This window comes from Schistocerca piceifrons, chromosome X (assembly GCF_021461385.2).
Source record: "Schistocerca piceifrons isolate TAMUIC-IGC-003096 chromosome X, iqSchPice1.1, whole genome shotgun sequence".
Taxonomy (NCBI): domain Eukaryota; kingdom Metazoa; phylum Arthropoda; class Insecta; order Orthoptera; family Acrididae; genus Schistocerca; species Schistocerca piceifrons.
In genome coordinates, this window is record NC_060149.1 from 319,320,429 (window position 1) to 319,392,517 (window position 72,089).

General features: G+C 41.3%; 1 long non-coding RNA gene across 2 annotated transcripts; it reads left to right on the forward strand.

The window, feature by feature from the left end:
• Positions 1–592: 592 nt before the first annotated feature.
• On the forward strand, positions 593–59,126 carry LOC124721464. Of its 2 annotated transcripts, none has more exons than XR_007006333.1 (3): positions 593–720; positions 37,675–37,734; positions 58,802–59,126. It is a non-coding gene; the product is annotated as an uncharacterized LOC124721464 (long non-coding RNA). The 2 variants fall into 2 exon arrangements; XR_007006334.1 differs by lacking the exon at positions 593–720 and adding an exon at positions 748–1,482.
• The last annotated feature ends 12,963 nt before the right edge of the window (positions 59,127–72,089 follow it).

Sequence of the window (72,089 nt, forward strand, 5' to 3'; positions counted from 1 at the left end):
GTGCTAGTTTAAGGTGTATTCCCGTGAGGCTGTCGAGTCCGATGTAAGTCTCGAGAGCTACTCGCAAGAAAGGACCCTGCTGGTTCGCAGACGCTAGCATTGTTGTAGTTCACAAAGTACCGGGCATCGCTTTAGTTTCTTCGAATTGTGTCGGAAAACCGTCTATTCGCGTCCCCATCGGTGCAAGCCTAAATATTTAACGGTTCTCCGTCGGAAAGGATGTTTTTTTCGTCGTTTTCGAGAGCAGTTTCCGACGGCGGGAACCGAAAGGCGGGCTTTTCGAGCGGTCGATCGTCGCACGTTGCGCCCGTCGACACGCGTAGAGGAGCGCGGCGGTGGTGGAGGCCGGCGTATCCGGTTTTTGAAGCAGAAGAAAGTGGTGCGCTAGGAGACGTCTCCTTTGTTCGGAGCGGAGTGACCGGGCCGCGGCAGCTGTGTGTGTTTTTGTTGCGGCACGGCGCGGCGCGGCGCGGCGCGGCAGGCGTGCGTCTGTTGCCGAGCAGCGCTGCGGCGGCCGGGCAGCGCAGCCCGAGGCCAGCCGGGGAAACCGGTTGTGGTAGCTGCGGCCATCTCAGCGTGGCCGTGGCGGCGGCGGCGGGCAGGTGGCAGCTTCCTCTCGCGCGGGGCCCTCCCAGCGCGCCGCACGCAGGCGGGACCGCCGCCACTCGCCGCCTGTGCGCGCCACGCTCCACAGCCTTCCGCCGCGCCGACGCGCCACCAGTAAGTAACCGCTACTCTGTCGTCTCGCACACCCTCCTCCTCACTCTCGCTTATCTGCCGACGAGAGACGCCGTGTCCGTCTTTGTTTAGCGTTACTGTCTCGTTTCGAAACAAGTGTACGCGAGTCGCAAAGCTCTATTTGCTGCCTAACGCAAGTGGTTTATGAAATCCTCTTTATTTCTCCAGTTATTGTCACGAAGCACGATTTCTCGCGCTCGTTGTTTCTCGCGCACCGTTTCCGACTCTTACATCCTACGAACATCTGTTCTAGTGCAGTCGTGCGAGGGCTCTCTCAACGAACTACCGAAAATTATCAAAATCAGCCGCGGTCTGCGATGACGCACACGTCTCGAGTCTGCTAGCAAAGCGACGTCACCCCCACCCACTGTAGCGCTGGGGACGCGTGTACGGTAGTAGGACGGCGGCTGTCGTCAAAATGTTGGGGAACATATGTCGGCAGTATTGTAAGCGACGTCCCGCGGCGGAGGATAGTGGTCCAGCCGGGCTGTGATTTGGGCCGCGCTCGAGCGTGCCCGTCCAGCTGGTATCCTGGTAGGCTGCCTGGCAACAGAGCCGGCCGGCGACCATTCGAGCCTACAAGGTCACCAGCCCTGTCTCCTTCCCTGGCTTGCATCGCCATTCTCTCCCTTCCTTTCTGCCGTGTAGCCAGCAGCGGGCGCACAGCCGTTCTTCTGGGATGGCTCTTCCTCCCCTGCGCCTTCCGGTGCTGCTGCTGCTGCCTCGCCGACTCGTCGTATCCTCGTAAGTCCAACTTGCACTCTTTATCTCTTTCGATTCGATCTCGTCTTCGCCGACATCTTTGCCAGTTCTTAAGTTTTATAGAAATACTTCCAAATTTAAGTGGTATGCGCCCGTAACTGTGAGTGGTGAAGCAGTGATGGCGGGAGATTTGATGCAACAGGTCCTGTCAAACATTCTGTTACCAGTAAGTCCGTATAGCTGTAGCCGATTCTGCAACTTCTCGCTCTTACTCTTTATCGGCCATATGTCTACTAAGGTTTATATGCTACCGGTTACAGCGACGCGTTACTGTCAAGCAAAAAAAATTACTGTCCATTGTTTTAACGATATTGTGATTTTTCACGGTTCTACATTGACGATGTTCGACAGTGAAGTTAATGTAACTTTTTTAAAGAAATTTCGCGAGCAAAATATTGGAGTTCTTGTCAGTATACTATAGCAATTATGAACAGAAATTTTGTAGAAGTTTCTAGATTCTACCAGAAGTGTGATGCGTACGTGAGTCATTTCCAGTACCTAATACCTCGGTAAATAAATCGTTATTATTTCTTTTCTCCGGTAAATAAATCGTTATTATTTCTTTTCTATGCAGGCCTATGTTTACTTTTCCCTTTCTAAGGAGGTTGTCAGAGTTCTTCAGCCAAGTGGAATTAATTATTACGCCTGTCAGTCTTCAATGCCACTTGTGTATGAACTGTGCGCTGTCGTCACTAATTCGCAAGCTACGTAAGAAAAACATTCTATAAAGGCATATTCTCAGAGGTTCAACTAGTTTTGACGAGACAGAAATTTGAAACAGAATTTCTAGTACGCGTTCGTGAAACTACATCGGCCGAAATTGTTAGTGACACTTTCGTTGTACATTTAGAACAATGTACGTAAACATAACGTGGGCTGCCTGATAGATTAAGTCCCGGAGAAAAAGTATGCAATGAAGACAGCATTCGCTTTTCTTACGGAATGGTATCGATAATCTCATATACGGGAATTCAGTTCGGGCACAAATGAATGTCAGATATGCGTTTTACATGTAAGAGAATGCAATTTCTGTAATGTACCGCTATATGACAGCCATATCTAAAAGGCGTCACGAGCCTGAATGTCATTTTTAAGAGCGACAGGTTATTTCTTGGAGAAGTGCTTTTTTATACTGCCATACTTAGTAAATTTCATTACACTACCATAACATACAGTGTCACAGTAAATGCCGTACTTATACTCCAAAACGTCTGTAGATTTATTGATAATCGGTCTTGGCTCTTAAAGTATAATGCTGTTAAGTTTATGGAACTTCTGCAAAAGAGATAAGCATGTTTTTCACTATTTTGCTGCTTCCATTTATCTGAAAATTCTGCAATATCGTTACTGTTAATCTCACATTTCTTTTTTGTTTTTCTTTTTTTATATAACGCTTAGCTTTTTGTATATAACGCTTAGCTGTAGTAGCCAGATAAGCAGCGAAATGTTGCTGCACAAAAAATATATATTTCATCTGTTGCTAACGGCTGTAAACTTCCCACAGATACGCTCTAAATCATGTATCTCTCATAACTATCTCTGTAAGTAATTTATAGTAACATTCGTAATAACGAGACTAACACTTCGTTAACATTTATGACTGCTTTTCTCTGCATGTACAGTACATGCGAGATCAATTTTGATGCAGACGAAAATTGACGTTGTGATACACTGCAGAAATAATAATGAAAAACGCTACTCAGAACCTGTGTCTTTTTGTGGAAAAAAGGAAGAAAGTATAGTTTAACGTCCTGTCGACAACGAAGTCATTAGAATCGGAGAGTAAGCTATGATTGGGAAAGGAAGTCGGCCGTGTCTTTTCCAATGGAACCATCCCGGCACCTGTCTTATACGGTTTAGGGAAGCCACGGAAAACGTAAAAGAGAATGGCAGGATTGAAATTTGAATCGCTGTCCTCCCGAATGCGAGCCCAGTGTCTTAACTACAGCACCACTTTGGAACCAATCAAGTCAGCAGTGCTAAAAGACTATAGATGCGGTCTGTTCAGCTCGTTTTGTGGGCTTTTGTTATGGACCACCGAATGATGACCTGAAATCTCTGAAGTTATCAAATTATCGCAAGAAACAGCTTCCAGTTACCGCATGTGTTTGTACCAGATGTATTGTGTGTGCCATTTGTACACGGAGCTTTTGTGGTTCATTAACCAATGTACGCTCCTAGGAACACAAATCCTATACAGAAATAAGTAACGAGAAACTTACATGGGCATCACGCACCCTTCCCAGGGTACCCTGCAAAGGGAAACTATGCAATTTAGATTCTGTATGAAGACTAAAGACCGGTTCCGCGCGTTGATTTGCGTAACAATCAAATCAAATTTTGATGTGTGTGTATGCGGGATGGAGAGAGAGAGAGAAAAAAAATGAAACATGCCGAAATTGCACACATCATTGGAAGTTAACTTGCACACCTCGCAAAGAACATCGTTGTCCATTAACTCCGGGCGATCTACACAGCGTAACGTCGCTGTCGTCATCTTAAGGTAATTTGGGTAATACGTGTGTACGTCACCGGCAAGAAATGTCTACCTGCTACTTTGCACCATGTTTCTAGGCTATAAAACAGACTTAATTAAATCGAATCGCCCGTTGCGAAATAAAAATGTTGCAGTTATTAGTGTCAAGCAGCAATTTATTGGTCACGCGAACACAGAAGACATATTAAATGGTTCAAATGGCTCTGAGCTCTATGAGGCTTAACATCTATGGTCATCAGTCCCTTAGAACTTAGAACTACTTAAACCTAACTAACCTAAGGACATCACACAACACCCAGTCATCACGAGGCAGAGAAAATCCCTGACCCCGCCGGGAATCGATCCCGGGCGCGGGACGCGAGAACGCTACCGCACGACCACGAGCTGCGGACGAAGTCATATTACATAGGACCAATGTGGCACTGTCATTTCGTTTGTTTCGATGATCACTTGCGAACATTACTTTAGATGTATACTCTAATACACAATGACGTAGTTTTCTAGAATATAAAGTTACCTAGGAACTTTAAAGATCTGAAATGTAACGACGCATTAACATTCTATTTTCAGTTTTCATTCCAATGTTTCACTGGTGTGTTTCTAGACACAAAAACAGTATACGCTGTTTTTCCTTTGAAAAGCAATAATTCCAATGAAAAATTATTCATTTAACTGTAAAAATATGTTCTTGTGTAATTGCTAATTATATATGGATATACCCGTAGGAAATTCATTTACTACCGCAAAGAAATACGCTGTAAAACAAGAAAGGGTGTCACGGCCACAGATTAGAGGTTTTCTGTTGGTCATCAATTCCAATTCATCAGCTACCCTAATTTCACTTTTAGCAACAGAATGTAAAGCAAAACTAAAAAGGATTAACTATGGGTTAGTCAGGCACTATACGAGTAACTTGCAGTTGTTATCAGTCACGTTAAGCAGAAAAATTCAGCAGTGACAATCCCTGCTCAAAGAAAGAAACTCATCTGAAGCATTACGTGCATTGGGTGTTAATTTTGCAAAGGTGACAGAAAGGAACAAGCTACATTGCGGATGTATTTCATAAATGGCATGAGAGCAGTATAATATAGAATATGAATGAAACAGTAAGATTAATTTTCTCCGTCTCCTTTTCCTATTAACATAAAGGAAACTGGCAACTAAAGCGCACTGTCGAAACACGTAATACAATTTTCACACCAATAAATGTTTGTACCTCATAAATAGTCTAACATTAGATTATTCATCACAGCGTCTTTTTTATCCTCGAAGAGCTTATGTACTGCTTCATAATTGGCCTGATTTATCCAAATTGAGGAACATTCTGCAATTGTTTTGTATGCATATACATTGGCTCAATGAGACCATAATGCTTTCTAAAACTTGGTCGCGCACGTAACAGAAAAGTTTACACTAACAATACTCTTAGTCTGATGCGAATGAGACAATGTGCGTTCCAATGAAAATTATGTCCCGGGTTAAAGCAGTTCAACGTTTTTGAAGAGGCCTGGTGACGCCACAAGTTTCAAGCTTGGCTCCGACGAAGAAGATTTGTCTTGGACGTCGACAAGCTGTTCTCTAAACGGCCTCCGCAGCAAGGATGTGTCAGCAGCATTGCGCTCTTCACCGTTATGGACTCGCTAATATGTAAACGGGGCTTTGCTGTGTGAGCTTTCCACGTGAAGTGCTAGCGGCAAGAAAAGTCGTGTCCATCAACCTATATAGGCAACGGGTGACCAAACAGCACGACGCGTCTCTTTGAGAAGCGTGATGTAGCGCTGTCGTTCGGACGTAAACACCCACACAAATGGAAATGTATGTTTTAGGATTTTGGAATACCGAGTGATCATTTTAGCTCTGTTGTGTCAACATTGGCCGAAGAATTTTATATCGGTTATATCACTTTACACAGAAGTGGAACAGCGTTGCATATCTGTATCTGAACATGGTTTTACTGTACTTGGGGGTCACATAATTCTTGAGGCTACAAGCGTTTCTATGGAAGCTTTTATTAATATAAGGTAGTCACAAAGAGTGTCCTACGATTATTTAAGGTTTTCAAAATTGACACAACAAAACTGTTAGAAATTTTTTTATTTGAATTTCGATTTCGAGCAGAGTGATTTCTACTCCATTCGTTCTCGCGATTTTTCCACGGTGAAAAACTCCATGAAAATATCTCATAAAATTAAGACAGTGATAAACATAATATAAAATTGAGACAGTGATAAAAATAATACGAGGTTCTTATTACAACTTCTGCTTTATTTATTACAACCACATTTCGTCTCCCTCTGTTTAATTACATCAACTCGACATGTAAGGCACTACATTCCTTACTGGAGTGTAACTGTTCTAGTCGGCACAATAGGTCGTCCTTACATTGAAGGGTTCCCTAATTTGGTATCAGCTTGGGTTATACGCTGCTTCCCGCAGGAATTGAAAGGATTAAACTTGGCCTCGCCTACTTCGAGGTTGCTAAACAAATTACTGATGCATTTGTGAAGGAAGGAGCGTATGCGTCGACTGTAGCCCAATTAGAAACATCATTCCAGTATTCACCTCTAACGGTTTTTACGAAATCATGAAAACAACAACACCAGGAGGGCCATATAATAATACCTGAACTACACTTTTTCCGAACAGAAAAGCCGGCCGTTGTGGCCGAGCGGTTCTAGGGGCTTCAGTCTGGAACCGCGCGACTGCTACGGTCGCAGGTTCGAATCCTGCCTCGGGCATGGATGTGTGCAATGTCCTTAGGTTTGTTAAGTTTAAGTAGTTCTAGATTCTAGGGAACTGATGACCTCAGATGTTAAGTCCCATAGTGCTCAGAGCCATTTGAACTACTTGAACCGAACAGAAATATAATGACAACTATAGCGCCTCCACGTCCAGTCCACACCCACAGCAAAAATGTATGTATATTTCTGAAAATGTACTGGCGAAACTTACATGGAAACATTTACTGAAAACTTTCCGTCGATATCTGTAGGATGACTAAATTTAGACAGAAGCAGATATATTGACAATTGTGATGATGTCTGGTTATCATTGTGTCTACGTAGTGTTAATGATTCTATGAGGCTGGACATAAATGCAGCGTTATATCTTTTGAGGAACAAAACCAAGCATGATGTTTTAGTCGGTGGCCGTTTGCGTCGTAATTAAATACCGGGCTGACCTTTTAGATGCTGGTTCTTCATGGTTTTCCCAGATCAATACACATAATTATCGGGGCAGTTTCTTCTGCGAGGCATCAAGCGCAGTTAGATTTTCATTCGGTAAAACAAGTTTCAAAAACCCGTCGGGAAAACGTGACCTAGGTTTTCCATTGTTTCCCACTGTCTCATCAGGCAAACACTGGGACAGCTTTTTTTCTAACAAAGCTGTACTATTTCGTAACTCATTCTTTTTTTCTTCAGAACTAGTGTAAAATCACTGATGATGTCGACGGAGTATTAGTTTAACGTCTCTCTCCTTTAGCGTAGCAACAGCTTAACAATAAGACCTGCAGTTGACGCACTCGCTGCATAAAATGGCAGCTAACTCAAAATGAATGAGAAAAAAATAAAACATATTTCATGTAACTATGAGAAACGTAAAGCAGTGTAATCATCAACTGAGGAAATAGCTCTAAAAATTCTTGGAAGATCAAAAAAATTGTTCAAATGGCTCTGAGCACTATGGGACTTAACTACTGAGGTCATCAGTCCCCTAGAACTACTTAAACCTAACTAACCTAAGGACATCACACACATCCATGCCCGAGGCAGGATTCGAACCTGCGACCGTAGCGGTCACGCGGTTCCAAACTGACGCGCTTAGAACCGCACGGCCACACCGGCCGGCTTGGAAGATCAGATCGTCCATCTGACACCCTTACCAGTTTTGAAAAGGCTGACTAAGAGTAGGATGTAAGGAAGCTAGAGTTGAATATCTCGCCGATGTCGAGCTTATTAATGTCCTTCCACAAGCTCAGAAAAGAGAAGAAAGGGATGAAGAATTAGCTGCCGCTTTATCGAATGAGCCATGCCGGTACTCGCATCAAGTGATTTAGGTAACCTTGGAGGACGTAAATATGGATGGCGAGACGAGGATTTCTGACAACTTTCCTCATGAATACGACTTCACTCTCTTAATCATTGATTCGTCTCGCTCAGCAAAAGCTTAAGAGAAAAATCAGAAGTGCCACGGCATTTTAAGGATATTTTTGTAACCAGTGCGAAAATTTCAGGTAGTATCAGCAAGAGTTTCACTGGGAGAGTTTTGGGCATCGTAGAATGGCTCCAGTCTTAAAATTACGAAACAGCGTTTACCGAAAACAGTGAACATCTTGTAAGTCTCGCCTAATGACGGTGGGCAAAATTAGAAACTGTATTCACATCCGCTTAGGGATGCTAAAAATTATTTTGTTTTTTACTTATTGCTACTGAAATTTCAGGTATACTCAACTTCAGGTACAGCCTAAAATGGAACTCTGAACACAGAGATACCGCCAAAACATCAAGCGAATACGATCTGTGCTCATATCATAGAGCCGGCCGGAGTGGCCGAGCGGTTCTAGGCGCTACAGTCTGGAACCGCGCGACCACTACCGTTGCAGGTTCGAATCCTGCCTCGGGCATGGATGTGTGTGTTGTCCTTAGGTTAGTTAGGTTTAAGTAGTTTTAAGTTCTAGGGGACTGATGACCTCAGAAGTTAAGTCCCATAGTGCTCAGAGCCATTTGAACAACGTCATAGAGAACACGAATAAACCCAAAACAATGTAAGAACCAGGACTCATATTTGTAAACGGAAACAACAATGTTTAATAATCACACGAAGGCTGTGGACCCATTCTATATCGAACGACTACAGCTGTATTCATGTCGTTTTAAACGAGGGTGTACGTTTTTCGTACAGGATCCGCGATTGACGAAGGGAAGGGCGGTAATTGTATACAAGGTAGCATCTGCCTCACAACAAACAGTGACTTGCAGGGTACAGATTACAATTTACTCCCGTCTTTTTCAGACACGACATGTTCTCTTTGCAATGACCTCGTCTGTCGCAATTTCGGAATCATCCTAGAGAAGAAGTGACTTTCATTTAACAAAGAAAATCAACAATCATGTCTGAAAGCGACTGTTCTCAACGGGTTGGCGTAACCCCAACTCCGTGTTTCTCGTGATAGAACTGTTTGAAGCTGGCGAAATCTGTCTCGCTTTTTCGCATTAGTTGAAAACGGAGTTGGTTTGATGGTCGGCGATTTGAGAGACGAGTTGTCGATACGGAGGTGGGTAACAAGCGCCAGATGTTGCCGCAGACAGGGCGGGAAGCGCCACGGGGAGCAAAATAAGTGCGGCCCTTATACCTGCGCCTCAGGGTCGCACGGCACTGCGCTGCGTTGCGAAGTTTCCGCAGCTCGGTTGCGCGCCGGCCAACGGATTGCTGCCTCCGTAACGAGCGCGCCTCGCAGCTCGGCGGTTGGCTCGGGCACACCCGCGCCGGTACCCGTTTAGCTTACGTATTTGACGATCATTGTTAGCGTCTTATGCGGCTAAATTCTTCATAGCGAAAACACGCCACAGAAACGTGGCTATACATGATCCCAGCCAGCCCTTGTCTTCTACTGTGTGTTCATCTCTGTTAATGCCTACTCATCACAGAAACGTGGCTATACATGATCCCAGCCAGCCCTTGTCTTCTACTGTGTGTTCATTTCTGTTAATGCCTACTCCATCACCGTGATCATTACCAAGAGCTTCGCCATGATCTTTTAGTTTCGCGATGTAAGGCGAAACAGTTTTGAAGTTTCACGACAAAATATTGTGGGTCACTTGCTGCTAGTCAGTTTTAGTTACGTGTTCCGGCTTTCTTCAAACTGACACTGCATTGAAACGTCTGCCTATGTGTTGGGTGGGATGCGAGCTTTGTGTGGGAAGATCAATTTGTTTCTAGGAAGGGTGGAAGGAAAAGCTGGACACGCCCGTGGTCCTTCTATATGCCACGACCGCACATTCTCCCATTCTTCTACACCTCAGCTCGTGTTCCATGCCTTAAAGATGTCGACGAGGTGTTAAATTTCCTTTTGATCCTCATCCCATCCTGATGACTGAAGAAAGATAGGCTGGTGTTTAACGACCCGTTAACTTTGAGATCATTTTAGACGGAGCACCAACTCAGCTGACAAGAATGGTAGAAACAAGTAGGTATGGCTATATTAGTAACCCATCATGTCATTCACCTTTAGTGGTGTATTTTTATTTTATTTTTTTTTACGTTCAGAAAATGCACATAACCGTTTAAAATCATTCATAACTAATTTTTGCTCTGCAGTGGAGTGTGCTCTGACATGACAGATTAAAACTGTGTGCCGGAGCGAGACTCGAGCCCGGGACCTTTGCCTTTCACGGGCAAATGCTCTGTCGACTGAATTGGACTCGCATTCGGGTGGACTGCGGCTCAAATCCGCGCTTGACTCTCCGGATTTAGGTTTACCGTGATTTCACCTAAATTGCTCAAGGAAAATGCCGGGATGGTTCCTGTGAAAGGGCGCGGTCAGTTTCCTTCCCCATCCTTAATCAATCGGAGCTTGTTCTCCGTCTCTAATGACTCGTTTTCGACGGGGCGTTAAACCCTAATCTTCCTTCCGTCCTTCTACCAACTGAGCTGCCCAAGCACGACTCACGACCTCTTTTCACAACTCTACTTGCCCCAGTCCTCGTCTCCTGCCTTCCAAACTTGACAGAAATTCTCCTGCCTGACTAGCGGGACTAGTAACCCTGGAAGAATGGCAAATCAGTCGGTAGAGCAGTTGCCCGCGAAAGGCAAAGGTCCGGGTCTCGAGTCCCGGTCGGGCACACAGCTTTAATCTGCCAGTAAGTTCCATCATTATCATCGCCTTTAATGATTCGGGGAAATCCCTCAAATCCGAAATAAGGAGGCTAAACGGTAATTTGAATCCTGTTGCTGCCGAATACTAGATCAGTGCCTTACCTGCACTCAGTCTCAACGGGTAATGTCGCAGCTGGGCGTCGAACTGAGACCAGTGCATGTGCCACTGAAGAGAAGTACTGGTTGTGTTATGTAAGAGGTCTGGCAACCGCAGCCAACAATCCGCATTGTGAGTGAAACCATCCACTCTTGCTGTTAAAATACTTTTATTAAAAAGTTATTATCGATTTCGCATCAGTAGAGAGGCATCTTCGCCGGCCAGTGTGGCCGAGCGGTTCTAGGCGCTTCAGGCAGGAACCGCGCGACCGCTACGGTCGCAGGTTCGAATCCTGCCTCGGGCATGGATGTGTATGATGTCCTTAGGTAAGTTGGGTTTAAGTAGTTCTAAGTACTAGGGGACTGATGACCTCAGATGTTAAGTCCCATAATGCTCAGAGTCACTTGAACCACTTGAAGAGGCATCTTCAGGTGATAGATTTTTAAAAAGTCATAGCGCGGTAAAGTGATTGCTTGGAACCAAGTCCCATCGTTCATTGCCTAGATAAAACCGGTAGCACGCTAAAAACGGTTGTCTGTGATTAAATTGACTGGTATCGCGCGGCACCATGCCGTAGACATCATAGAAGTGTGCACGGCTAGTGTAAACTGTATCTAGACGATGAACAATGGGACTTGGCTCTAAGCAACCATTTTGCCGCGCCATGACTTTTTAAAAAATCTGTCACCTTAAGATGCATCTATTTAATAAAAGTATTTTCACAGCCAGTGGGGAAGGTTTTATTCACCATGTGAAGTACCGAAGAGACGTACTAACGGATGATCGAGTGAGGTGGCGCGGTGGTTTACGCACAGGCTCAAAACTGCATAGCATGCGAATCGAAAGAATTTGCATCTCGTGTAATCCATATTGCTTTAAATGACTAAGAAACGTGTGATACCGCCTTTTTTCCATGTTCATTAAATCATAAAGTACATCGCAGTGTTACGTGTGTTTGGGAACGGTATGCCTGAGAATGTGTGGAACGTGGATCCTCGCATAATGAGAAAACGCCTAAAATCGCGTAGAATGGTCTATTTACGAGATGCAGGAATAATTGAGCGACCTTCCGGTCCTCGCAGCAATGTGTGAGCTAACCAGCATACACACAGGCGAGGAAGAGTCGTGTCCTCATTGGCCGGTTTACTCAGTGAGTACAGCATACAGCTAAGATACCTTGCCGCTGATGCAATCATGACTGCGTTTGATCAATCGTACGTTTACTTGGCTGACATTTCGATATCTGCTTGAGTCAGTCGCCGAGTGGCTCTCGTAAGTGGGGACTCTGTTGCTGGTATACAATAAAGCTTATTGATACACTATGAAAGAAATGAGCTCCAAATTTCTAGGAAATATTGCTGATGCTGGTCAGGATGAAACTGTAATGGAAGATCAGTGGTTTCATTCTAGTATTTTTTTAGTATTTTATTTTCTTCTTTTGTTTAGAATTGTAGTGAAAAGTAACGACGAAATGGGCGCCGAGGGTCAGTGAAGGAAATATGGCAGCGGCCAGGTAGCGTTTGAACTTGGAAAAGGACGTTATTTCATGATCGTAGAACGTTATTGAAGAACTAATCATGTGATTGTCAAGGCGGGGAGCAAGGTGTGGGCGAGTCAGAGGTGGTTGTTCAAATGGTTCTGAGTACTATGGGACTTAACATCTGACGTCATTAGTCCCCTAGACTTAGAACTACTTAAACCTAACTAACCTAAGGACATCACACACATGCATGCCCGAGGCAGGATTCGAACCTGCGACCGTTGCAGCAGCGCGGTTCCAGACTGAAGCGCGTAGAACCGCTCGGCCACAGCGGCCAGCAGAGCTGGTGATCATAAGGTCTGCGATAGGAAGGGATATTTGCTTAGCCTTATGTGCTAAGAACCGACATCATTATACTGACAACCAAAGTAATCAGTTTCTACCTCCAGTGGGGATCGTATGATGCCGCAAGCCGTATCCCAGGCTTTCTTAATTACAATCCACATAATACGATGACTTTCTCCAACTGTCCTCTTGGCTCTAAAACGTAGTCACTCGTTCATCAAAGACAACTTCCGAGATGTAATCACATGTGGGGCTGCTCGGCGCTTTTCAGGACAAGAAAAAACATTCGAGCGAATGTCAGGTAAGAACTGTAAGATTTGTTGATGAAGACAGTCAAATTAATATCTGCTGCGTTGTTGCTAACGTCAGAAACGTTTAGCTGGTGTCATTAATATACAGACAGAAAAACCTACGAGTCTACCGTAAACCTATTTTGTGAAAAGTAGGCCTAATAAAAACTAAACTTCTTATAACGGTCGCAATTATCTAAGGCAACAGTTTTCATTACAACTAAATGGCATGTTCTTCCCGGTATTCATTCCTCACTGCAATTAGATACGAAGAATATAGAGCGTCTGATCGCCGTTGTGGTAAGAGCAAAGCCAATCGTTTTGCAACGAACAATTGTAGATCATATACGAATAAGGAGTATGTGTATGTGTGATATACAACATAAACTAAACACAAAAAAAATGATAAAATAGTGTCGAAATTGGCTTCAGTATTAAAAATGAAAACAAAAATGTTCTTGGTAGACAGCGGTCTCCCATTAACTGCTTACTTTTTGTTCTGGAAGCTCACAGCTGTCCATGTTGACAGTAATGCTCCAGTTAAACGACTGGTTGAGCTGTTTTTCCATGTCTTGTAGATGCAGCACAAAGATTTCCAACAAGTGAAAGGACCAGGAATAATATCACATATCGCTTGCGATAAAAAATTTAAACATTTCTTTCAATCATCACTTTTGATGAAGTTCTGTCAACAGCACTGATGACACAAAACATGTGCTATGAATAAATTTTTGAATCCGAGATCTCCAGGTCGTTTTTCCGAATGCCCAAATGCCTATTTACCGTCCTTTATCTGAGAATAACTCCTCTAATCTTTTACCGCGAAATGAGAATATTTCGTCTTTAGCTACATTTTGCGGAGCGAGTCTTTAGTGTGTTAGATATTCAGAGCATTAGCGTTATACCAAAGCTGTAACAGTTTGTGCAATAAAGCAGAAGCAAGTCTGCGTCATTATTGACTAACAGACCAGGAGTTACAAGAAAACTAGCACTACGGACGCTGTCCCGACGCTTCAGTGTTGCACGTAGATGTGGAACTAGTGTCTGAAACATCTAACCGATGCTGGCGTTATTGCTTTCTATTTATCGAGAAAGACAGCATCCTTAACTGCAAGGTAAAATGTGCGAAATGGCAAAACGCACCAGAGTTATCCTGCGGGCCTGCTAACGGATCGCGGAGTATTTATCTTTATGTTCGCCACTAGGTACGGCGTAGACAGCACGAATATAGAGCTTTTGCGTTTTACAAAGGAAAAAAGACTTCAGAGACGAAAGGATCGTAATCAGAAACCGGTACCGCAAGTTTCTGATTATGGAGTTGTTTTATTTCGGTGCATGCAGCGTCAGTTGCACGCAGCTGCATAAGAGGAGAAGACATTACGGTAAGTTTTCTGTGGTGATTTGTTACTCTCTTTTCACGTAAACTGTTCTGTTACTTATGACTAATAGATTCACCCTTCGCCGAAAGTGAGAAAGGAGGGGACCATTCTTTTATAATTTTTCACAGTGACCGTCAGATTTAGACAAAGAAGATTGTTTCCGCACTATGAGGGATTCAAAAGAAAAAAAAAAAGAGAAACGGCTAAAAATGTAGCAGAGTGTTGCTCTATTTCCCGCGAATGTTCCGTCGTTTCTTCTTATTCTTCTTAGGCCCAGTTAAGCATAGTTTTTTTTTAACACTGTACCCTAGTTTCTGTCAGTCTGTAGTATCGCAGATTCTGGTGCAACGCATACACTAATGTTTGCTAGAAATTTTGTTCCGTTAGTATACAATAATGTTCCCGATGTAACCGTTTTCTTTGGATAGACTTTTTTTCTGTTCTCCATGCACTATTGGATATGCAGCTTCGAGATTTCGGAACGAGACGCAGTATAAAAAAAAAGAAAAAAAAGAAAAGCATGAATATGGCAAATTTCGAACTATAGGTAATTATCAGAACAATACTTCTCGCGGGTAAAGTTCTCCTATTTTTTGTAATATGTAATTTTTCGCAGTTTCTTGGAGATCACAAAAATAATGATAGATGCCTAGTATCCTAATTCTATATATTTTCTGAAGTCTATGTTCAAGTGCAGTCACTGAAAGGTCGATTAGCAGCTACGTCACACGCACACACACACACACACACACACAATCTCTCTCTCTCTCACACACACACACACACACACACACACACACACAAACACAAACACATACATGCGTACCCCACGTCTTCCTGGACGAAAACTAGAGAAATGGTTTTTTACAACTTTGCTTACATCTCTCGCCACTTCTGCTCTGCGAAACATATACAGTTCTGCAGTCTCGCTAGCGAAAGAAAGATTTGCAGTTGAGTCCCTTATATGTTACTTAAGCACATATCTCATGTCTGCAAAGCAGACAATGATACACTGGAGACTAGTGAACTGTTAAAATCAGTCTTTTGCTATTGCCTCCGTCGTTTTCAACAACAAACCTAAGCTTTTGTGAAGTGAAACTCAGTCAGTATTCTGGCATAACAGAATCTTGTGTTAAATTTTATTTCTTCCTTTTGGCAATTATGTGCACCAAATATTTGTGACCATCTGAGTCACTGCACTGAAGTTCAACAAAAAAAAAATTACGCAATAAATAGAACCACCGGGTGCTAAACTAACTAGACAGCTACCGTCATGAACGTGCATTGCACTTCCAGTTATGCAACTCTTAACACTCTACTGTCCCTTAAATTTCAGTTTGTCAGATAAGCTAAACGTAGCGAACACTCCATAAAAGAGTGCGACATTATGCCTCAATAACGCCTTCCTCAGTAGCCTTCTCTCAGCTCCTTCCAAGCTACGTGGAGACTCCTGTCATTCTGTTATACTAACATCAGTGGGAGGAACGGCCGGAGACGTGAAACTATGACGTGTACTCGGATTAACCAATAGTTTATGGTTGGAGAGACAACATCACGGTTACGGTTGTCTGCGAAAACCAGTTACAGGTGTTGACCACTGACGCATTGTGTATACGAATGGTGGTAACCCCATCAGCATCAGCCAAGGCCTGAAGATGCTGCACTGAAGCACCGAAACTGGTAGTAATACAATAAATGACATTACAAGGATGGCTGTATGTGTTTCATTTCCATACATAACCAAATGGAATCCTGCTGTCTGCGAAAGGCACGTGTTTGGGTTAAAGTCGTGGCCCACTACTGTCACAAATCTTCAGGATCTCGTTTGTAATCGTGAGAGCAACAATTACATTATCGACTGATATTAGTCTATGCCTACTAACGAACAACACTTTCTTAGGATGTTAGAAACTGTCACTTCGAAAACTGTTAACCGAAGACCATTCGCCTCCATTTCTCAAGTACTTTTTGGAGTTAATTAACGTTTCTATTTGGTTCTAAATGAAACAGTGGACGAAGAGAAACTATACATAAATAGTTTTTTCGTTGACCGCTGTAAAGAATTTTCAGGTCGTTATCACATTCACTGGTGAGGATCTCAACGGCCTTGCCTTGCACAGTTGCTCGCCAGTCAGCTCTATTCGGACAGCTGTGCATTTGACGACGCTATTGTGCAAGTCTGTATTCATGTCCTTGTGTGACATTCTTATCATGGCTAGTACTTGCCCCTTTCATGGAAGAGAACTGTACAGTGGAAACTTACTTTGAAAAACAAAAGGTAGACTGAAGCCAAAGGCCCCTTTCACACATACCGCATCACTGCAGAAATCAGAAGACAAAGACTTAATATCGGAAGAAGGCTACAGCGACTTCATTCTTGAGAATCATAAGAACGAAATCCACATAGTAAATGATACTAACACCGTGAAAAGTATGTGATGATTCTCTTTCACAAAACAAAATGTTGTCACGGTGTGATTACTAAAATACTTCTCCTTAATACAGTACATTCCTAGGGAAATTAAGTCTTAAAAAACAATAATATCTAAAAAAAATTCGTTCAGAAGCGGGACGCTTTACAAATGAATGAAGTGTATAGTAAGAGTCATTGTCGTACCGCATCTACAACTGTTTCAGCTCCGTATCTGATTTGGAGTGAACGTGTTATGGGACGGTAACGGATCACAGCGTAACATACCTGTCGTTGCCGCTGGTGCCAACCGGGTTACACTTCTTCTCTCGGTCTGCAGAGCCTTAGTCTTCATATTTCTTCACAGAACGGACAGCGTCTTTTCTGTCGTTCAGTGGAAACTGCTTAGTTATCTCGTTTTGCAACGTGCGTCGCCTCTGACTGCTCGAAAATTTTACTTTTTCTGTATCATTTCATCCTTTGAAAATAGTTATATACAGTTTCATTTCGGTTTTCATACTTCACTACTAGACAGAGAGCAGGCCTACCTACATCACTGTCGCACATACATGGCTTCTACAAGTTTTTGATAAAGTCTGGTTGTGGTTAAGACCAGGTGTCACACAAAGATCAGTTAATTTCTGTATATTTCGAAGAGTCAGTTTATGAACTCAGTTAGCGCTCGATGGCATTGCAGAAGTATTGGCATAACTGATACTCGGAGAGTTTAGGATCTTGGACAGTAATTCATGTTTAATTGTTATCTTTGCACCACTGCAGCTCGATTGTAATAGTGTTTAGTGAGCAGTTTTGTTGCGGGAAGAAAGGCATATTTGGTGGGAAAGAGTTCACTCACGAAGGAACGCTAGTGGTCAGAAACAATACTGAATCTTCACAATTCATGGTGAGTCTTGCAGCAATCATAGGATCAAAGGAGAGCCAGACAAAATTTCCGTCTTAGACTATAACAAGCCTACATGTTATTCGCAGATTTTCGATCTGCACAAATTAAAACAAAACTGTTCATCGGCTTCGGAACAGCCAAAATAAAGAAACCAACCAATGTTCTGTGGTTATCTAGTTACAGTTGCCTGTCTAAAACTCATGTTAAGGACCTTCAACGCTGCCTCCATAGGGAAAGCAACTAATGCTAAATGAGCAAAAAGAATTGTTAGAAACCCGTAAGATTTAAACTTCGACTGTAGTGACATCTATAGTCAGGTAAGTACGAAACAATGATCAGAACATTCGTCTCCCTCCAGCCACCAACAGCTAAAATATTACATCTTGCTAAAGGAACGAAATCGATCCGAGAAATGAAAGACAAAAAAAAAAAAAAAAAAAAAAAAAATGGTTCAAATTACTTTAAGCACTGTGGGACTTCATCTGAGGTCATCAGTCCCCTAGACTTAGAACTACTTAAACCTAACTACCCTAAGGACATCACACACATCCGTACCCGAGGCAGGATTCGAACCTGCGACCGTAGCAGCAGCGCCGTTCCGGACTGAAGCACCTACAACCGCTCGGCCACAGCGGCCGGCAAAAATGGAAGACATTTATAGTTCCAGTGTACAAGGACAAGAGGACACTCCAAGTTCATAGTCATACGGTCCAAACGCGAATATAATAAACAATAAATAAATCCCCTGTAAACTACTGAATTAAAGTCTGCCTTCAGTAACAAATTGTTAGTTTACTGATGCTGCATGATATTTTCCGAGCTCTGGAGCCACATCTTTACGTGCTTTCCCCAAGTTTTACGTACAATGCTTGCATGTAGGTGACGCTGGTCCAACTACATATGAGCAAGTCAGTTAAAGGATTACGTAATTAGCACCGAAATTATGACATTACAGCTTTAAATAAACGGTTATTTCACTGCTACTTGTGCCTCATAATTTAAGTTTTCTAAGTTTTCTCTAAATCCCATTACACGATGCGAGGATTATCATTCGAAAAGACCCACTGCCATTCGTGCACCCCTTTAACGAACTCTCATGAACTTAGATGTCAACACGAACGTTTCCTGCATATACTTCTCCTCATTTGGTTGTCCTCACAGCTAAACACTCTTCTGTGAATGCTTCGCACCTGTATACATTTGTCTGTTGTTGCGGTGAATCATTTTTCACTGCAATAATTTATCCACTTACTAATTGGTGAGCTCCGTGGCTGTGCATTATATTATTTTAATAAATACAGCATCCAGCCACTTTATTATGTAACTTTAGTTAAGCTAATATGCGTTTTGGGGCTTTTACTTGTCTTCAAATGGTTCAAATGGCTCTGAGCACTATAGGACTTAGCACATGTGGCCATCAGTCCCCTAGAACTTAGAACTACTTAAACCTAACTAACTTAAGGACATCACACACATCCATGCCCGAGGCAGGATTCGAACCTGCGATCGTAGCAGTTACTTGTCTTCAACTAGCGTAATATTTATTTGAGTCTTTAGTCAGTTCATAGTTACAACATCGATAGGAAATTGTATGCTGCAGCTGCCTTTCTACTCTGCTTGTTGTTATTCCAATTTTCGCTTTATGGGTGTGTCACAAACACTTTTTCATCTCTATTTTGCCCAAAAACAGCCCAGTGCCCGCCATGTTCCCGACTCGTTAGCTGACAAATTCAATAGAGAATAACTTAATGATGCAGTCAAAAATCGACTAATATTTTGATGGCGTTATGTTTAAAAATGCGTAAGCTTATTGCATGGCACTGTATCGCCACTTGGTGCTACTGCCGTCTATTGCAGAACAGCAAAATACAGCATTAGTGGTGTGTTGATTGTCACAGCCACATCGATTAATATCAACGCGTAACGTCTCAAAACGATATGAGATGTAACAAACACGTAGTGTCGGTAGTAGGGAAGGCAAATGGTCGACATAGATTTATTGCGAGGATTCTTGAAAGAGTAGCTCATCTATAAAGGTGATCACATGTAGAACACTAGTGAAACCCAGTTTTGAGTACTTTTCAAGTGTTTGGGATACCTACAAAGTGTCATTAAAGGAAGACATTGAAGTTGTTACCTGTAAGGTTTATCAACACCTGTGTATTATGGAGATGTTTCGTGAACTCAAATGGCAATCTCTGTGCGAAACACTGCTGACAAAATTTAGTGAACTGGCAGTTGAAGCTGACTACAGAACGATTCTACTGTCGCCAACTTAAAGTTTCGAGTAAGAAAGTAAGAGTGGAACAGGAAAGGAAACGACTTGTAGTGGTTGAAGGCATCCTCCGCCATGCATCGTATAATGGCTTGGGGGTATGTATGTTTCATTTCAGGATTGAAACAATTCATATTAACTGTTTTTTTTTTTTTTTTTTTTACTCTGCTGTTGGTGTTTGAAACGAGCCAACTTCAACAAAAAAAAGTCGGGTACAAAGACGACGAGAGCTGGATCGGAAACTGTTACGAATTTGGCTCAGAGGTCTTAGATGAAACGATGGATTGCAACCCGTAGCGCAGAGTTTCTGGTGTTGCATTCTTCATCCCGAAATTCGAACCGCTCACCGGAGCGGAGACTGTACCTGCGCCCAAGGACAGGCCCGGGAACAGCTCCAATAGACGGGCCCACGCGCCGGGGAAAGGCCTCGACACGTGTTCGTAATCGTACCGCTTCTGTTGCCCATGTGTACACAGCGAGCTCTGGGGCGTTTCTCACATACACTAATGAAAGGAAAATTCAGTACAAAGAAGTCTTCATTTTACTGTCTGATTTATATTGTGTTATGGGCGACGGCTGAAATCCTTCCAAAATGGCGTTGAAGTCTCTGGAAATTTTAGGTCGCGGTCAGTTCGCTTAAAGTATAGATGTGAAGAAAGGCATCCAGACACTGGAAATGAGTCATTGAAACTACTAGACACTTCAGAAGCGAACTCAGTTGACAAACCGGTTATTCGGTGATTTTGGTTTAGTATTTTACTGCAAGGAAACAATGATATTTTCTCACTATTGTAGTATCTCTATTTCCCTGAATTATAACAAGTGGGCACCGATTTATATTTCTTTGTAACCTGTTATTCATTACCTTTACCATGAAACGTAATTAATAAAACTATGGTTAAAATGGGACTTAGCATCTGAGGTCATCAGTTCCCTAGAACTTAGAGCTACTTAAACCTAACTAACCTAAGGACATCACACACATCCATACCCGAGGCAGGATTCGAACCTGCGACCGTAGCGGTCGCGCAGTTCCAGACTGCAGCGCCTAGAACCGCTCGGCCACTCCGACCGACAATAAAACTCTAATACCAGATAATCGCCAGGAATGACGTAATTGTGTACTGTAATAGAATTAGTTGTACACTACTGTTTAGCATTAGTTCTTTCTTTAAAGCTGCTGTCTGACTGTGTATCTGTCGTAAGTTTGACACAAGGCATACTTACAGGACAAGGTGGTAGCACTCAGGCTTGAGGTAGCAGGATATCGGTGTTCATATTCGGCAGCTACTGCAGTTCATGCTAACAGGTGTGTGGATCGCGAAGTAAAGGCGGCGATACGACCGAAGGAAAAAATGAACTAGAGTGAGGCACTGATCGACCCCATGGGGTCTAGCAGAAACCTGTATCGTAAGTCTCTGGTGGAGCAAATGAAGCCGATTTTCGTTGAACACACCCATCATTAGGCTCCTTCGTGTAGCGGTAATTTTTTTTTTTTAAGAAAAGGAAGAAACTGTCGCGAAGCTCTCACAATTTGACGCCCCAATCATTATACGACTACGTCTGAAATTACCTGCTCCCTTATTTCAGCAGACCATCAGCTGCGTTCGAACGGCTGAACTGATCCCATTCGAGACCACAGTACTGCACAAAAATTTGAAATATTTGCAGTGAAAGAAACATAGAAAATCCGTACCAGTGGTCAGCAACACTAGCTATTTTACCATAGAAACGGCCAGCCCTATTTTAACACCGTTGACAAGGAGCCAGAAGACCTAGGTCACTCATACTACCTGTTTTCAGTTGTCCAAAGGTACAGGCATCTTCAACGGGGACGCTTTAAATTCGAAGGACAGCTGAGTAGCTGTTTGAATAAAAAATCAGCCGCATCGTGATTGATGTATTAGCTATAACGGCTGAAGGGAGACGACACGCTCATCTGGAATCATTCTCGAACTACCTTATGTCAAAATCATCCATTCGCAAACAGCTATATTAATTTTTTTTAAAATCATGTTGATTTTTATAACGGCTCATGCAAGTTCAAAGATGACTATCAAATCAGATAGTTATTCTGAAGTATCCATAATTTCCACTCCCATTGGTTCTAACTCTTACATTAACATGTAGCACACAGTCTTCTGTGACTTCCATGTCGATTATTATCACCGAGGTATGTGCAGACCGCTTCAAATTACACTGCGGCTGGGCGACAAACTGCATTTTGAGCGTACGAGGCAAAACGTTTACGAAAATTTCTGTTCCACATCATTATGTTTACCACAACAGTCGTTTCCTTCTACTAAGCAAGGCGGCCTAGAAGTTAAAATACTGAACTCGTATCCAGAAGGACGGGTTATAACTCCCCATTCATCTTAATATAAGGTTGCAGTATTTCCCCCGAATCATCTCCAGACAAATGTCGGACAGTACTTTTAACATGACTATAACCGATCGGAGTCTGCAGCATTGTTTTGCATTGTCCTTGATGCTGACAGTGTGTCCAAGTCTGAACACAAATTCTGTTTCTCGTACTTCATCTTTGTAGTATGTCTGCAGTTCACGCATTACTTCGTTTTCGTAACTCTTATCGCTACTGCACGGAACGTTTCTTGCAAAAACGGATGCAAAAGAAATGAAAACTGGTAATCGTGCTTAGCTTTTGGGCTACAGAGATGCTGCTTTTGGAGAAGTAGCATTCTCTTTGCAAAACAACAATCGTGACTTCTACATGTTCGTTCTCTTCTTCATTTATTCATATGCACAATTAGACTGTTGACTGGATATGTAATTTATCGATTACGGCACCTGGTCGTAGCGCACCTGGATCTAAGGGAAGTGGTCGTTTCTTGTAAGGATGTCTACTAAAAGTACCCCTACTTTCTCGGTCATTAAAAGTAAACTTTTTTGTAGGAGATACACAAGAAAGCAGATATACATAGTTTAGTTACATTTTAGTGAGAAATGAAGTCCATCAATTCCCCAGCGCTGCGTGGAAGCAAACATAAGCGGACCAGAACAACTCTAGACTTTTACGCAGCATAAGCGCAATGGAACGAGATGATCATAGTACGAGGAGACATCAAAAAGTAAGTAACGCTTGTCGCCCCACCCTACGACCATTGTACAGCAAGAGTGATGCATTGTCAGAAGAGAGACATATTCTGGGTTCTGTTGCGATACGGGTAACAGATTCATCACAGTGTGGGAGTGAAGTAGCGCGATAACTGGAAACTTACTTCTAAGTTGAAGTACGTGGGATACTATGATTACTGCAAGCTAAACATGTAAATTGGCTACAGATTCACCGTGAAGTCCTGGCGGTACGTGGACCAAATGTCCGCCTCCGTAGCTGAGTGGTCAACGAGGCTGTCTCCCATGTGGAGGACTCAGGTTCGACTCTCGGTACTGCCAGGGACTTTCCCTTGGTGAGAGGACTGGAACAGTGCACTCAACCCCGTGATGCCAGTCGAGGAGCTACTTGGCCAAGTAGTTGCGGCTCCCGGTCACAAAAACTGGCAACGGTCGGCAGAGCGGTGTGCTGACCCCACGCCCCATCCAGTGGGGCAGTTGGCAGAGGAGGACACGGCGGTCGGTCGGTGTGATGGGCCCGCCAGGGCCTGTGGACGTAGTTTACGTTTTACATGGACCAAATGTAATTTGGCCTCCAGCCGTAGTGAAATGGTGCCAACAATTTGACCAGGATCGCACAGGCGTGGGAATACTGATTGGGAAGGAAGGCCATCGACATCAACGACAGACAGCAATACCCAGGCAATCGGGGAACTAATTCGCAGCACTCGCAGATTTTGCGACATTAGGACGTTCACACGGTTATTTTCAAATGGCTGCGTGACCAATGAGAAAAAAAAAGGTTCAAATGGCTCTGAACACTATGTGACTCAACTGCTGAGGTCATCACTCCCCTAGAACTTAGAACTACTTAAACCTAACTAACCTAAAGACATCACACACATCCATGCCCGAGGCAGGAATCGAACCTGCGAGCGTAGCGGTCGCGCGGTTCCAGACTGTAGCGCCTAGAACCGCTCGGCCACTCCGGCCGGCGACCAAGGAGAGGGTTTCTATCTTCGAAGAATTAAACGATTGGTAAAACTTTCCAACAGTTGTTTACATAGACTTGGTGGCAATGTTGAAAAATAGTGTCTTGTATCTGTGATACTTGATGTGTAGTGCATCATTCAATAAAAGTTACTTGGCGTGCCATAATAATGTCTAACTTACGTTTTGAAATCCTCTTGTAAGTATGTAAGAGGAGTGAGGGTGTAATCAAAATTCTACTCTGTATTCAACCTGGAAGAAATCACTTTACTCGTCGGTTACGGGAAAGCCCTGGAAACAGAATTTCAGGCAGAAGAGTGTAATCATCATAGAGTAAAGCTTGGTCTTCCAGCGCACAGTCATAGAGATAAGCCGGGGAATGTACAGATTATGTTACTGAATAAATACAAGTTGACAGATGGCCAAACCTGAGATGGACAACTAGTAAAATCTGAAGCTTTACATGACAGTGTATTATCTGAGTAACCAACACTGAGTGCTTTCTCGTTCACCCCTATTTATACTCTTCTTTGTATTTAGAGAGAAGTCTTCCTTTATTTGTTAAGCTAATGAAAGAAGAGGAAGGTTCTTGACATATGGCAGTTCAAAAAATCCTCTCTCCAGATGGACTATATGACTCCGTCTAGCGGCATTATGTTAGTGGCCAGCAACAATTCGCATAGGCAAATATACGGGGGAAAGCTTGTAAGAGTGTTGTGGGGTAGGTTGTGCTGAGAAATTCGTCGCGACGTTTCCGAGTAAATTACCACGGAGGTTAGCCGTTACTCGCGCAGATTCGAGTTGCCTGTCTGATATAATTAGTGTCAGTTGCTCTCTTAGTGTAGATGATAGCGCACGAGATTGCCCAGCCTTTGGCTCGGGTTCGATCCTTACTATCGTCCTATGCCCAGTTTTTATATCGCTCTCTTGTTCGGTTTTAGAAAACCAAACGAAGAACACCTTTGGCAACACCGTCACTAGCGGTCCGCTTGAATATTCGCGCGTAACGGCCTGATTGGCTAACTTCAATGCTAATTAATTCGGAAAGGGGGCAACGTACCGAATTTTTGATTCAAATGGCTCTGAGCACTATGGGACTTAACTGCTGAGGTCATCAGTCCCCTAGAACTTAGAACTACTTAAACCTAACTAACCTAAGGACATCACACACATCCATGCCCGAGGCAGGATTCGAACCTGCAACGGTAGCGGTCGCGCGGTTCCAGACTGTAGCGCCTAGAACCGCTCGACCACATCGGCCGCCCCGAATTTTTTTCTTAACAATTATTTCTCAGCACAACCTAGCCCACAACACCCATACAAGCTTTCCAGACTGTTTCTGACAACCGTGTAGATTGTTTTTGAAGTGTTATGTTCTCTGTTGTGCATGACAGATGCGTTAATAGTTGGAGTTTAGTTGCACCATCACAGCATCGTGTTTGCTCAGATATTGCATTATAAACCCGAAGGACCTAAGTTTGGTCCCCATTCGGTCATAGAATTGTTTTCTGGCAGTTGAGATGCCTTTTCTCTCTTATGATGTTTTGTGTGTGTAGAAAAGAAGCAACATCGTTGCTTTGTTTATGCACTGAATTATAACTGGTTGGCTGAATCGTTTCTCAGACTGGAGGCAACGATGAACTTATCACTTTCAATAGGACCACGTCTAATGAAGCATTGCGCTGCTAAAGTTAATATTCTGGTTGATCTCTGATTTTCAGAGATACCAGAGTAATTGTGTAGAGACGGGGAAAAAAGAGCTTGAGACATTCTCGTCGACATCGTAGCGTGTTACAACAAGCCTAGATTTGCTTCTGGAAGAAGTCGATTGGTATTACGACACGTACAAAATATGAGATCATTTTATTATTATTTTAAATATAAATATGAACTAAAAATATAAAATACCTAGCTTGGAAACAATCCCTGTCCACAGAAATGACGATACGTATGTGTTACTGTCGCTGAACACTGACTGTTATTATTGACGCAATACAGAACGATGGTCTCATCTCTCTGTACAATTAACTATAAACTTTGATATTTAGTTCTGACAAATAGTTCTGTTCGGTCGCAGCCGGATCTGACGAGCTAAGGCGATGCTGTCGTCGTAGGCGATGATTAACGAGTGGGGTGAGCGGCGCTGCACTCTGATGTAAGTAATCTTCCGGCAATGGCGGCGTATGGAAACTCTTGAGGGCGTGTATACGCCGTCTCTCATTCGTTGCTGCGTCAGGCAGTGACTGTCCTTACTTGTGTTTCCGTCGTGAGGTACCAACTTTGACATGGGACCTTGTTCTTCGGACGACACCACGAACAAACGTATGACATTTATTCGCAATTGCAGAATCTTTGTGATATTTGGCCGTGCGGTTCTAGGCGCTACAGCCTGGTACCGTGCGACCGCTACGGTCGCAGGTTCGAATCCAGCCTCTGGCAAGGATGTGTGTGATGTCCTTAGGTTAGTTAGGTTTAAGTAGTTCTAAGTTCTAGGGGACTGATGACCTCAGAAGTTGAGTCCCATTGTGCTCAGAGCCATTTTTTTGTGATATTAGCTGCATTAGGTATGGGGTTGTAGATGGTATGACATGTGGATGTTATAGTCTACATCTACATCTACATCCATACTCCGCAAGCCACCTGACGGTGTATGGCGGAGGGTACCCCGAGTACCTCTATCGGTGCTCCCTTCTATTCCAGTCTCGTATTGTTCGTGGAAAGAAGGATTGTCGGTATACTTCTGTGTGGGCTCTAATCTCTCTGATTTTATCCTCATGGTCTCTTCGCGAGATATACGTAGGAGGGAGCAATATACTGCTTGACTCCTCGGTGAAGGTATGTTCTCGAAACTTTAACAAAAGCCCGTACCGAGCTACTGAGCGTCTCTCCTGCAGAGTCTTCCACTGGAGTTTATCTATCATCTCCGTGACACTTTCGCGATTACTAAATGATCCTGTAACGAAGCGCACTGCTCTCCGTTGGATCTTCTCTATCCCTTCTATTAACCCTATCTGGTACGGATCCCACACTGCTGAGCAGTATTCAACCAGTGGGCGAACAAGCGTACTGTAACCCACTTCCTTTGTTTTCGGATTGCGTCCTGCAAACACGCTCGGATAGCCGAAATGCCTGTCCGCTTGCTTAGCTGGGTGGTAACGTGCTTGCCTCCCGTGCAGTGGGCCCGGGTTCGATTCCCCGCCGGGTTGGAGATTTTCTCCGCTCGTGGACGTAGTGTTATGCTCCTGATCTTTGGGCGTCGAGTGAAATAAGACTTGCACTTTGTGGCCGAACTTCCCCGGATGGGGCCTCCCGGCCAGTGATACCACACGATCATTTCCACTTTTTTTTATTTTATTTTTTTTTAAGCCAGCGCAGTAGCTCAGCGTGTTCGGTCAGAGGGTTAGCTGCCCTCTGTAATAAAAAAAAAAACTGTGTTAATGGATGAACGATGAACTTGAACAAGCGTTGTGGGCCGTCCGTCGCGAACAAATAGAACGAACAATAACGAACAAAATGAGATCAACAACAACAAAAAAAGGGTTAACCCGACCGCTCACGAAAAGCGAGAAATTGGGGTTCGATTCCTGGTTCGGCACATACTTTTATGTCACCAGTAGGCAATATCTTCATACCTAATGCAGCTAATGACAAAAAGATTCCGCAGTTGCGAACAAATTTCATAAATTGAGTACAGCTGCAAGATCGTCACCAATGTCTGTTGCTTCAGACATTTTTAAAATTAAGTATTACAAACTGGTGTACAGAGAACAAATCTGTAGTTCTTTGTGCTTTGCGTTAAGTGTCGAGTTCTATATTCCGTGGCATAATTTAGCGCCCTGTCGCGCTCCACTCAGTCTCACCCACGATTCAGCTACACTATAAAAGCATTTGTGGATCCACAAACTACGTAAATAACAAAAATGTGAGCTACATCCTTTTCGATTACCGATTACAACATTACTGTTTAACCGTTTTGGAAACTCCTGCCTTGACTTTAGAAATGCTGGCTGCTAAAGCAGCGTGTCAGTATGTGTGAAGGCTCGTCGCGGGATTTTCTGGGAACATGACTGGTGGCGAACGCGGGTTGTTGACTGAGGCTGGCGGTTCAAGGTTCTCATCCCGCGCCGTAACGGTCGACCGCGTCCCCCGTCGCCGCAAGCCGCGCCGCGCAAGGTACGCGCCTGCCAACGCCTGCCCGCTCTCCCATAACCTCGCCGCACTCTGCAAATACTCTCTCTCTACACAATGTCTCCCGGCCCTACTCAAAATTTATTTCATTTATGAGAACTTGAAACCCCGCAAATGTTTATAAGTACAGCGATGAGAGAAACACTGCAACTAATGAAAATTTCGTCGTATGAACGATTCATTTCCGTTAAATGCCTCTACATATGACGGCATGCATTTCTTAAGAGTATAGCATACAATTTCTCATTCAGTGAAACCGACTGAGACAGTGCATTGGTTACCGCTCTGCACTCGCATTCGAGGGAAGTACTGTCTGAAATTCCACAAAAGACATTATTTTCATTATTTCCCTAAATGACTTTAGTCCAGTACCAGTATGATTCATTTTAAAATGACGCTCCCGGTTTCTTCCCCATCCTTGTCCATTCGGAGCTAATGTTGCGCCAAATCAAATCCAGGCTGGCCGACACTCCGGCCTTTGTCGTTAATCCGCCTGGAGGATTCGATCCTGAACCGGCGCGCCGCTCCAAACACGAAAGCGCGCGGCTATCCTGGTTGGTCAGCCACAGAGTCGATTGATTTCAGTTAAACCTGAATTAGCGTAAGGAAACATCTAACGCCAAAAGAACGTCGCTCACTAATACGCTACGACAAATGGTTCTTCAGCAAAGCGATTACTCTTGTTCCATTTGTGTTAAAGCAGTGCACCTGTGAGGCGGTGGTGTACGCATCCCATACTGAAGACGCCGTTTTACATGCTGTAACTATTTACTTGCTGTCATCCTGCAGCACTGAGCTGGCCAGTGATTGGCTGCACTATGGTCCATATATCTGCTGTTAGAAATGGGCAGCGCTCCCTGCCATCAACACGGTTCTGATTCAGTTTCTGACCAGTGTATGTGATAATCCATGACACTGCGTCGGGAACCGAAATTGTAGCGAATTCTGAAATGTTATCTTCTGGACTTTTCAACGTCAGATGTTTCAGTATTGAATATTCACTCGCCTGACAACTACATTTATATTTCTGCATGTAAATGATTGTTCTTGATCATTGTATGAACTTAAACGTGTTTTAAAACGATCTCTTGACCCTCTTTGACTTCCTCTTCTGTTTTTAGTCTGACCTAGTATCAGCATGACCGTCCTTGTTTTAAAAAGGAAGATAGTATCCTAGTAAAATGAAGTCACACGTGTATGGGAGGCTCAGGCTTCCAGTTCTCACTGGCTGCCCTGACTTAGGCTTTCCGCAGTTCCATTTACTCTTATCTACGCGAATGTCAGGAGGTTCCTTCAGCTTTGCCATGTTCGTCATTTGGATCAGGCATTAGTAGCTTAGAGAAGAAATAGCACCGTTGTCCACCTCCCTCACCCCACTCTCCCTACCCCTTTGCCTAAACTGAGGTGGTCCACCTTGGCTAGCCTCCTAACCGTCAACGTGACCCGAAGCCTCTAGAGAAGTGAAAAAGAAATACTAACTCCGCTTTAAGATGATAGCGTGACAGAGAGAAACCTTCAGGAAGGAGCAGAGGGTTTATTTAAACGTCCCTTTAGTGCGCCGACAATGTATCAGTGTTTCCTATCTAAGACAGCAGAACGTTAAAAATGTGTTACACAATCAGAAAAAATGCGCTTTTAAGATTTACTATCAGCAGTAAAACAGAACATAAAATCAATTTAAAAAAAGAATTGTACTGTAACATCACTAATAAGGTTATAATAAAAAGCGTTACCCTTATTTTGAGGCGGTAAAAACGTCTGCCTCAGTGACAAACATCTGATCATATTATGTGGCTGACGACAAATTAAAGAGCTACTTTGAAAAGGTAGTAAATGCAGTCAGCGTGTTAGAATTCTCGGGGCCATATATATTGTCTGTGCTGAATAACGAAGTAGAACTTGTTTCGATTCCTACCCATATCTGCAACTAAGAAGCGAGAAAGGTGTAAATCCTGATCTCGACTCCCTGTGATAAAAGGTACGAGCCATTGCCATTCTCGACGCAAAGTGCGTCATTTAATGGGGCAGTAAATTTAGATGTTGGGTAATTCGATAAAATTCTTTCTCACGTACAATCCATCTATATAAAATAAAGCCGAAAAAAGTCTCCGGGAAAATGAGAAATCGAAGAATTATCGTATTCTCGGATTCATTTTGAAAATAGTAACATTTGGGATTCCATCTTGCCTGCAGTGTTTATTTCCTTAACTTCCGTCCACGAACTTCATGTCCACTACTTCCTGTTTCTTCCTTAGTGTTGCAGTAAGTAATGCTACTTTTTGGTGTATGTAGTGAAATAAGTCGTCAACAAAAGTGGTGTCTTCTTGTCTTCCAGAGGTTGCCGGTTTAGTAGCCAATAGGTACTATGAAAATTTTACACTATGTGGTTCCAGGTGACCTGTCCATACACGTACCGAAACCAAGATCTTGAAATTCGTCTATCAGCTTTACCATTTTTTTAAATTATTATTTGGCAAAAGAAATTGCAGCGAAAGAAAGAAGAGTGGTAGTTCGTTTTCAGAATAATTTTCCTTTAAGGCCTTCGCTTCTGTGCCTTAGGTGTTTAGAGGACTACTTTTCTTGTTCGGAAGAGTGTTTTACAGGTGCAACTTCAGCTTTCAGAATGGTCTCAACTCTAGTCAACCGTCATTTTCGGTCACTGCTGCTGGAGCACGGAAACTGATAGAAGAAGACTGACGCGCACATGCGTGCTTGTGTGTGTGTGTGTGTGTGTGTGTGTGTGTGTGTGTATGTATGTGTGTGTGTGTGTATGTGTGTGTATTGGTTTCTTTGTTTGTCACATCACCAAACAGAGGATTTCTTGGGCCTGGACCTTGAACGCTGAAGCCAGTCGCCGACCGAGATAACGAAGTGGTTAACATAATGTAAGTATTGCTCATCAGTGTGGGATCCGTACCAGATCGGATTGACGGAGGAGATAGAGAAGATCCAAAGAAGAGCGGCGCGTTTCGTCACAGGGTTATTTGGTAACCGTGATAGCGTTACGGAGATGTTTAACAAACTCAAGTGGCAGACTCTGCAAGAGAGGCGCTCTGCATCGCGGTGTAGCTTGCTCGCCAGGTTTCGAGAGGTTGCGTTTCTGGATGAGGTATCGAATATATTGCTTCCCCCTACTTATACCTCCCGAGGAGATCACGAATGTAAAATTAGAGAGATTAGAGCGCGCACGGAGGCTTTCAGACAGTCGTTCTTCCCGCGAACCATACGCGACTGGAACAGGAAAGGGACGTAATGACAGTGGCACGTAAAGTGCCCTCCGCCACACACCGTTGGGTGGCTTGCGGAGTATAAATGTAGATGAATGTAGATGAATGGCTGATATTGCTGTATTGCTTGGATCAAATCCCCGTTTGACTATTCACATGTAAGTTTTCGTCCTCTGTCTACACAAATGTTTGGTCTCTTTCTGTTAAACTCTAGTCCTCCTTCCTTCTTTCCCTCCTTCCTTTGTTGAAACGTAGGCACACCTTGTCTCGTGGTGCGAGAAAGTGCTCAGAAAGTTTCATGATGGCATGTAGCGCTATTTGAATAGCTTTTTTACAAGCGACAGTATGACAATCAGGTCGCGAAACAAAAAGCGGGTGTATGACAAGAAATATCTACCTATAAATGTACGAAAATCCCAATCTTTCAGAAAGAGAATACTAGTGATGTTCTTCAGTTTCATGAAACAATCGTTTAAAGTGATAAGCGAGTAAATGTCTGTCTCGAAACAAAGAGACGCTTAAGCCAACCCATTCAGCACCGAAGCATGGAGGTTGGGTCTACGAGAATCATCGCCGGAGCACTGAAGCACATCAGTCAAAAATTGTACTAATTATTGCGTTTCAGAAAATTTTGAAGGTTTTGAGCACCCTCTCCCCGTCCCTTATAGCCTTCCTCTTCAGCTCATCTCATTTTTCTTGTTTCTGTAAATGGTGAAGCTTCTCAAAGAAAAGCAATTTTCTGCGAACGTAGAGCTGTTGAAGATGGTAAATGAATTAGTTAAGGTGCCATAACATGAAGAAATGCAAGAAGTGTAGCGAACAGTATTTTGAAAATTTAAAATAACTGGACTTACTGCAAAATGTTCGTAATACCTTTCGCGTTTTTCTCAAATGTCACACCTTCGCTCATATAATCAGCTATAATTTCGAGGAATTTATCAGTCCTGTCTGCCGGGAATCCTTTTTTTTTTTTTAGTTCATCAGCATTTCTAAATATTATATAGTTGCTTGTATAAGGAATCTGCAATCGTCTATCATCGGATCAGATAAATCATTTGTGTCAGAGTAATCTGAAAAACAGATGAAACTGCTACGCGACTGCTCTACTAGCTCCGTACAGGGCTGTCGGCGAGCTATAAGTCACAGGAAAGATTCTCTCAGCAGATAAACATGACACCGAGTTCAAAGATATGAAAGACTCGGGAAAGACGTAGATTCCCCGTCGGCCTTGCCACTCCTACTATCTGCAAATGGAGCGTGTCGGGAGTGGCATTTGTACTTTTAACAGTTGATAGTTGGGGAGCGTAGGTAATTATTAGCCAGTGTGCATCAGTTATCTAATTTTTAAAAACAACAGAGTCTGGAGCATGAAAATAAGTAAAATGAAACGAATATTTGCCCCCTAATCTAATGCAGCAATTTATCATTTTGACTGGTAAAAGAGATCTTTGGAATAGTTGTTTAACATGCACACCCGTTTACGTGACGTAACGCGTCGCAAGTGGATCGTTGTTAACGTAAGACTTCCGCTCGGCAACAACTGCGTTGGAAATCCAATATGGCCATCTTGTTTAAAGTTCACTCAACGTTCTAAAAACCATCCTAGAGGCATCTTTACTTATTCATAACCGTGAGAAATCGTTCTGCGCCCAAGAAGTAGAATCTCTATTTATTAAATTTTTTGTTCTATTACTCATTAGCGATTCAACATCACGGCATGGAGTACTTCACGATTTCATCAAGATCCAGAAGGAACTTTCGCGCGGCCTTATTGAACGAAATATTTAGCTGACCGCAGAGAATCTGATCATGACATTCGTAATTCTTTTACTATCCGCACAATGTAACTTGGCACTTTTGTGGGGCATGTTGGGAGCGTCTGGCCCGAAGTCATCTGACTTCAACTGATTCCTCTACTTCCAGAAAAGTGGCAAGTTACATCATGAAAGCCTTGATATCAGGGCGTGCTGACTCAATATATGTTCACGTATTACATGCTACGCACATTACTCAGTCGACATTCTCGCCTCGCTGACGCAAGTTGCAGCTCTCTGCAGTTAGAAGGCTCCGCATCGTAGCGTGTCACATGGAGGTGTGTAACGTAACTCCGGCAGTGTGTGAGAAACCGAGTGCTGTAATCGACTTTCGAATTCTAAGATTTTGTCCACACATGGGGCACCTTCTTCTTTAGCATAACAATGCCAGACCACGCAGAAGCGCTGTGACATCTGAAACAATCTGACGCCTTGTGTTCACTGTCATCGATCATCCTCCATACAGTCCAGACTTGGTCCCATCCGATTTTCATGTTTCCAAAACTTAAAGAACACGTTCGAGGACTTCACTTTGATAGTTATGAAGCGGTGCAAGCAGATGTAAAGTTGTGACTCTGACAACGAAGTCAAACATTTTACAGCGACATTATCAATAAACTGATCTCTCGTTGGGAGAAATGTGTTCGTCGTTAGGGTAACTATATTGAGAAATAAATGTGTAGACATTTGTAAACATCTATGCTAATAACAAACTGTAAACCTGTCTCATGTGTCTGTTCGAACATGGTAATTTCCAAAACTACTAGACGATTTTTGTGGGGTTTTCACAGGTAACTTGAGCGTAGCTTGGATCAACATATAAGCTTTATTTCATCAAAATCGAATGACGGAAAAATACATATCGCGATTTAAAGTTTTATCCACAATCGTCATGTCTCTGTTTGTCTGTTTGGACACGCAAATCTCCAAAACTTATTTGACGACTTTCCATCAGGCTTTCACAGGAAACTTCTCATGAAATTCCGATCACCAACTTTCTCCTCCGAATACGAAAATATTTTGTTGACACCGACATCCATAGGGAGAAACGATCACCATGATGAAATAACTGAAATCAGAGCTCGTATGGAAAGATTCAGATGTTCGTTCTTCCCGCGCAGTGTACGAGAGTGGAATAATATAGAATTGTGAAGGTCGTTCGATGAACCCTCTGCCAGGCACTTTAATGTGATTTGCAGAGTATCCATGTAGATGTAGATGTAGCTTGGGGCAGCACACACGCTTTATTTCGTAAAAATCCGATTGCGGGAAAAAAGATATCGTGCTCTAAAGATTTATTGCGACATAAGGAATCACATTTCCTCTTTGAAAAAGCTATTTACTCTTTGACGTTTGAACTGTATCGTATTTGAGAAAATGCTTTTATTGATTGATTTGTTCCATGTAATACGATTCAACATAATGAATACAATGCTTATACAATCCTCAACATGTTTAATCCATACGCCGGCCGGTGTGGCCGAGCGGTTCTAGGCGCTACAGTCTGGAACCGTGCAACCGCTACGGTCGCAGGTTCGAATCCTGCCTCGGGCATGGGTGTGTGTGATGTCCTTAGGTTAGTTAGGTTTAAGTAGTTCTAAGTTCTAGGGGACTGGTGACCTCAGAAGTTAAGTCCCATAGTGCTCAGGGCCATTTGAACCATTTAATCCATAATTACAAACTAATATTATTAAATGCCAAAGTAATTCTCTGTGTAATGTTTTCACGACTAAACTGCTGAAATCGCGATTAAATTTTATATGGCGATAGCCTGAACTCTTGGGAAAGAACATAGACTAATTTAGGAAATAAAAGGAGGAAAATAATTAAAAAAAGTATCGACACCTAAGAGAGTGAAGTAGGGGATAGAACATCTTTCTTTACACCAGTGAACATAAACTTTGTTTAAAAAATTATTAAATCTTGTACATAATGTCCACCCTGTGTGGTGTACAGTTACTTCAGGAGCATGATGCATAGATGCACGCTCCTGCCAACGTCCCTACGCACGCAAGACTCGGCAGCGCTGCTGCACAGGCTGCCTCGTCGTGCATTGGTGCACTGGTGCAACGGGAGGGGGGGACAGGCAGGCATGTAAGGGCACCTGGCACTATTGGATCACTACTCATCATAGCAAAACCCCCGATATGTGAGCGCAGCTGCAGGTGACAGCTAGGAAAGAATAAAGATATAGAATGTTAATAAAGCCTGTTTTATTTAAAAAGCGTTTTCACATAAAAAATTCGGAGGACTACTTCTTAGCATGCCCTTGTAACGAATAAAATCTATATGTCCCCAACCATGGCGTAGCTTTCGTTACTGCTCTGTTCTCTGACATCATCGTAGTTCTCATTCTGAATGAGAATCTCAGCAATATTCCCTTAATTTACTTTCCAATCAGCGATGCGTGCTTTTGTTTCCTCCTGTGAACGTGTAGTCGTAGCATGTACTCCCTTTCTTTTTTCTTATATCTGTAGGTGGAACGTTAAGCACCAACAAAATAATGGAAAAGAATAGAGCATGCATTCGAATTTTGTAGCATGGTCACATCGAGATGACAACCACTGTTCATAAAGCCTGTCCCGAAGTTCTTTCGATCGTGCCAGATTCAAGAATTCTCTCTGTCCTGGGAGAACCGTGGCTGTAGGGACACTGCGAGAATTGAGACGGTGTTGTGCCAACAAAATCCGATCTTCGCTGTACTGGTTCATGTTGGGCAATAACGTAGAATAAGTGTCACCATGATCTGTGGAATAATTTCCGATACTGCGGCTTTGTAAGGCAGATTTATCGTGTTTGTTCCGTTAAGTGGATAAACTGGAATCCTGTGCTGTCATGAAATTATTCTTCTTTGACGCTTTTATTGTCGACAGAAACCAATTCAACGTTGGTGATGATTTATGAGGCATCTGCTCCTTCATTTTCGTCAATGAACGTATAGACGGTTGAATTCGTAAGTGATCGCATTTACATGGAAGACGGTACTATTGAATGAAGCCCAGAAACTGTAACTACAGATGAAAACACCGAGAAAGTGTGCATAGCGCTACCGGACGATCGGAGATTAAAGCTGCATGAGGCAGTTGATCCGTTGATTACATATCTGGACGTAAGGTTGCAAACCGATACGAGATGGAACGAGCACGTAAAGTCGGCAGTGCAGCGGGCTAATGGTCGACTTCGGTTTATTGGGAGAATTCTAGGAACGTGTAGCTTACCTACAAAGGATATAGCGCAAAGAACAGTAGTACGACCCATTCTTGAGTACGGCTCTAGTATTTGCGTTCCCCAACAGGTCGGATTAAAGCAATTCATCGAAGCAAAGAGGCGTGCTGCTAGATTTGTTACCGATGGTTTCTATCAACACGTGATTATTTCGTAAACTGAAATTGGAATCTCTGGAGGGAAGATGACATTCTTTTCGCGAAACACTATTGAGAAAATTTAAAGAACCGGCATTTGCGGCTGACGACTGCAAAACGATTCTGCTACTGCCAACGTACGTTTCGCATAATGACCACGAAGACAAGATAAGGAAATTTGGGCTCGTTTTCCCCTCGCTCCATTTGTAGAGTGGAACAGGAAAGGGGCTGGCTAGTACTGGTTAGGGTAGCCTCGCTCATTCATCGTATTTTGGCTTCCGGCGTATGTACGAGTATGTAGATGTAGATGTAAAGGTGCGTTGGAAATCAGAAAACTGAGGGATGTAAGGTACGAATTGTGGGATATTCACGCCATTCGCCAGATTTGGCAACATCTGACGTCTACGTGTTTCGTACTTAATGAAGCGTATGGCTGGTGGCTGGACAGCTGAGGGTCCGACGAAGAGTCTAGAGCTGATGAATATATTGAACATCTAAAAACGCCCTTCAGGAATACGCCAGCTGGAAAAAAACTTTGGGCTACAGACTAGTTCGAAAAAAATGCATTTTTACCCAAAAAATTGTATTTTACAGTCAGGTTTAGAATTTTTTCCTTGCCCTCATGCAGCTTACAGTTTTAATTATTAAGAAGACTCAGAACGTTCGCTGAACATTTCTTCGTATGTTAAAATGAACAGCTGGTTTCCCAGTATTACTCTGTTTTATTGAAATAACTCATTTTTAAATCTGAACTCATTTGTTCACGGGATGTAATGAACGCTTTCATGGCAGCCTAAGGTTCCACAGAAAGCAATCTAGAAATATTGAATACTGAGCTGAAGAAGTTCTCGTGTTTATAGATATGTTTCAGTTCTCGATGGACAGGAGAATAATTCTCTTTAGTTTGTATCGCAGTAAATTATGAATATTTGCAGTAAACGCTTGACCACGGTTCTTCTTTGTTGCAGGTATGGGGCTTCGAACGACAATAGCACGAATAGAAACCAAAAGACAGGAATCTTGTGTTGGTAAGTAACTCCAAAATATTGTACTGTAAATACATGAAAGTGTGTGTACCACAAGTAATACATGCTCTTAAAGTGAAAAACGGTGCACATTCGTAAACACCGTCCTGATTTTAACGTACTCGACAAACACCCTTCTGTTCATGTTTCTGTTTGAGCTCCGCCTGTGAAACATTTTTTTTGTTCACGTTAAACACTACGCCATTTATACAACTATTGATATCTAACTTGTCAAAACTAATAAGTAGAGAGAATAACAAAGAAGTTAACACGGAATAAGTAGCAACTGAGTTCAAACGTTTAATTATTCCTATTCTGGTCGGCACTATTTTAAAATGGTGTGGGCGTCCAAGCCGTAGTTTTAACACTAGGATATGAGAACGTATTTCCATCATCGTAGATTTAGCAGCAAAATGTCCAAACATTTATTGACTTTTAGAAGAAATGCTAACAATTACTGAACACTGAAATAAAACCCGTTTCAGTAATTATTTGTCTATCGAAATACAGTATTAAACTAAAAATCTAAAAATGTTTTAATGAAATTAAAAAGAAATTTAAAGTACTTTTGTTTAAAGCTGCATGACTTATTTCATGGCATGTCCTTAAGTTTGACCAGGCGTCTGCTTTTCAGAATACTTTAATGAAAATATTTGTCGGTTTATTCATTGCACAGTGTGTTGTAAGAAACAATTATTGGTACAACTGCACTGTAATATTAATGAAACAACAAAATTAGATTTTCTCTTACATTTGACCAGATTACAGACATAACTTTAATAAAATAAGAACATATTATTTTCGAGGGAAGACTTAATTTCGTGTACTACACAGAAGAGCATTTTCTGTTTAGTGAGAAATTTTCAGGTACATACATATAGCTATATCTGATCAGTAAGCTCTTGGAAACTTTCCAGTCATGTTACCTAATCGTAAGTGCAGATATTGGCAGGTCTCTGTTGTCAGTCATATGAAAAACAGCGACTTTTTATTAGTTTTTGTACAAAATGGGGGCACAGCTTAAAATGACGATCAGAAAATGTTGTGAGGGAGAATAGTTCAGCAATAGTACAAGCCTGTAGAATTTTTTTAGCAAGATCTACTGTAGGAAAGAAAGCTCAAGTACATTTCTCAAAAGCATGGTTGGAAGCTGCAGAGTAATATGATCCATTTTGATACTAGGTAACAGGAAACATGCAAGTTTCAGGTTTCAGTCGCAGCAGACTCCACATCCTTGTTCTCGCAGAAAGCAACATTCCACGCTTCGACTAGGTAGGCGGCTGAGAGACCCTTTGGCGGCCTCTTTGTGGGAAAGATGCCCATCAGTTCTGCCAACGTAACTGCTGCGCTCCCAGCAGCTGCAGAACGCTCGTCTCTGGCGGTCGTTGCTTAGGTTGTGGTGTGATCGGTGTTTTACAGTACGCCACTACATCACCTTGACCATGGAAATCAAATTAAACGCAGGAGGTCGCGTCGCGAAGTATTTTAAGAGGTGAATTCATCAGTGGGCGATTACCTTCTGCCTGTGAGGCGGATTTGTTGCGCAAAGACGTCGCACAGGTGATAAACTACGAGTACAGAAAAGTTTAGCACAAAAAATAAATCTGGCGCATAAAATGAACTCGTTATGGTAGCCTGCTAAGTTCTATATCTCTTAAGCAATAGACAGCTGATCCGTACCTTGTTAAATAGCTACATCTTGACCTACAGACAAAATGTTGGCAGTTTATTTGTAACTGCATAACTTTCTGGTCGTGAGAAACGACAAATTTTGTTGCGCGCTTAGCGAGACTGTGCTGTGCAAGAGAACGAGTGAGAGAGAAGAGTTGCCGGTAACCTTGCACATGGAAAGTCGGCTCCTCGCTCGTGAACTAGGCATTATTCCCTTCACGCTGCGAGATCAAGGTCTCTTTCGATCATCCACACGTGGAACGGTGCACAGCCTAAGCACCTGTAGCTGCCACTTCACTCAGACCAGTTGCTACTTACATCCTATACATTTTAAAATCTGTTTAATAGTGGTAACGTAATTATTTTGAAACGCGCTTTATTAAACACATAAAAGGGAAAAAATGTCCACTGCCGAAACAAGTAGATATCAACAGCAGAAACGGATAGCAAATACTTACTTAAAAGAATACTGACAACACCCAGAGCTTGTCGACATTTTGTGCTGTAAAAAAAGTGATTATCACACTGACAGTGGAATTCCCAGTGGCAAATGGTCCCTGCTACCTGTACCAAAAGGGTCCGAAAGATGCATTTTCAGGTAATTACATTAGTTTAGCCCTACCCTCCTTTAGAGGGAGGATCGCATTAATTTTAACAACAGTTCTAATATTAGGCTCAAGTACTGGCTTAATGTTTATTTCTGACAGCCGATGGTAACAATATCTAGAAACTATTCCTTTCTGGGCTAATACAACAAAAAGAAGGAAGATTGAATTTTAACATCCCATCACTAACACAACACTCCACAAACAACTGTATTTCAAAGACCAGTAAGATACTAAATGAAAATTACTGTTTATTTCAGTTTAAAAAATAGCTTTCTGTGAGCAAAGATTACCACCAGTATACGGTTACCAGCAATGAAATTCGTCTTTACTTATTATATACTGCGACAAGATTTTATACTTGTTTCTGGCCATTTCTAGAAACTCAGGCAAGTTTGCAATAATTTTCTTCACATACCATCTAAGTAAATTCGATTATAAAAAATGTTGCACATGGATTTTGTGGTAGCAAAATATCATCATGACTTAGCCACCACCATGTTATAATAGTTTTTGGTTGGTTTGAACATTCTGGTGTTCTCATAGCATTAATGAATCTGGAAGGTTACATTATGAATTTTGTTTTCAAAGTTATGGCTTTGTAGTATGTACCACTTTTCTATTTTAAACATGATTTTGACATAACATTAACTACCTGATGTATGCTGAGAAGTGCATAAAACCGAATTTTCTTAAAGGTGTTCACTCACAACCGTATTAAGTGTATGATGAACCACTACTTATTAAGCATGGTAAAATTCACTAATTAATTCCAATAAATTCATCTTTAGCTTATTACAAAGGCTATATGTGTTATACATATTAAATGAATTCACTGTATATATTTCTTGGCTCCAAAATATGCAGTTGTTTCTTCTCCTCCCCTCCACACTTCCTTTAGCACTGGATGCCAATGATGAGTCGTTTTGTTATGAGGAGAAAGAAGAATGGAAACTGAGTGTTTATACTAAATTCCATTTAGCCAAGAATGTCACAATTTTCCTTGACCCTTTGGCTTGCTATTCCTTAATTGGTAAAATGGTCAGAAAATATCAACATGAACAAAGACTTAGCCCTTATATTGTCAGATACATATTATTATTTGTTTGTTACGTGTACTCATAGAATAAAAAATAAGAATATAAATTTTCACATTCCTTTCATTCGCAGATCATTTGTACTTCAAATTGAAATGAATGAAAATTGCTCATTTGTCTGGACATTCCATGAAACAGAGAAGCCCATAACTTCAAAACTATTGATGCTAGACAGCTAAAAAACTGATTTCTTAGTAAAAGTCAGGTTTTAATCTTATATTAATGTGTAACACAGTAATTCTGTAACATTTGCTTGATTTTACGAAAATCCAAAAACATATTTTGGAAAATCTGAAAACACCCATTTTGAATTTTTTGAAAAAATGTTTTTTCACATGTATGTTTACAAATAATGGCTTAAAATTCAAACTGAAGAGAGAATGAATTCTTAAGATACAAAATTATTAATATTTTATCATATGAAAAACTAAGATATTGTAGTAACAAACTGTGGAGTAAGTCCTTTGTGCCAAAACCAAACTGAATTTATTAAATATAGTAAAATATAATAAAATATTTCAATAATAAGAATTATTTCAAATAGAAACAGTGGCCTAAGAATGATTTTAATTAACATAATTTGCATTTTTGTGAGAGGAGCTTTAAATGAGGTTTTCTGACACAGAGGATAAAAATAAATCAAATTAAAAGCTGCACAAGGCCAACACTTGAACTATGATACTTGGTGTTGCACTTACATGACAAGTTAAATGAAAAAATGAATTGAAAAAAAGGAGTATTAATTACGATACCTCATTTAAGGTCAATCTGTAAACTCCTCCAGTAGGCATCCTAGACTCAACCTTTGTTACAATGCAATTAAATAGCACATCTAAGTTTTTAAGGTTTTGATAAGAGAAACAAAAATAATCCAGTACATACCTTCAGACAAACAACATTAACTTTCAATTTCTTAGACTGATTGGTCTTTTCAAAAATTGTAATCAATCTGCCACCAACTTTAAGAACTGATATTATTGGTTAAGAGACCTGTAACTAATCCAGCTTCAGTTATGCTCAAATCTTGTGAGGAATTATGCTGTTTAGGAATGGTTTGCTGCTTGCTTAATTTACTATTCAAGGAGTGCAGGTTAACTGCAGTGTGAAATTCACACACTGGTATGAGAAAGTGTGTATGAGTTCCTTGGATGATTTTTAAATGGCTGAATTGGGACAGTAACAATATTTCATTGCATACATATTCTTCTGTTATACGTAATGCATAATGGGTACCTGGAATGGTTTCTTGAGGAAACTTGTGCTTGGATCTCATGATTTTATTTTCAAATGTCTTTTTTAAACTTGCTTTAGCAGCAAGTCTTTTGAAATTGTCTGTCATGTCCATCACAAAATCTTTCAACATGTGATGTGGCAAAAAGTGCCATTCTGCATCAACATTTTTACCATTCTTCTGAAGATATATGTCAAGATATTTTTCACCACTTTCATCAGAACATTAAAACATCTTTCATATACTCCCATGCTAAGCAACTTCTCCTTTGATGCTGAGCACAAGACTGAGTGAATAACATTTCAATATCACTGTATTGCATTGTAAGCTGTCAGAAATGGATATATTTCTGATGTCTGAACTCAGTATTAGCCTCATTATAGTACACAACAAAAGGATGCAGTGTGGCTTGGCTGGTGAACCAGTTGCAGGACTGTATTTTGTCTTGAAGGAGAAATGAAGAATTTTCAACAATATCACAGGCTATAACAACCTGTACTCCCTGCAAGTTATTTGGTATAACCAGAAAACTGATTTGCTTCACTTTGTACACCAAACCTGAAGTAGAATCTGAGGTCACAGATCTTCAAAGCAGCTTCACTGATGACTAATTTCGTGTCTCCAGTAAGTACCTAACAAATTAACTCACACCTTGTAAGAGCATTTATCATATATGATACATGCAGTCATATCTGCAAACACTAGAATGGACAAAATATTGTCTAGCATTATGACAAAAGCTACAATTAAATTCTATATGTAATAATTCTTGACCATTCCTTGAATCATGAACTGCATGGAAAATTAATGGGGTTATGTAAAATATTTCAAAATTTATTTTCCTATCAACCCATCCTTCCACCATCTTCATATTTTATCAGAAACAAATGGATATATTAAGAAACTCATCATAGAACACATCAGAGAAATCGGCGACATCAAGGTCCAAAAATAACCAAAATTGTTTGATTTAATATTATATGGACTGACCCACAGATCAGTAGACTTTGCCGTAGTTGTGTTATTTTTCTGGCAGCTGCATACTTGCTAAGGCAAACAATACTGCAATAAAGTAGGACTGAAACACAAATTGTAGCACTATTCACTATTATTGAACATATTAGTCAATAGGATATTTTGAATCACATGAGACATTTAACCATTCATTAACAGTTGGGGTCACTTTTGTTAAATAGCTTCACAGGTCTTCAATAGAAACAAGCATTAATGCCATATATCTCAAGGCACCCTTCATGAGGGAGGTGAAGTTTACTTCCTCTGTGCTTCCCCTCAATCAACAGCAATCTTTGTGTGAAGCAGACATTGATTACTCCACTACCCATTCCTTCCTTCTATGAGAGATCAAACATAACTGTACAGTATTGTTACTGAAGCATTTTTTTCAGTATCTAATGTATAAAACAACATATTCATTATATCATAGTAAAAATTGTTCAGGATTCAAACACGTTGTGCACTTGTAAGTCTGCTTCAACAGGATTAGAGAATCATTCAAATAATGACTAGTATACTTTAAAATTTATTCCAATGAACAACATGCATTTAAAAACATCTGCTGGAAACTCATGCAGTTAAATATGGGCAATCTAAAAGTCTGCCATGTCTAACATTTTTTAATTAAAAATGGTAGATATTTGATTGAAAACTCCCCTGCAATTCAGCTTGCAGCAGTTTGCTAAGAGTAGATGAAAATGTATGCATAGCCACCATTTGACAAATTTTGATATTTATATCACCAATACCTGGTCATTTCAGTCTGCTTCTTTTCAGTTTTTTAAACAATAAAAAGGGATTTCCCATTGTTACATGGGTGCCAATAGGTTGTTGTTGTCTTTAAGCAATGAACAAGTAACATGCTTAGCGAAATCTGGAACTACAGTAACAAAAACTGCTTTTATTTATTGCAAAACTGAGCAGATCCATCAAAGCATATTATTATTCTCTGACATTTATATTTAAGAGCAACGTGAAAACATGTCTTATTGTAAGTAATTCAGAACAATTATTTGATAACTGTATTGCACTGCCCAGCCATTGTCTAGGTTGCGCGATGATATTATCGGAAACCCAGTGATGGTAGTGGGAATCATTTCTGTAATCTATAACAGAAATCTTACATAGAAACATGGAATTACTATATTAAAAAATGTATATCTAATATATATGTTACAGTGGACATAGAAGGTTTCTAGAGTTTAAAATTTTCGAGCTTTGAGATGGGCATATGTTAATGATACAAAACTTCATGACCATCTACTTAATAACACGTTAGTTCATCTTTGGTAGAACACCAGTGAACCTGTGTGATATCGATTTCACAAGGTTTTGGTGCATTTCTGGAGGTAAGTGGCACCATGTATCTATGCATAAGTCATGCAGTTCTGCTAAACTATAGCCCAGGATTTGTGGGCATGGAGTTGGTGCTCAATAGTGTCCCAATTGTGTCCATCGTGTCCAGATCAGGAGAATTTGGTAACCAAGACATCACTGTGAGTTCACTATTATGCTCCTTAAACTACTGTACCATGCTTCTGACCTTGTAATGCAAACAGTTATCCTTCTGGAAAATACCATCACTATCAGGGAAGAGATCAAGCATGAAGACATTCAGGTGGTCCAGAATAAGGTTTATGCAGTCACAGATATCATGGTGTCTTGGATTACTACCTCGTTTGTCATGGAAGCACTGGTGAATGCCTCCCATAGCAAAATACTGCCACCACCATCCTGAGTCCATGATGAGGTGCATGTTTCAAGCATACATTCTCCTGGATGATGGCATATCTGGTTGCAGTCATTGACATATTGTAAAGCATACAAGATTTTTCTGACCAGGCATGTTTCCATCGATCTGTGGTCCAATCTTGATCATCCCTTGCCCACTGCAGTCATAATTGATGATGTCATTCGGTCAACATGTGAATATGTAGGGACCATCTGCTGAGGAGTCCATGTTCAAAAGTGTGCACTAAACACTGAACTCTAAAGTTATTGTACCTCCAACAGCGCTGTACTTTGTCATCAGACTTGCCACAAATTACTGCCTTTCTTGCCTTATAGAGAGGGCAGACCTCCTACCTCCACACTCTAATGCGTGGTGTGGATGTCGAACATCTGGTCATTGCCTGTCCATGGTTTCATTATTTTTCAACCACTTTTCATAGGTGTTCATGGCAGTATTATGCAAACATCTGACCAGCTTCGCCATTTCCAGGTGCCACACCACAATAAATTGGCCTTTGTTGAAGTCACATATGTTAGTGGAATTTCTCATTTATGGGCCATACCATCACTGGAATGATTCCCCATTTGCCTTTGCTTCAGTTATATACTGTCCTTACCTTGTCATTTGCCCACGATGCCACTAGTCAGCAATCTCACTGTGGGCACTTGTCACAATGCTTTGGCTTATTCGTGGATGTATTTTAAAAAGTGAGATAAAAATGTTTCATTAGAATAATATAAAAAGGAAGTTAGTAAGATTTTAGTTGACATATTGACTGAAAAAGAAACAAAAATAAATGAAATTAAAAAGAAATGAAAAAGGTGCTCATTTAGATGAGCTTAACGCAGAAGAATTCTTATTAGATATTTAATCTCTAGGATGGAAGGATCAGTATCTTGAATGAAAGTGACAAAAATTAGAAAAATAAAGAACTGTGACATTAATTCAGTATCCTCTAAGATGAGGGATTTTGAGAACCACAGAGAGTATAACTCAATCTCAAATAGTCATTGTGATAATTCATAGGGTACTTCAGTGCTACACAGAGGCACTCTTTGTAACAGAAGTAAGAGGATTACAAGTAATTCCCAGAGGATCAGAAAAAATAATGTAGCTAAAAACTTTCTACGAAAATACTATTCTTTTGGAAGTTTTTGACTTGAATGCCATTGTTCCCGTCACTATAGTTAAAGTTAAGAGACAATCTTTACTTTTCACATGTCACCTATATCCAGATGTTGAAGGGAAGTTAAAATGTAGTACATCTTTTATCAAACATATTTTTGGGCAAAAGAATGTTCCCACCCAATAAAACATGAGTATTATTGGGAAGTGTCAAAGACGATCTCGGTTTGTACAAGTCCGGCATATACCAGATTCCGTGTCAGTGTGCGAAGACTTATATTAGACAGACAGTGCGCACCATCAAAGATCGTTGCTAAGAACATCACAGGCACACTCGACATAGATACCCCAACAAGTCGGCCGTCGCAGAGCAATGTTTGTCCGAAAATCACGAAATGGACTACCAACAAACCAGGATCTTGGCACAGACATCTAAATACTGGGACAGCGTCGTTAGAGAGTCTATCAAAATTCGTACCGGGGACGGACTCATCAGCCGAGATTGCGGCTGTAACCTCAGCAAGACATGGGAAACAGTATTGAGTCTACTTAAAAATATGCTCAGCCGCAGTGGTCCACAACCCCACGATGACTACCGCTGTCCACTTCACCCCTCCACCGCCCCACAGCGAACCCTGGGTTACTGTGCGGTTCGGCCCCCGGTGGACTCCCACAGGGAACGTCTAACAGCAGACGAGTGTAACGCCTATGTTTGCGTGGTAGAGTAATGGTGGTGTACGTGTACGTGGAGAACTTGTTTGCGCAGCAATCGCCGACATACTGTAGCTGAGGCGGAATAAGGGGAACCAGCCTGTATTCACTGTGGGAGATGGGAAACCGCCTAAAAACCATCCACAGACTGGCCGGCTCACCGGACCTCGACCAAAGTCCGCCAGGCGGATTTGTGCCGGGGACCAGGCGCTCCTTCCCGCCTGAAGCCATGCGTTAGACGACACGGCTCACCGGACGGGCTTAGCCCATGTTAGTCATCTTAGATATTAGTGTAACCACATGGGAAATACGTTATTTAGTAAAAGCCTTTTCTTCTAACCAGATAACTCAGAGGAAGAAGCTTGTGTTGTGCAACAAAACGTATTCTTAGCAATATGTCATATACTTGAAAAACTTCGACAGTATTACTGTTATAAATCAAATACTCACCAAAATGTGAAAGAGAGGGCTTAAGATTCACCAAATACCATCTGCCAAATAGTTATGTAGTTCAACAATACAATGCAGCTTTTACGAAATACTGAGGTGCCGTATTGCACATGAATATGAATTATCATTTTGTTGCCCAATCCCTTTGGTAAAATACTGTTTCTTCCTAAACTAATATTATAACATCAATTTGTACTTGTTTAGATTTACAGTTGTTGTCATGTTTATGTCAGAATTATTCAAATTGTTATCCATATACACTCCTGGAAATTGAAATAAGAACACCGTGAATTCATTGTCCCAGGAAGGGGAAACTTTATTGACACATTCCTGGGGTTAGATACATCACATGATCACACTGACAGAACCACAGGCACATAGACACAGGCAACAGAGCATGCACAATGTCGGCACTAGTACAGTGTATATCCACCTTTCGCAGCAATGCAGGCTGCTATTCTCCCATGGAGACGATTGTAGAGATGCTGGATGTAGTCCTGTGGAACGGCTTGCCATGCCATTTCCACCTGGCGCCTCAGTTGGACCAGCGTTCGTGCTGGACGTGCAGACCGCGTGAGACGACGCTTCATCCAGTCCCAAACATGCTCAATGGGGGACAGATCCAGAGATCTTGCTGGCCAGGGTAGTTGACTTACACCTTCTAGAGCACGTTGGGTCGCACGGGATACATGCGGACGTGCATTGTCCTGTTGGAACAGCAAGTTCCCTTGCCGGTCTAGGAATGGTAGAACGATGGGTTCGATGACAGTTTGGATGTACCGTGCACTATTCAGTGTCCCCTCGACGATCACCAGTGGTGTACGGCCAGTGTAGGAGATCGCTCCCCACACCATGATGCCGGGTGTTGGCCCTGTGTGCCTCGGACGTATGCAGTCCTGATTGTGGCGCTCACCTGCACGGCGCCAAACACGCATACGACCATCATTGGCACCAAGGCAGAAGCGACTCTCATCGCTGAAGACGACACGTCTCAATTCGTCCCTCCATTCACGCCTGTCGCGACACCACTGGAGGCGGGCTGCACGATGTTGGGGCGTGAGCGGAAGACGGCCTAACGGTGTGCGGTACCGTAGCCCAGCTTCATGGTGACGGTTGCGAATGGTCCTCGCCGATACCCCAGGAGCAACAGTGTCCCTAATTTGCTGGGAAGTGGCGGTGCGGTCCCCTACGGCACTGCGTAGGATCCTACGGTCTTGGCGTGCATCCGTGCGTCGCTGCGGTCCGGTCCCAGGTCGACGGGCACGTGCACCTTCCGCCGACCACTGGCGACAACATCGATGTACTGTGGAGACCTCACGCCCCACGTGTTGAGCAATTCGGCGGTACGTCCACCCGGCCTCCCGCATGCCCACTATACGCCCTCGCTCAAAGTCCGTCAACTGCACATACGGTTCACGTCCACGCTGTCGCGGCATGCTACCAGTGTTAAAGACTGCGATGGAGCTCCGTATGCCACGGCAAACTGGCTGACACTGACGGCGGCGGTGCACAAATGCTGCGCAGCTAGCGCCATTCGACGGCCAACACCGCGGTTCCTGGTGTGTCCGCTGTGCCGTGCGTGTGATCATTGCTTGTACAGCCCTCTCGCAGTGTCCGGAGCAAGTATGGTGGGTCTGACACACCGGTGTCAATATGTTCTTTTTTCCATTTCCAAGAGTGTAGCTAAACTTCACGTATTTTATATTCTTCATTAATTAATTGTTTAACTTTCCTTTTTCGTCCCAGTCTGAAATATGTGTTGTGTGCTGAAAATGAAATTTTCATTCTGTTGAGCTCATAAAATGTATGTAGACATATCCACAAGTCATCTTTATCATTATAACTCATTTTACAGAAAGTGCCCTATTTCATTAAGAGGTTATGAGGGTGAGTCAAATGAAAAACTTAAATATTTTTTAAATATTATTTATTGTGCAGAAGTGGTACAAAGGTGTATCACTTTTCATCATAATCCTCCCCACGCCTATTGCAAGTCCTCCAGCTCTTACAAAGTGCATAAATTCCTTTAGAAGAAAATTCTTTTGGTAGTCGACACAACCACTCATGGCGTACCTCTTCATCAGAACCGAACTTCTTTTATCCCATTGCGTGTTTGAGTGGTCCAAAGATATGGAAATCACTTGGGGCAAGGTCTGGTGAGTATGGTGGATGAGGAAGACACTCAAAATGCAGGTCTGTGATTGTTGCAACTGTTGTACGGGCAGTGTGGGGCCTTGCATTGTCATGTTACAAAAGGACGCCTGCTGACATCAGTGAACGTCGCTTTGATTTGATTGCAGGCCGCAGATGATTTTTTTAGGAGATCTGTGTATGATGCACTGGTGACAGTGGTCCCTCTAGGCATGTAATGCTCCAAAATGACGCCTTTTTCGTCCCAAAAGAGAGTCAGCATAACCTTCCATGCTGATGGTTCTGTTCGAAAGTTCTTTGGTTTTGGTAATCAGGAATGGCCCCATTCCCTGCTCGCTCTCTTCGTTTCCAGTTGGTGGAAGTGAACCCAGGTATCGTCCCCAGTAACGATTCTTGCAAGGAAGCCATCACCTTCTCGTTCAAAGCACCGAAGTTCTTCACATGCATCAACACGTCGTTCTCTCATTTCAGGAGTCAGATGCCGTGGCACCCATCTTGCAGACACTTTGTGAAACTGGAGTACATCATGCCCAATGTGGTGTGCTGACCCATGACTAATCTGTAAACATGCTGCAATGTCATTCAGTGTCACTCGACGGTTTTCCTTCGCTATGGCTTCAACTCCTGCAATGTTCTGTGGAGTCAGAACTCGTTGTGCCTGACCTGGACGAGGAGCATCTTCCACTGAAGTCACACTATTTGCGAACTTCCTACTCCATTCGTAGACTTGCTGCTGTGACAAACATGCATCACCGTACTGAACCTTCATTCGTCGATGAATTTCAATATGTTTCACACCTTCACTACGCAAAAGCCGAATAACAGAACGCTGTTCTTCCCCGGTGCAAGTCGCAAGTGGGACGGCCATCTTTATGCTGTTTCTGCGACGGTATGTGTGCATCTGCACTACGCTGCCACCTACAGGATATTCTGCACGCTTTTTGTAGCACACTTACCAACTCACAGGATAACGGCGCGAAATTTCGATTTGTTATTAGAAATTTAAAGTTTTCATTTGACTCACCCTCGTATATACACTGGTGTGCGTAACTTTAGGGCGATTGGTCCAGAGTGCATATGTGTTCCCACCTCTCGCCATACTGGGGACTGTCCAGCATTGTCAAACACGGTCGTTTTGGTGGTCTGTGTGTTATGGTGTAGGGAGCCATGGGTGTACGGACCTCCAAATCTTTGAACATTGTACATTCACCAATCAGTGTTATTGTTACACTGTTCTCCTTTCATTGTGCTTCTTTTCAGAAGTACATTTGACCCTGAGTTTATTTTTGTGGATGACATTGCATTGAACAGCACAGGTGTAGGAGCTCTTGGAACGAGTGGATATTCGACTTACCTGCCTATTCCCCCAAAGTAACTTCCATTGAGCATGTGTGGGGAGACGTATTGCAGCTTGTCCCCATGCACCAACAACCACCCAGGAGTTGTCAGCTGTGCTGCTGGAGGAATGGTACGCCCTACCAGAAGAACCCCTTACCAACCTCGCTGCCATAATGGGAGCACATTGCAGAAGATGCATTGCAATCCTTGGTGATCACACTCCTTATTAAGAACCACGTCCCACCTTTTGTAATGCCCATAAATAGTAGGGACTTCAGCCTAATCATTGTCGTTCAATAAAAAGAGTCATTTCTGTTGGTATCATTTTGTATTTCTTTCAATCATCTTCTGTACTATAATGTAGAAGCTCTTTCTATTAAGTTGGTACATAAGTTCGTAGCGTTTTTGTTTTGCGTGTTGGTATCCCGGTTGCTAGTGGTTTATTTGTCGATTGTCATTTTCCATTTGTAGTTCATTGTCGCTATTTCTGTTCGCATATTGTCATTTTGCCATTTGAAGATAGTGAGTGGAGCTGCGGACGCTAGAAAATGGAGTGCCAAGTGGAGATATCGGAATATTTCCGACACACGAGTTGTATTCAGAAAATTCCGGAACTTTGTCCACAAAATTTTTCTAAGCTTACCTTTTATTTAACTGTGCGCGGCCTCCTACGAAATACTCTCCACCAGAATTGGTACACAGCTCCAAACGTCATTTCCACTCCCGGGAGCAGTCTTGCTGGGTCGAGCGGAGCGCCGTCTGCTAATTTTTTTTTATCTCATCTGCCATTGCAAAACCTCTTCCTTTCAATGGGGTTTTCAACTTTGGAAATAAAAAAGTCCGCGGGGCCAGGTATGGGGAGTACAGAGGATGAGGCAGCACAGTGATTTCGGTTTTTGTGCTAGTCGGGCACCAACAGGGATGAATGTGCGAGTGCGTTATCGTGATGCAAGGGCTCATTTCGCTCCAACATGCCATATTTCAGACCACTTCCTCCTCACATTTTCTCATAGGCATCGCAATACGTCCCCATAGTACCATCGATTAACAGTGTGTCCCTATGGCACGAATCCATGATGAACTAATCCTTCAAAGTCAATGCAAACTATGAGCATGGCTTAGACATTTGACCTAACGTGAAGAGCTTTTTTTGTTCTTGGAGAACCTTCCCCGACCCATTGCAAAGATTGAACCTTGGTCTCAACATTATAACCGTAGACCTACGTCTCATCACCAGTTATGATTCTCTTATGGAACAGCTTGTTCTCATTTGCGCGACCCTAAAGCTCTTCACAGATTGCGAAGCGAAGGTCTTTCTGGACCTGACTCATGAGCCGTGGGATGAACTTGGCGGCAACACGATGCATCCCACAATGCTGTGTCAGGATTTCATGACATGGCCCAACTGATATGTTACATTCTTCTGCAGTCTCTCGGACGACCAGTCTTCGATTGTCACGCACAGTCTCGTTGACGTTCCTGACATGAGCGTCTTCGGTAGACGTCGAAGGGCGCCCTGAACGAAGGTCATCTGTAACTTCCGTCCAGTCATTTTTAAATCGTGTGAACCATTCGTAACACTGACTACAGCTTAAGCACTTGTCACTTAGGCTTCCTGCATCATTTGGTGTGTCTCTGTAAAGGTTTTCTTGTGTTTCACGCAAAATTTAATGCAGACGAGTTGCTCCTCTCAATCTGCAATCTCGAAATTCGCAAACTGTGTGACGCAATAGAGCACTGAACAATAATTACAGACATACAGCAATGAAACTTCGGTAGTTATAGATTAAACACAGGCGTGTGCAGAGATGCCAACCTCATTTCGCTCCAACATGCCATTGGCGCGAAATTACGAATGTTCCGGGATTTTTTCAACACACCTCATATTCTTCTATTTGAGTTCAATAGAGGGGTGACAGCAGCGGAGGCAGTCAGAAACATTCCCACAGAGCACGACAAGGAATCGGTTTTCTCGTTTGGAGGAGTATCATTTTCACATTTGTGACTCTCCACGTTCAGGAAGATTTGATGAAGATCGTTTGAATGCGTTAATCCACAGTGATACACGCAACTGTACCCGAGAACTGGCAAATGTAATGAACTGTTATCGTTCCGCCACCGTGAGACATTTGCATGCAACGGGAAAGGACCAAAAATCCAGTGTATCTAACCGTATACTCTTAAGTCAAAATCACAAAAATCATCGGGTAGCCATATGTGCATCTCTGCTTGCTTGTCATCAGTTGGCTCGTGAACAACACCGACCATTCCTATCCAGTATCGTTACTAGAGACGAGAAATGATGTCTTTATGCTAACATAACGAAAAGAAAGGAGTTGTTTGAGCCCATATAAAGTAGCAGTTCCCCGTACAAAGACCTGTGCGCATCCACAAAAGATAATGTTATGCATTTGGTAGAACATCGACGGTATGGTGTACCACGAACTATTTCCTCGAGGTGTAAGCGTCACTGCTGACATTAATGTCGACAGCTGAGACGACTTGCAGGCGCAGTCCAAGAACAACGCCCAGGAAGACTGCGAAAAGAAAGGAATGGTTCACCCCAAACAAAGTAGCAACTCCCTGTACAAAGACTTGCGCACGTCCACAAAAGATAATGTTATGCATCTGGTGGAACAGCGACGGTGTGGTATACTAAGAATTGCTTCCCCGTGGTGTAACCATCACTGCTGACATTTGTTGTCATCAACTGAGACGTCTTGCAGACGCAGTCGGAGACCAACGACCACGAAGACTGCGTGAAGTGATGCTACTCCACGACAACGCCCGCCCGCATTCTGCTAGACTGACGAAAAACGCTATACAGGAGTTGGAATGGGATGTTATTCGGCACTCACACTATTCACCTGATCTTGTACTCTCAGATGATTTTCATCTTTTCCGCTGTCTATAGAACAACCTTCATGGATCGCACTTTCCGGATGCAAATGCGCTCCGAACGTGGATCGACGAGTTCTTCGCCTCAAAAGAATGTGATTTCTACAAAACAGAGGTGGAGCCCCTCCACGCCCACACCGGCATGATGGCCAACTCAAAAGGTCTACTGCCATCTCTGTATAAGGGTTAGTTTTCACTAAAGTGAGGTGTCGCAGGATGTGGGTGCTGCGATGTTTGAATACGTCTTGTTAGGGTCTATCTGGAGATAGATTGGGTCGAGTCGAACGAAGGGTAGCGGTTTGAAGGGCAGGGGAAAAAAAGTACCAAGGCAAGAGCCAAGGGAAAAAAACCTCTGCGATAGTTAGGTCGGGTGGTAAGAGCAGTAGCGGTTGTCTTGCTGCCTGCGATAGGTCGTGCAAGGGTTGGCTTTGTTAGTAGTGGGTATCATCCATGTCGATACCTTTGACTTTGTGCGATGGTGTTGCTCGGCGGCTGCCACTGGGTGCCGTTGTTGAGCTCTCGTTCAGCGTCAGCAACCTGCAACAATTAGATTTATCATCGTATTTGTGTCCGATAGGTCATATATCGGATGCACAGTGTAGGGTGATGTTGGCGAATTGTTTGTGCGTCAGTGGGCGAGCTCGTCGGTGTCCCTGCTGTGGCCTGTTGGTCGGCTCTAATAGCAGCTGGTAATTACCAGTCAGTGTTGCTGATATGCTGGAGCTTGCCGACGTTTGTCACTTGTTGGTGTATGTTAGTTTACCATAGGTGGCTATGCCCTAGCTAGTAGTGTGTTTGGCCGCTTGTGCTTCCACCTATGGTTGTGAGTGATTTCTACAGTCGCGGAATCGAAAAAGTTACCCCAGCGTTGGCGTTGAAGGAGACTATAATATTGATGACTAAAGCCTCTGTCGTGTTTATTTAACTTACGGAAAAACTCTACGAACTTATCCACCAACCTAATACACGTGTTCCAAGTTTCACCGAGCTATATTACTTGGTAGTGACACATCATGCGAAAGTTAGTTTTGTCCTTAAGTTTTGCAGACCAGTGTATTTGCAATATGTTACCGTGCTAGGAACATTTTACTTCTGTGATATGCAGGTGTAGCTGTTTTCTGTTGTTGTCACAACGAACAGCAACAAATATTTCACAATACCAGCTTACAATCCCAATTGTTGAGTATTTATGAAATACTGCAGAACGAAGATAAAAAGTGAGTAAGAGCTTAAAGAGTCATTAATATAAGGGACAGACAAATCTAAATGGGACGATGGGTAAAAAGTAAGTAAACTGTTTATTATTTCAAAAGTAGTCGTTGTAACTGTCAGTACATCTATCTCACTATGAGACCAGACCGTCAGTGCTGTCATGGCAAAACGTTAACGGTTGCCTACAGAGCCAACGAAGCACACTGACGGCCACAAATGTCTTTCTTCAGGGCTCCAAAAATATGGAAATCGCATGGGGAGAGATCGGTACTGAATGGTGTCTTAAAGGTTTCAGAGTGAAACTTCTACAGCATAGTCAAAACAACAGGTGTGCCAGCTTCGGGAAAGCCACGCTGGACTTTTTCTTTGACTGCAAGGGCCCGCTGCTCATTGACTTTCTGGAACACGGCGCCGCAATTAATGCACAGCTGTACATGGACGCTATGAAATAACAGAAACGCGCCATCAAGTCCAAACGTCCAGGAATGCTGACGGACAGCATGATTCTGTTGCAGGGTCATGCCCATCCACATCTTGCCAAGGTTGTTTCGATTGTGCTGCACAAGTTTCTCTGGGAAGCCCCTACACATCCTCCATACAATCCCTATCTCTCCGCATGTGATTTCCATATTTTTGGAACTCTGAAGAAAGATATTTGTGGTCGTCAATTTGCTTCGGATGAAGAGTTGCACACGTGGCTACAATCACGGTTCAGTAGGCAGCTACAAACATTTTTCCATCGAGGTGCTGACCATCTTTTCTCACAATTGGATAAATGTGTTAACAGTTATGGCGATTACTTTTGAAGCAATTAACAGTATACTTTATTCCACCTGCCTCGTTTTCATTTGACTGCCCCTTAGATTACAGTGACTACACAAATAGGGAGTATGCTGAACACAATCCTCAGTGAAGTTAAATCTGTGTGTATTCATTACAGATGGGATGAAACTTTTATTTCCGGTTGCTTGTGACTTCATTGTCAGTTTTTCTGAAACCTCAGATCATGTAACATAGCGAAGTAACAGAGCACTTAAATTTAGAAGTGGACTGAAAGTTCATTTTTCTCATCGTTTTACTTAGTCCTTCAAGTAAATACTGGGATAGTTGCTTGAAAAACTATGTAACTGTTTATTTTCTGTATACTCGCCAAACTCAGCTAATGGCCAACCTGTAACAGCTTCACAATTATGCTATGGAAATAAATGGTTGGATTTACCTTCTCCAAATTTTTACTTTCAGCATAGTAACTCTGAACTTGTCATTGTCAACTGCACTATTCTTTGACTGGTGTACAAATAATGGCATGAATAAATGTAACAACTCTCCATAGCTGATGTACTGAGTGCTAAATAGACCTACAGGCGAGACCGAAAATTTAGCCAAGCTTTTGGGCAGTGTTCTTGTTCAGAGGTAACTGATACAGAACACATATGCCCCACCCATACACATTCTCAGCTACATTAGTTCATGATGTGGCATTCCTGAAGGAAATGCTGAACATTCTGAGACATCTCAAATTCTTAGGAAATTTTTAAACCATTCACAATTAGAATAATATTAATTAGGAAAACATTATTCATACTATCCACAATTTATAATAAGTGTATAATTATCTCACAAAAGGTACACCTTGTTCAACATCATCTCTGCTATAGCAGTACAGATGTTGATGGCAGTTAATGAGTATGGAATTACTTATTTTCTAAAAACTTGCATTTACAGTTGTCTTGTATAACACAAACATAAAATATAACAAACAGGGCTTTGACTGTATGATACTATCTTAACTAGTATGTAGTTACAACGCTGTCACCTCAAGAAGAAATTACTGTATAATATACATGGTATTTATCATTCGGGTTGATAGGCCATATGACTAGATTAGGGATCTAAGGAATGTATGATTCACAATATGTGATTTTATAATACCATTATACATAGGTATCATCAACCTGAAGGTTTGTTTAGTTACAACAGTACTTTATGAGTCATAGTCTTACTGGAGATGGTATGTCCTCTCTTTCACTGGCCCGGAACAACTTATTCAGACAGGTATAGGAAGGTACTACTGACTAACATAGTATCTGAACCATGCTGTGTACGGGCATATTGTACAGACACAAAGCATTACCGGAGTTAAAAGTCACATTAATTGCCAGAAAACTTTTGTGACTCATGCACCTCCTAAACTAATCAGCTGCTTGCCCACTGAAGATGCATTTGACTGACAACATTCACATTTGCAACTGATTCTTTCCACACCACAGGGCATTCCTGGATAAAACAAAAGTGTGGTAAAGTTGAGGTTTCCCATTCTTCAGTTTCCCACAGGTTAAAGTTTTTAAATACAATATTCACATTATTCTTTTGTGAGCACAACTAAGACAATTATATATGTAACATTTTTGCTTAATTGATACACCCAGAAAATTCCAAGCAAATATCAGAAGAATTTGTAAGAGACTCAAAAACATAAGAAAAGGAAATATAGTGCATTATATAAAACAGAAGTAGTGTTTTCTGTAGACATGGGTAGTCAATTCACATTAAATGCCTTTACTCTTTTCCATTTACCCAAAATAAAAATTCTGAATGCAAGTAAACTGATGGATTCCAGACAATTTAGGGAAGGGAGAGGGCTCTACAAATAACAGGTTTCCAGAGTATATAAAATATTATTTTCACTTGTTTTGTTCGGATTTTTCCATATCAAAACAATGCAGTTTTGATCCAATATTTGACAAAACCAATTATAGGCAAACACTCACTATGAAAATTCTAATCTGCACTGTATATCTAGAAAATACTGAGGATGTGTATTGTATTTAATTCTTGTAAAGTTGACAAAATACTATTCTAAGTCTTATAGATGATACAGCACATTCAGAGCAATAGAATTTTTTTGATTTCAACAAAATGTGGACTATGTACGACAATTACAATTTCTTATTTTTACTAGTGTTTCCCAATAGCAGTAGCAACATCAAGAAGAAAGAAATCCATGCTAATTATATTTTCTTAAAACTGGGAAAGGTTGGCTATCCTTTTAATTCAGCACATAATATATAAAAAAGGAAAGAAATATATAATAAACCTTCCAATATATGAAATACAAGAAGTATTTGGTAATGAAGACAACTATGGCCAAGCTGAGATTCTTTGTACAGAAATGCTTTCCTCCTTCCTTGTATTATTCTTACAATTTTTTTGCTTAACACATTCCTTGTTGCATAATAGCTTGAACTCAGAGTTACCACAACAATTTCCTGTCACAAATGAATAAATTAGTATTACAAGTGATATCTCAAATCATTTTTGAAAGTATCATTGATATACCGTTGAATGTGTATAACATACCCATAAGAAGCATATTCAAATATTTATTACTCTTTCTCATTTATTTGTGGTAATTCCTTGCATGACACATTTAAAGTTTTGTTTTTGTAGAAAATCTTCTGAAAAATAGTGCATGAAACAATTTTACATTGAATGTCAAGACAGTTTGGTGATGGAAATAACCAGACATGTTGTACATACAATTCCACAATACATTCAGTGTCTGAACTACAATACACTGTACCAAAAGGTTTTGTAAATCAACCTCTTTAAACTTGTGATGCCATGTATACTGTTTGAAATGCTGATAACTGTCAGGGGGTGAATGTATACAGTTGCTCTTTTTAAGCCAGAAAACTATTGAGTTTTATTTATTTAAGGACACCAATATATATTACTGTGTATGCCACTCATATTCTTGCTTACTGTAGTTTCAAACTCGCCATTTATTTATAAATAGTTATTGTGGTTCATGACTCTCTATCTCTTATTGCAGATGAGGACTGGAGAGAGATATCTTCACAGTTAAATGTGTAGTGAGGAATGGTAACTCCACCACCGTTGGCGTGCAACTATAAACTTTTGCCAACGGTTGCGGAGTTCCTTAACCTCACTACATTGGATCAGCATGGCTCAGGCAGTAAGGACAATAAAGATCACCAGAGTTCTAATGGAAAAATAGAAGCAAAGTTGCTGAATGGAACTAGTCTAAGTTGGTAGTTGTATGTGCATCGATAGTTTGTAGTACATAAACATTCTGACTGTCTTCATTGTGAAATTGTCTGTTGAAATAAAGAACAATTTTCTGCCCCTTTCATAAATACATAACCTTAGTCAGATTTAAGTGTAGCTTAAACGTTTAAGCACAGGATTTATTTGCTACAACTGGAGAGCAGCACAAATTATAAGTGATGATTGAGTGGCCAGTCTACATTTCTCCTGATGTGATGCATACATGATATTGTGAAGTCAGTTTGACAGCTGGTTATGGAAACTTCAAGCTACTTAACTGCACTACACATGCAGTTTTCGTATTTTGACACATATTAATACAAAATTTGTGAAATTTTAATATGAAAAAGAACTTTGCCCTCTTATTACTTGACAGTGATGCTTTATGATGTAGTCCCTGTTGATGCTATAGTTATCATGTGAATATGCAAGAGAAGAAAGGCAGCAAGTCAGAAACTCAGAAAAATATTGTAAATTTTTTTGCAAATTGTAATACTTAACTTGCAGGGCTAATAGCAGGAAACCTAAGGGATGGTAGTAAAATATCGGTGATTGCAGGTGTCATAACAAAAACTTTTATAACCTAGCAAGGATAGGAAGAAAACAAGTATTAAGAGCAGTTAGGGCTGAAACAAACATTCAGTCTGAGAAAGAAATTAGATAGAAAAATTATAGCACACTACACTCATACAAGCAACTTTAGTTGGTAATTTCTTGCAATTACTAGAAATTTTATTTCCACTCAGTTATATTTCTGTCTGTGTAAAATGCCAGCTATCCATCTTGTGTCAAAATATTCAAGGACTGAGGAGTAAAATTAATGAACTATTTATTTGCTTTTGTAAATTAGAGTCTTCAAACCTGGTTGATTTAATCTGCCTCTCAGAACGTTATGGGGCCAGTGGTATAGATATTTTAAGTGTTGCAGCATTAGTTTAGAATCTCAGTTCTGTTGAGTAGAAATGAATAAAGGAGAAATTGTCACATTTATCAGATGTTATCACACATTTATAATAATATAATAAGTACTTGTCTTTGCAATCTTTTGTTCAACTAACACATTCCACATTAGGATGTTAATCATTAAATAATCTACAGGACATGGAACTAACCAACCTGCAGAAAATTTTAATCTGTTCATAAATCACCAAGACGTTGCATTAGCCTAGTTAACAGTAAACCAAATAGCAGTTGTTGGTGATTTTAACATAGATTTTCTTAAAATCTTCTACACTAACGTTATCATTCTAAATAATTCCTAGTCAGAATTTTCGAACTTGAGTAGATAATTCCTTAAAAGAACCATCAACAAAATTTTTTATAGAATAGTCTAATGAACATTATATTATAAAAAGAGTGGTATGTGGCCTTATATATCACAACATACAATTTCTTGTGTTGTAGCCTATTGTTAAGATTGATCAGGACCCAAAATCTATTGAATCTGAATTGAGAAGGGTAGTCAGTAAGCCACAAATTGATTATTTTAGGAAAACCTCAGAAACATCAACTGCAGTGGTGTATACAATACACACGACATGAAAGACAAATACAATACATTTATTAATAAAGTTCTTAACTTATTTGAAATCTGTTCCCATCCAAAAGTATCCCTATTTAGATCAAAGTGTACAAAAATTCCATGGATTAATCAAGGAATAAATGCATCTTGTAGGACAAAAAAGGTAAATATTTTTCTGTCAGAAACCATTCGCATGTTGATTCTATAGCTCATTACAAGGCATATTGATACTGAAGAAATCAATATGGGCATTGAAGCAAAAGCTAAACAGGAAAAAGGTAGTTACCACAGGTAACAAAATAAAGACAAAATGGAATACAGTGCAGTATGAGACTGGTAAGACCGAGATGAGAAGGTGCAGACAGCTTTAACAGTAGAATGCCTGCAGAGGTCAGATTACCATTTTTTTTATTTTGAGGTTTCTATTTCTTTGTCGTTTAAAATAGTCTGTTCCTTGATTTTATGACTTTTAATGGTTTTAGAGAAGGCTTAAGTTGCCTTAATTGTTTTGCATTGTAATTACAAATTTTTAAGGTAATTACTCATTCACCATTGGTTCTTGATGGTGATTGGTTGACTGATTCTCATAGAAATGCAGTTTACCCAATTTATTTGTAATGACTAACCTAATATAGTGTTGTGTGTAACAGTTTTTGCACTTCGGTTTGTAGTGACTAATTGTTTGACTGGTAAGTATAATGGATTGCTATCACAGTTGTGGCCTTTCTCATGCTGAGAACAAAGTATTGGCTGCTCACAAGGTTAAACTTAGATATTTTCTCAATGGTTTGTCTTACCTGGGATATTAGCATGGGACAATGTGCTACACTATGTCTCAAGGCACCTTATTTACAACAGGGGAAATATCTTACATCATACAGCTTCTTCACTTCTCTCAAACTGGCAAAAGAGCTGAAAAAGATTGGTAGAAGTGTCATTGGCATTTGGAACAGGATTAGAGGGTAAGTGCCACCATCTGTGAGAAAAGGTTATTTACTGCATTCAAGCGTCATTTACAAGGGTGATGACAATAATCTTCCATCTTACCAAATGAAAACTAAGAAAAATTTGTTTACTCTTAGTTCTATCCGCCTTACTGTAGTAGTCAATGAGGCTGCAGAAAGGAAAAGTCCAGAAACAGTCAGTGTTTACAATAATACAAAATTCTACATAGATGTTGCAGGTCAAATTTTATGCAAATGTAGCATACGAGACATGACGAAGTGCTGGCCCTTAGGTGTTTTCTGTAACATTATAGATCCAGCTGTAATCAGTGTCCACACATTGTACAAGTTGATCACTGACTCTATCATCTACAACTGTTTTATAATGAAGTTGCAGAGGAATTAGTAGCACTAATCAGGAATTCTCGCCCTCAGAAGGTACAGATTTCGTCCATTTTGTCTGAAACTTGCCAAGTTGGATTGTACAAGAAAAAGAAACTAGCAAGTCATGTCTAGGCAAATGGATATGCAAAAAATTGCGACTAAAGTTCTCTAAATATACAGAGTTCTCCATATAGTTTTGTCTAATAAACCACTATTAATTTATTAGACAATAAAATTGTAATTAGTGTGTAGCTAATTAATTCCATGGTAATAGCATTTAGCACCACTGTTACATGATTTAAAACACAAACACTGAAACTGTAAGCAATTTTTATACCACTACTGCATTGCCACTTAGTTTTGTATGGTGTAACATAAAAATAAAATTTAACATGTTCAAATCAAAATGTGCCCACAAAATTATTATATATGAAAAATAATAAAAGCATTATTAAATAATATAATACGAAATATCGTTACAGTTTGAAAAAAAAAGAAAACTTAAAAGAAATGAAAATCTTGGCAGTCAATATTGACCTCAACTGGGCATTCTAGAGGGTAGTTCGAATCTTTGTGTTCTAGTGTTAAGGATAAATGATACTTTAGCAACAGATTTGAGCACTGTTGCAAAAGATTTTAACAAATAATCCGTAGCTATTACAGAGAAGTTGGGTTACCTGGCTCAGTAAATGCTAGAACTGAGTTTCTCTAACTAGCTATTATAAATATCTTTAGTCGTGTGAATATGATCCTCGCTGCACCAGAAGAAGTAATTCAATCATACACACTTCAAAATAAAAAATAATGGTTATGATAAAATATCAATTAAGTTAATTAAAGTGGTGTTCTGAGTTGATAAATATGTTAAAGTTATTTGTGTAAACAATTATTTATCACTGGGTCATTTCCCAGTTAGGTGAAATATGAGAAATTAAGCCTACTGTACACGAAAAGAGATAAATAAATACCACCAAAATTATATCTAATTTCAGTTTTACCAGCATTCTCAAACATTTTATAAAATATAACAACCAAGCAGCTTCTTAACCATCCGATTACAAATAATACTCTCACGCCCATAAATTATGGATAATAGCTACAGAAAACTGGAGCTAATAGCATAGGCACATAGGGAACACACATGACAGATTTGTAAGTCCACAGTATTGGTGATAAGTTGAGAAAACCGTCCCGAAACACATGTGCTACAAAACGCCACTGTTCCCTGTGCATGTACCCCGACATCAATATGGGATATGATCACCATGCACACATACACAGGCCGCACAACGGGTTTACATACTGTGGATCAGGTGGTCGAGCAGCTGCTGGGGTATAGCCTCCCATTCTTGCACCAGTGCCTGTCGAAGCTCCTGAAGTGTCTTAGGGGTTTGAAGACGTGCACCTATACTTCAACCGAGAGCATTCCAGACGTACTCGATGGGGTTTAGGTCTGGAGAACAGGCAGGCCACTCCATTCGCCTGATATCTTCTGTTTCAAGGTACTCTTCCACGATGACAGCTCGGTGGGGGCGTGCGTTATCATCCATAAGGAGGAAGGTAGAACCCACTGCACCCCTGAAAAGGCGTACATACTGGTGCAAAATGACATCCCGATACACCTGACCTGTTACAGTTACTCCGTCAAAGACATGCAGGGGTGTACGTGCATCCAATCCAATCATAATCCCACCCCACACCATCAAACCACGACCTCCATTTAGGTCCCTTTAAATGACATTAAGGGGTTGGTATCTGGTTCCTGGTTCACGCCAGATGAAAAGCCAACATAACATGGGACCACTGTTCCAATGACCATGTATTGTGTTCTTCACACCAGGCTTTACGGGTTCTCCTGTTACCAGGGGTCATTGGAATGCATGTTGCAGGTCTCCGAGCGAATAAACCATGTCTGTTAAGTAGTCTGTAGACTGTATGTCTGGAGACAACTGTTCCATTGGCTGTGGTAAGGTCCCGAGAAAGTCTACCTGCAGAACTCCATGGCCGTCTGCGGCCAATGATGGTGAGATATCGGTCTTCTTGTGGTTTGTAAGCTTTGGACGTCCCGTACTGTAGCGCCTGGACACGTTTCCTGTCTGCTGGAATCGTTGCCATAATCTTGAGATCACACTTTTTGGCACACGGAGAGCCCGTGCTACGATCTGCTGTGTTTGATCAGCCTCCATTCGCTCTAGTATTCTACCCATCATAACGTCATCATTATGGGTTCTTTGAGCCATTTTCAACACACAGTCTGACAACGTCTGCACACTTACTTGCTGCTCCGTACTCTGACATGAACCAACACACCTCTGCATACGTGGACTGCTGCCAGCGCCACCGTGTGACGACTGCAGGTCAAATACACCGAATGGTCATACCCCGAGGTGATTTAAACCGCCAGAGCGTTGTTTCACCATGTATCAGCATTATCCTTAATTTAGGAGAATGAGCGTATATTGTCAGTCACATTGTGGATTTCTGAATAGCTCCTAATATTGTAATTGCCATTTACAGACAGCTAGAATCTACTGAATTTGTTAGACAGTAAAATACAGGCTATCAATATATTGTGTGATGTCAAAGGTGTTTGACTGTACTAATCACAGTACTCTTTTAAGTAATTACAGATTAATGGGAACTGCATTAAAATAGTTCACTTCTCTGACAGGAAACACAAGGTTACTGTAGGAAAGAGTCTTTATTATGCTATCAGTTCTCATCCAAGTGGGAACTAATTACATGTGATATCCCACAAGAGACCGAGCGAGGTGGCGCAGTGGTTAGCACACTGGACTCGCATTCGGGAGGACGACGGTTCAATCCCGTCTCCAGCCATCCTGATTTAGGTTTTCCGTGATTTCCCTAAATCGTTTCAGGCAAATGCCGGGATGGTTCCTTTGAATGGGCATGGCCGATATCCTTCCCCATCCTTCCCTAACCCGAGCTTGCGCTCCGTCTCTAATGACCTCATCGACGGGACGTTAAACACCACTAACCTAACCTATCCCACAAGATTCCGCCTTAGGACCCTTATCTTTTCTTGTGCTTTGTTAGTGTAGATGACATAAATATTGCAATGAAGAGCAAATAAAGTTTTGTTTTGAAAATACTAAATAGTGAAATTTTCATGCACATTACTAAATGGTTTCTCTCGGTTCTTTGTCCCCAAACTTGGAAACGACACCCTGTCCACAGTTCAGACCTAATAAGCAGTTTCCTGCAAATGTATGTCTAAAATATAATAAGTAGATGCTAGAGGATGCCTGTTAAATTCATGAGTTTAAGCTTTATAGTTAATTCAACTGGTCATTGCAAACCACACAACTGCTAAAGCATCTAGACGAATATTAATTTGTAATGTGGATGTTGTCATATTAAATAACGTAAAATCGAAAAATCTGACATACTTTGGTTACACTTATTCCAGGGCCATTCAGAGCTAAAGTTCTCCGAGTCCAGAATGATGCAATATGAAATATTTGTGATATGGACTCAAGAACATACCATAGAGCCTTGTTCCAAAATTTGGGGATAATAACTACTGCTTCCCAATACACAGGGTGATTATAATTAAAGTTCCAGTGCCAAAGGTTATAAAAAACGAACCAATTCTCAGAATGACGTCAAATTTGACCGGAATATTATCGAAGGAGGAGGAAACGTTATAGAGACAAACATAATTACCAAAATTATGCCTTAGCACTGTAAGCGGTGGAATATGCGTCTGAGATGCTTGGCATGTCTGTCTCCACGCAGGATAGCACACTGCTGATAAAGCTCTTTTAAAAGAACGATGACTGTGCGCCAGTAGTAGCTCTGTAGAAGTTCCAGACACTCAATAGCGTTGGTTCGATGTCTGCCTATGGTTTGGAGAAAATGATTACGAAATTCTAAAAGACAGGTTCCTTTGAAGTGCAATGTGGCAGAAAAAGGAAACCATTGATCCGAAGTCATTAGAAGATGTGGGCACAACATAGTAAGGTGGGGTTCAAATGGCTCTGAGCACTATGGGACTTAACATCTGTGGTCATCATTCCCCTAAAACTTAGAACTACTTAAACCTAACTAACCTAAGGACATCACACACATCCATGCCCGAGGCAGGATTCGAACCTGCGACCGTAGCAGTCGCGGGGTTCCGGACTGAGCGCCTTAACCGCGAGACCACCGCGGCCGGCAAGGTGGGGTTGAGTGATGGTGTACAAACATTCAGCACACGGGGAATTGCGAGAAGTTCGGATATGCCTGTGAGCACGGAGCATAGAGTTTTATGAAACATCCTGCATTGCTATCCATACAAAATTATCCGTGATAGGAGGTGCTTCACGTTGACCTCCCAGTAAGACAAATGTTTGCATTACAATTTCTTGCTCGAATGGAAGTGGGCAATGAATGGCCGTGGAACATTCTGTGGGCAGAAGAAGCCCATTTTCATCTCCAAGGTCGTGTTAATACACAGAAATGCAGAATATGGGCAATTGAAAATCCTCTCACACGCTAACCAATACTGCTTCATTCTACGCAGGTAAAAGGTAACTGTGTTGTGTGGGTTGACGACATCATTAATCGTAGGGCCTTATTTTCTCAAGATGGGTGTTGTGAGTCCTGTTACCTGTTTCGTCACTGGATAACGCTGTGAGAGTCTTTTGTGCACTGTCATTCCAATCACTCAACAGCGTGGATGTATGGGTAGGATTATTTATGTGCAAGATGGTGCTCCTGCACATACTGCACAGCCAGAGAACCAGCCGCTGCAGAGGCATTTTGGAAATGCTAGAATTGTCAACCGTCATTTCCCTACAGCCTGGCAATCCAAACCACCTGATCTTAATCCATGTGACTTCTGAATGTGGGTTTATCTGAAAGAAATTAACTTGGCAGAAATGAAGGCACAAATTATGCAATGCATTCCGAACATGAGCCCTGCGGCACTCTGATCTGTTGTGGGAAATGCTGTTTCTCGATTTCAACTTGTGTCTTCAAAACGGTGGACAGAATATTGAAGCTGGCCGGGGTGGCCTTGCGGTTCTAGGCGCTGCAGTCTGGAACGGAGCGACCGCTACAGTCGCAGGTTCGAATCCTGCCTCGGGCATGGATGTGTGTGATGTCCTTAGGTTAGTTAGGTTTAATTAGTAATTAGTTCTAAGTTGTAGGTGACTGATGACCTCAGAAGTTAAGTCGCATAGTGCTCAGAGCCATTTGAACAGAATATTGAACATGTCTTGGACCAGTCCCACGGCAGCTAAAAACCGATTTCATTGTTGCTTTTTATGTGTTTCTTTGAAATCAGTGGGAAAATTTTCCTTCAATTTTTATTTTCTTTTGTTTCCATTACTTTTCACCCTTCTTTGATAATACTCTGTTCGAACTTCATGTCATTCTGAGAAGTGGTTCTCTTTTTACAGCGTTTTGAAAGTAGAACTTTAATTATAATCACTCTGTATTAATTCCTTAATGAAATTTGCATAAATAATAAGTTCAGTTTCAGGAAAGCCTAAAGGCTTTATTGGTAGTCAACCTTTTGTACTCCACTGACAAAGTTCTTAGTAGAAGCAACTGACATATATGTTGTTAATGGCATCAAATAATCCATTTTTTATGTAGCGTCTGATTTCTGCACATCTTCAGTGAGTAATATGATCAGTGTACATGAATAAGTGTGATAAACTGCTTCTGTATGATGGCACAAGGCTACACTAGTCCAAGAATTGCATTTTCTACTTCATCATGTATATATGCTACCTCTCAGAAAAGTACTAACGTGTTGCAGAAATAATAGCCAAATGTTCTCATTTCTTTGCTATTTGTGTCTTAAATGTAGTCTTCCTTGTGATCATATTATTTGTTACACCTTAGACAATAAGACCTTTTCACTGTCTGTGATATCACAATAGATTTGTTGTGTTGAGAATGGTAAAAATCATATGATAAATGATCCAATAAAAGTACGTGGCGTTTGTGATTTATATGTGTGTCATCTCTGCTTCATCTTTGTATTGAAGCATTTCACACTAGTATGCAATGTTTCAGTAAATAATATTGTGCAACTTGTAAATATTTTGGTGTGATTGATGAAGTCTTTGTGTCTGTTGCTAGTTAAGGCAAGAAGCAAAACCAAATTCTTAGGGTGTATGAAAAGGTGGACTGTGACAAAATTGGTCATTTTTATTACAGGGAACAATTATCCACTGAAATATATAATCGTGGTAATAAGCTTCTACCTTGAGCAGTCCACCACCAAAAAGCGAGTTGCAGTCACAGTATTAATTTCGATAGAAAGTTCCACTCCTCAATTAGAAATAGTCGAATCCATGCACTCATAGATATTCTTACAGTTACTGCATAATGAATGAGCTTAAAGAGTTATAGTTTCTGGAAGTACTACAAACTCCAAACCCTGTATGACATTTCTTAGTATTAAACATAAATTCTAAGATACATGGAGAAGGAGTACTGAGTGCATCCACAGCATACGGTGGCTAATCATAAAGTTTTTGCTATCACATTGACAAGATCAAGCTACAAATTTAATGATGGGGTTAGTACTCGAAGTTTTTGTTATCACATTGAATAGATTAAGCTGCCAATTTGCTGATGGTGTTAGACCTCAAAGAATTCACTCTTCAGTGCAACATATTTTTCCCTATGATGGATGATTCGTCAGTGACCTTGGTTGCAGAAGTTTGCATATTGGCCCTTCAGGAAATATTGCGCTTCAAAAATCACCTTTTCATCATCATCGAAATGTATGAATTGCAATGGATCTTCATCTAAAGAAAGAGATGGAAGTCACTAGGTGCCATGTCAGGAGAATATAGGGATTAAGGTAATTTTTATAAGCCAAATAAGGAGCATGTGTGACTGCATCTCTTTGCAGGGTGAGCTGGAGTGCTGTCATGGAACAAAAATACAAAATTAGACAGATTTCTGCGACACCTCTTCTTGATAGGCTCCTGTAACTTGGCCACGGGTTTTGGTAGTATGTTCCTCTGATTGTTCGCCCCTTACTGAACCATGGCAGTCTCAAAAATCACTCAGCATCACCTTGCTCATTGATGGTTGGTTCTTTGCCTTTTTCAGTTGTGGTGAAACCTCGCATTACAATTCTTTGGTTTTCACCTTCGTCTCAGGGTTAGAGAGGTGAACCGACCACTATCATGATTAGCAGACTAAAGAAATCATCTGCATTGTCCTGGCACAGCCGTAATATTTCCGCTGCTGCGTTGGTTCTGTGGGCTTTTGAATGGGTGTGAACAGTCGTAAATCTCAGCAAGTGATGACCTATGTGTTGTTCAAAATACCACGCAAGATGTTGAAAACTCAACCATGACTGATTTTCTAGTATCTCCTCGATTGCAATACGCCTGTTTTCGAACATAAGACCTTTTACTTCTCTTGTGATTCTCAGTTTTTCCCAGAGGGACGATCTGCAACTTTGCTTTTTGTCTTTGACTTGTTCGATCACAATGTAAGCAGCTGTGGTATCTGAGCACTGTGTACTCTACTACAGACTCAGTATGGATTGTTGCAGCATTGTTCCCCTTCAAATGCAGAAAATTAATTACCATAGTTTACGGTACTCTACTTTATCAGTGGGCTGTGACATTTTGTTTTGACTCCTCTAGTGGCTTGCTATGTGAAATGATAATTAAAACTTTATGACTAACTCTCTTACATATCACACTGTACTTGTCACTGGGGTACCTGATGATTCTGCACTGTGAAGAGAATTTTATTAATCCATTCCTTTCCTGTGTTCAACAACGCAGATCATTCATTCTATTTCCATGAATCTACTATACTGAAGAAGTAATGTGTCTGCATATGCAGATGTAGAAAGTTACGTTACAGGAACTTATTACAGCATTACTTGTTCTTGTAATTCAGTTTTGTGATCAAAAAAATTTACGAGATCATTAGAGACGGAGCACAAGCTTAGATTACAGAAGGATTGGGAAGAAAATCACCCGTGTCCTTTCAAAGGAATCATCCTAGCATTTGCCTGGAGTGATTTAGGGAGATCACGGAAAACCTATACCTGGATGGCCGGATGCGAGTTTGAGCCGTCGTCCTCCCGATTGTTAGTCAAGTGGGCCACCACTGAGCCAGGTCGCTCGGTACCAAATTTTACGACTGGTACACTTTCCATTTATTTGTCTTTCATCATTTAACTATCTTCTGATCTATGTCTGAATCTGTGAAAAGCCCTATAAAACTACCTATAAATTTCTGGACGTCTTTGGCAAATTTGTCTGAGAAAATAAAGGTAGCCCTTATAATCCCACTTTTGACACTTCAGTATTCAATTATTTTACAGTAGGAAGTACCAGTTAATGTAACGTTAATACTGAAATTCATTTATGTTGAAGAAAAGTCTCAGAAGATACCCATACAAGCATTGCATCTTACTAATTTTCTTGAATGTTAATTACATATCTATTTCAAACACACATATTTCCTCTGATGTTTCAGCTACCTAAGTAATTAACAAAATATGTTCATCGTTTTGTTTTGCAGCTCCTTGCATTGGTCGTGTTTGCACTTAAAATTGTTGGATGTGAGGTCCGCCAGTTATGCAAAACACCGTTTTTTCTCAGTACCCAAACATCTTCCGGCACCACTGTGCCTTCATCAGGGGGTTTTCGTTTTTATTTATTCTGCAATGTGAACATTTTTTAAAATGATTATAAAATTGTCTTCATCTTTAGTTCAAACAACACATCGTTTCTTTTTGTAAATACCTTTGCATTTGGTCTGCATGAATTTTTTGGGTCACTTGTGTGTTAATTACTACAGGTAGCTTGTCATCTGCAACTGGACGATGTTGATGGGAAAGTTTTTTCTTGGGAGTTAACCTATCTTCTAGAATGTAATTTAGGTTGTCGAGATGTTTTCGCGCCTATATTCGTTTTTAGTTATGTTTTCGTGTGGCAAGCACCTCCATTCTCCGCACCTTGCCAAAACACAACATTAACACAAACATGTCACACAAAACAATAGAAAACCTCATAACGGAATCGGAACACATTATACAGGAACAAGAAAGATTGAGCACACCAAATTTTGATGCAAACTTGTAAGAGAATTAGTAGCTGCAGAAATAACACAGATAATCAGAACACACAAATCCAAAATTATTTCTAATCGCAAAACATCAGAGGAAATCACAGCCAGCAAACTAAAACAAAAATTCAAACAGAACAATGCCGTAGTAACAAGAGCAGACAAAGGGAATATTACTGTAATTATGGTTGAAAAAGAATACATAGAGAAAACACTAGGTTTTCTCAAAGACAACAACATCACAGAACTAATCCGTGACCCAGCAGCAAGATACCAGAAAAACATTCAACAGACACTGAAAAACATCAATAATACATTCTCAAAAAGCCAGGTAAAGAGGATGGCACAGAAAAATCCAAAAGCACCCACCCTAAATTCCCTACCAAATGTTCACAAGGATAATATCCCATTAAGACCCGTCATTAACTTCCAGAATGCACCATCCTACCACTTAGCCAAAGAAACACAGACACTACTGAAAAAACCATACATGCTTGATAACAACAGGAATCTGGAAAACTCAAAGAAGTTAATCGACAGAATCAAGAACATAGACATATTGGATACAGCAACCCTTATATCATTCGATGTCACATCAATGTACACTTGCATTCCAATAAATGAAACAATCAACATCATCACACAAAGATTAAAACAGCAAGGAAACATGCCAGACACACACAAAAATGAAATAACAACCATACTCAAGACCATAACCTCACAAAATTATTTTGTATTCAACAAAGAATTTAATTCTCAACATGAAGGACAACCAATGGGATTACCAATCAGTGGCCTCCAAACTAACATATTCATGAACAACCTGGAGAACATGATCTTCAGACACATAATAAAACCAAAAAACTACAAAGTTATATACAGGTACCATTATGTCGATGAGACAATATGACTGACTGATGAACCACATACACACATAGAACAGCTACACAATGAAATAAACAATTTATACCCAAAAAGTAACTTCACATTAGAAATAGAAACTAAGAACACACTACATTCTCTAGACCTCACCATACATAAAACAAACAACACATACAACTTCACAATATTCAGAAACCGACAATTTACAAGCACCACCATTCATAACCTATCAAACCACCCATTGACACATAAGA